At 36.8% G+C, this 72,089-nt stretch overlaps 5 protein-coding genes, 1 long non-coding RNA gene and 1 pseudogene across 7 annotated transcripts in view; 3 read left to right on the plus strand and 4 right to left on the minus strand.

The window, feature by feature from the left end:
- The first annotated feature begins 3,677 nt into the window (after positions 1-3,677).
- Positions 3,678-7,832, plus strand: LOC110802670 (uncharacterized). The gene is made up of 3 exons (XR_002537278.2): positions 3,678-4,018; positions 4,582-4,650; positions 7,463-7,832. It is a non-coding gene; the product is annotated as an uncharacterized lncRNA (long non-coding RNA).
- An 8,620-nt stretch (positions 7,833-16,452) lies between these two features.
- On the minus strand, positions 16,453-23,690 carry LOC110802657 (protein disulfide isomerase-like 1-1). Its single transcript, XM_022008097.2, has 10 exons — positions 23,417-23,690; positions 19,652-19,682; positions 19,227-19,520; positions 18,935-19,123; positions 18,693-18,815; positions 18,238-18,375; positions 17,616-17,735; positions 17,394-17,511; positions 17,159-17,271; positions 16,453-16,907 (listed from the first exon to the last, which is right to left on the minus strand). The coding sequence occupies exons 1-10, from the start codon at positions 23,593-23,595 to the stop codon at positions 16,662-16,664; spliced, it is 1,551 nt and encodes a 516-aa protein (XP_021863789.2). The 5' UTR covers positions 23,596-23,690; the 3' UTR covers positions 16,453-16,661.
- A 2,698-nt stretch (positions 23,691-26,388) lies between these two features.
- Positions 26,389-26,916, minus strand: LOC130471312 (uncharacterized). The gene has a single exon (XM_056841363.1). The coding sequence runs from the start codon at positions 26,914-26,916 to the stop codon at positions 26,389-26,391; it is 528 nt and encodes a 175-aa protein (XP_056697341.1).
- Positions 26,917-26,967: 51 nt separating this feature from the next.
- Positions 26,968-27,855, minus strand: LOC110802673 (uncharacterized). The gene is made up of 2 exons (XM_022008115.2): positions 27,285-27,855; positions 26,968-27,182 (listed from the first exon to the last, which is right to left on the minus strand). The coding sequence occupies exons 1-2, from the start codon at positions 27,853-27,855 to the stop codon at positions 26,968-26,970; spliced, it is 786 nt and encodes a 261-aa protein (XP_021863807.2).
- A 9,339-nt stretch (positions 27,856-37,194) lies between these two features.
- LOC130460235 (uncharacterized) lies at positions 37,195-37,294 on the plus strand (annotated as a pseudogene).
- Positions 37,295-68,414: 31,120 nt separating this feature from the next.
- On the plus strand, positions 68,415-69,422 carry LOC130460034 (uncharacterized). 2 transcript variants are annotated; one of them, XM_056827690.1, is made up of 2 exons: positions 68,415-68,807; positions 68,974-69,422. In XM_056827690.1, the coding sequence occupies exons 1-2, from the start codon at positions 68,664-68,666 to the stop codon at positions 69,256-69,258; spliced, it is 429 nt and encodes a 142-aa protein (XP_056683668.1). In that variant the 5' UTR covers positions 68,415-68,663; the 3' UTR covers positions 69,259-69,422. The 2 variants fall into 2 exon arrangements, with proteins under 2 accessions (XP_056683668.1, XP_056683669.1); XM_056827691.1 differs by having other exon boundaries at positions 68,997-69,422.
- A 137-nt stretch (positions 69,423-69,559) lies between these two features.
- Positions 69,560-72,089, minus strand: part of LOC130460033 (uncharacterized) — a 4,794-nt gene continuing 2,264 nt past the window's right edge. The window contains exons 1-5 of the mRNA XM_056827689.1: positions 71,493-72,089; positions 70,686-71,376; positions 69,992-70,495; positions 69,807-69,860; positions 69,560-69,720 (exon numbers count right to left, since the gene is read on the minus strand). The exon at positions 71,493-72,089 is cut by the window's right edge and continues 2,264 nt beyond it. Coding sequence (XP_056683667.1) covers positions 70,170-70,495; positions 70,686-71,376; positions 71,493-72,089 — 1,614 coding nt within the window. The 3' untranslated portion in view covers positions 69,560-69,720; positions 69,807-69,860; positions 69,992-70,169. The remainder of the gene's footprint in view (positions 69,721-69,806; positions 69,861-69,991; positions 70,496-70,685; positions 71,377-71,492) is intronic.

Genomic DNA, 72,089 nt, shown 5'->3' on the forward strand with positions numbered 1-72,089 from the left:
TTGTCACCTCGAAATCTCCAACTTCTATCACACGCCAGACTTGGTAGTTTTCAGCTTTGATGAATATTTCCATTCTGTTCTTCCATTAGGAGTAGAATTTGCCATTGAACATTGGTGGCCTTTGCGTGGAGTAGCCTTCTTCAAGTTTCTCTTGTGAGTTCATACTTTCAGGAACTGGACTCAAACAGGGTTTCCTGTGGTTTTTGTGAGTACTGGATCTGATACCAATTGATATTCCAGTAGGAAAACACACAAGAAGGGGAGTGAATTGTAATCGAAGCTTTGGACAAGTTTCTTCGTGAACTTAGAAATAATAAGGGAACTGAGAACTAGAGAAACAAAAGTAACAATTTGAGAAAACTTCTTGACACTAATCAAGAATATAATTCTTTTTTATTATGGTAATACCTCGATTACAATAACTCTTCAACTCGAGTTCCTCTCAAACTCATGTTCCTCACAACAACCTACTCAAATTACAACTCTATTTTCTTCTCTTTCTCTCAGACTTAAACTCTAAGTCTTTACAGGATAACTCTATCCTCTCTAATCTGAAATACAATTCGTGTTTTAAGAACTCAAAATATTAATAAGCGTAAGTATATATAAAGGACTTTAGGAACATGGATTAAACTAGGACACAAACTTGTTTTTGGAAAATCTCTTTAAAACGTTTTAGGATCGCAAAACTCTTAGAATGTTTGTGTAATTTTTCAGAGAACGTTTTGGCCTTTTATAGAGTTTTATCCCTAGGGTTTGTTCCCTTCAAAAACTCAACTGCCAACTAACAACCACTTTGATTTCCACGTCCCTTGACTTGAGGAACAAGGGAAGACCACTTCCCACTCAACTTCCTCAACCACTGGACGTGTTTTAGACCAATTTAATCACTCAAGTTTTACTTACAATCTGTTTGTAAATTTATCAAAATATTAGGAGAAGTTTTAGGAATATTTAAACTGTGTTTATTTAGGAAATAAGATTTTAGGAAAAATCTGATTTTTATTAAACGTAAAGATATATTTATTTAGACAAAATAATTTCTTTAAAACTTTGTTACCAGACATTTGATAAATACAATAAGTAAATCCAAGTTCCTCCAGTTCCTTATATACCACTTCGAATATTAACATTTTACATAAAATCTAAGTAAAGTAAACTACCTAGACATATATGTCTTCCCTTTTGTGAAGCATTCAACTCTGAAGCTTCGCTTGTTCCTGCTCTGGAACAGTGGTGAGTTCCTCTTATTCTTCTAGAGGAACTCAGGACTAGGAACTATATCTTTCCTTGATTATTTGAAAAACGCTCGTTTTGTAGAAGTTGTTGCTCTTGACTTTGTTGGCTTTGATCCTCTAGCTTTTACTACTTCTAACTCAGGAACTCCAGTAGCTATTCCAAGTTCATATCCTCATAGGAACTCAATCATTTACCTGCCTATATTCATTAGCAACAGCAATTAGGAAGTTTGCAATGTGTGTGTCATCAACCAAAACCTAGGAACAACAGGATGGCTGGACATGACATGCATTATATTTTAGTAAGAGTGTTATGAATTTCAAAACTCTATTTACAATTTGGTTGTCTTATTACACTATACTTTGGACACATCTACCTTATAAATATTCTTCTAATTTATATTAATGATGGATAAATTTTTTATGTCCCCATACGGTGTCTTATTTATTAAAAAGAGAAAAACAAATAAGGGTACATAAACAAAAATATTTTCATCTATTCATCACATGTGTCAATCATAGTTTTATTCTCATCCACCCTTCACTTCTATAGTCGTAACTACTTAATCATTTCATATTTACATCATTACCCAATCACTTAACACGTACTACACTTTTTCCAGATATTCAGCTAGTCATGACTTTGAGATTGGTCGGGGTCTCCACACTCGTACTCGTCTAAAATTCTCATCCATATCCCTGTCACTCACAACAGGAATGATACGCACCCCTCCCAATCTCCTTAATAACGGGTAATAAACAAAACTCATCCCCGATCTAACACCGACCCGTGTATCCATACTCGCCTCAAACCCACCCCTGGACTAACATTTTTTTTGGTTAGAGAGTTTTGAATTTCAAAATTCTACTGTAGAATCTTCTACAATTCCAGTGTCTTATTAGAATAATTGAGTAAATAAACAAAACATTATAAAGTGTACTCTCTCCTTCTAAATTTAATTAGTTGTTGCAATAGTATTTTCACATAGATTTATGCGACAAGTTATTGTAAGCTTATATATATATAAGCTTACAATAACTTGTCGCATAAATCTATTTAATATATATATATATATATATATATATATATATATATATGTATATATATATATATACTTTAATAGAAAAATAAGTATGGTGGGAGATAGTGGAACTTTATAGAATCAATACTACCTCCGTTCCTATATGTTATTCACAATTACTGTTTTCACGCGAATTAAGGTAAAGGAGAGGGTGACCAAGTGGGGTAGTTATTTGCAAGTGGGTAAAGTGAAAGTTTATTTAAGTGTTAAAGTAGATGAATAAAAAAATTAGAATAGAGAATATACTTATGCAAGTAGGCCTATAAATGTTGCAAGTAGATGAATAAAAAAATCAGAGTAGAGGGTATAATTGTAAACATTGTATTCCAAAAATAGAATAAAACATAAGTCTAATGAACTTTTAGGAACGACTTAAACGGAAAGCATAAAGAAATTTCAGGAACGAAGGTAGTATAAGAGAGGAAAATTAGAGAGGAACATAGCTCCACATCGATTTTCGTTATCCAAAATTACGCGCAAAGATTTTTCATTATATTACAATATAAAATAAAGGTAAATATATTACCCTTCAAATGATCAAAGACAAAGAAACTAATAATATAAAAGAAACTATAAAACTTTTAAAATTGTTTTTCATTTAAAAGATTAAGTAAATATTAAATAAAAGGATAAGTAGAAATTATAAATTCGAGAAAGAAAAACACAAAGTTATTAAACAACTTTTTTTTTCAATAAGCATATTTTACACAACCTTAATAAATACTACTTCGAATATTAAAGTAAAGGTAAATATTCGTTATGCATATCCGCAGTCAATATAAGACACATACTTTAAATGAAAATTGACAAGACATATAATTAGTCATTAGTAATTTAAGTTAAATATTGTAATACATGTAACAATCCTGATTTTAAGCAGTTCGAATATGATATTATGAGTAATTCGTCCTAAACATGTCATTATAGTTTTTCTTAAACCTAATTTGAGATTAAGATCTTGATGTTTTATTAAGTTGGTTTTTGAATTTACTCCAGAGTTTTTACCATCGGTAAAAATATTTGAAATATATTCGTTTATGGAGTGGAGATTTTGTTATCCTAAATAATTTATTTAAGTTCAAAGATTTATTGTTGTAGTTCTATTCTAAAAAAAAAAAGAAAACAACAACAAAATATATATATATTATATATATATATATATATATATATATTTTGATAACGTATTCTACTATATTAAATAAGTTTTGAATTATTTTGATAAGGATTTTTCTTATTAGAGTTGGTTAAAACATTAGTGGAGGATTTTGTGTTACTCTTCCATTCCTTGCCTTGTGTCACAACAATACTATGCCAACACATTTCCTTGATGGGTCATCAATACTAACATCCCTTCTAGCAATATCATTTTCCAGAAACTTCAAAAAAAAAAAAAAAAAAGAAGAGAGGGGGTGGAACCCCTTCCCTCACCCGTGTCCCTTTTCTCTCTCTCCTTCAACTCAGCTCATCTCCTCTTGCTCTTTGACGGCGATCCTCGCCGTGGATCCCTCCTCACCAACACCCTTATTGTTGTTGTGTTATGTTGTTGTTGATGCCCTATTCTTCCTCGTCTGCCTCCCCTGCCTCCTCTACTCTGCTCGTCGGGTCCCGTGGCCCGACGGGTCACTGTTGTTGCTGCTCCTTGTTGGGTTGTTGATCTCGTTGTTATTGCTGCACCCTGACTCCCTATTCTCTATGGGTGTAATTCAATCTCTAATTCTATATAATTTAGTTCAACTAAATTAGTTTAATCATTATATTTATTTATTTTCTTTAGTTTAATATTCATGGTTTAGATGTAAAAGCTTTATAGAATTGAGTTTTAATTGGTTTATAAGTTTGATACTAAAGGAATGATTTCAAATTATTTAATTCAAAACTATTTCATTATGTTGAATTTCCAAAAAGTTTCTCTTATAAGAAAGTATAATTTATGTTTTATAGTTTGAGCATATTATTTTTGGTATGCTTATAAGTCACACCTTATACAAATAATGGTTATTGAGATATATAGTTATCAATTAAAAATGCTTTGTTGATTTGGTTTTTCTTAAAAGAAGTACGTGCCATGGCAATTTCTAAAAGAATTTTTCTAAAATCATTTAATTTCTAAAAGTGTTTATCAAGTTTATGTTTAGTTTAGAATGAAATTGAAAGGTAGGTTTATTAGACAAATTTCTAAGAGAGTTCGTTTTAGTTCTAATTCGATTAAAGTGAATGGTTTATTGATTAGAGGCTTTGTTTGTTGGGGTGTATTATTAAAGGTCGTTGAATTATGGATTTTAGCAGAGGTTGATGATCGAAATGTATAGTTCTTGGAGCTTATATCGAAGGTACACATTGTCCAACCATTTCCAACACTTGAAACTATATTTTGTATTTTAAGTATGATTAAATTTACGTATATGTATGTATGTATGTTTGAATAGTGATTTGCAAATGAACTTGTAACGATGAATTTCCATTAGTTTAAGGAAATGACTTCGATTTGAATTCTTCATTGATGTAATGAAATAATATCCAGTTTGATTTGCAAAGTAGGAAACGTTTTTGGATTTTGAGATTCTTGAGAGTAAGCTGAGAATGTGTGTTCTAAGAATTGAGATATCAAGAGTCTTTGGGTTGAATCTTATGAACGAGTTAGCGTGATAGTCGAACATTGATTTTTGGAATGAGTCAAGGTCTTAAGAAGTATTCTAAGAGTAATTATAATTACCAAGTAAATGCCTACGTGAACAATCTCTAACTATAAGTCGAGTTCTTAAAGGGTGAGAGGCTTGTTGTTTTATCTAGCAAGTTATTAATGAATGAATTAAATGTTAGATTTAGAAACTATTTTCAGCATGAAACTAAAACGCGTGTTTTAACTTATCTCTTTAAGGGAACATTCTTCTAAAAGTTGATTTATTAATCACCTTACAAAACCCCATTAAATTTGAGTTTCCTAAAAGCCAAACGTATTCCTAAATTCCTAAATTCGTTAATTGTTTTTTGAGAATAGTTTTGAATGTTGATAAAAGATTTTTAAAGAGCATATATATTAGAAAAACGATAATTGAAATATAGTTTAGAGTGAACATGTTTTTCTTAAATCTTTAACAAATTGAAGTTTTCCAAAGACACGTGTGTTTCTTAAATTTATTATATATGGATCTTAAACTAATTTTGAACAACGTTAAAATGTTTTTATTTAATTCAAGAGTTGGAACTATTATACTAAAGATGTTTTCTATTTGTTTTGAGTTCTTAAGAATGACAATAGTTGCAAATAAAGAAATATTCAACAAGTTTAAAAAGGAGTTTATTATAAAGAGTAAACGACGTACTTTAAAAAAATTTAAAAATCAAGTTTTCATGCTTTTTAACTTATGCGTTTGAAATATAGCTAGTAGGCATTCTAAGAATATTAAGTTTTATGATTATTGAGGTTTATTTTTGAACATTTAAGTTTTATGTAAATGTTATAAAACACATTTCACGCACACTAAGCTACTCCCTCCGTCCCGGAATACTTGACCTGTTTTCCTTATCGGGCCGTCCCTTAATACTTGACCTGTTTCTAAAAATGGAAATATTCTAACAATATTATATTATTTCTCACTCCACCCCTATTAACCCACCTACCCCCTACTCCATACAAAAAATAATTAAAAATTCAACCCCTACTCTCCCCAACCCCACCTCTTAACACATTTCCCACTAACTACATTAAAATAATACCCCACTATCAACTACTACCTATTAAATTAAATAAGTCAATTCAAGTACCTTAAACTCTGTGCTGGTCAAACCGGGTCGAGTATTCCAGGACGGAGGGAGTATTAAACAATGAATGCGGATTTGAGGAAAGTATAGCCTATTGATCACCTTGGGATCTTAAATGAGAGTCACTCACTAACAGTCAATTATTAATCAATGGTCTAAGAAGTATAACTAAGGGTAAAGAATGATTCTAAGTTAAAAGGGAATAGTTGAGAATAGTGTCCAGTTTTTAATCATGTCGTTACAGTTTGATTAAGTATAAGAGAAAGTGTCAGCAAGTCTTGAGATTGATATTTAATTGGGTTGAGGATTTATTCTGAGAAATAAATAGAGTTTGAGATATGATGAGAATGAAGCTAATACATGAGTGAGGGAATGCATATTTTGAGAACGAACTAAGTTAAATTGGTAATAAAATGCTTAAGTAGGGGAAAGTAGCCGAGTATGTGTGGCGTAGTGCTCACATGCATCGGTGATGAAAAACATTGGAAGCGAGTGCTACATTAGTAGACTCGTGGTAAATGGGCTTGACCCATATTTGGAAGCGAGTTCTATATCAATAGACTCGTGGTAAATGGGCTTGACCCATATTTGGAAGCGAGTATTACTCGTGGTAAGCGGGCTTGACCCGTAGTTAGGGACATGTCCTAGTTAAGTCTTGCAAGCGTATGTGTATCAGGAGGGTGACGACCCCCGCCGCATAGAGACAGCTGGTCATGTTGACCCCTCTCTATTCATGTTCACTTTCCCCAACTGCAAACTAATATGTTGAAATAGATTATCTCTTCTCGCATTGAATTATAAAAATATAACGAATATGCATTGTGAGTTTGAATTGTGTTGTGGTAATTATGTAGCAAAGTTATATGACTTTTTGGCAGTATTGTGGCAGTAAGTTTTGCATTGAGTTGTGAATACATATCCTGTGTTTCACCGTTATTGGGAAAAAGATTTACTTATAATACTCGAGCTATCGTTATGAGTCATCGTCGAATTAGGCTATGGTTGAAAATGATTAAGAGTATGAGAATGGCAAGGGGGATCTTAAGTTGTGAGTCTAATTCAGTTGATGTGATTGCAACTTTAGAAACGTTGTGAGATGGTAAGTAAAGTATGAAGCTTTAGCGAGTAATGCTAATGTATTGTTTTCCAATTAGTTGTTTGAATAATAGAAATTTCGCCAAATAGATTTCAAAGAAGTTATAACATTTTATCAAGTTATGTTTTCCAATTGAGTTTAATAAGCGAAGTTGCTTTTCAAAACAAAACATAAAAACTAAAACAAAAATTATTTTGAGCCACCTATCAAATGCATTTCAGGTTGGATGTGTGTACTCAGATTTCCGCTGACTTTGTTCAATGAACCTGTCCTGGTGGGGGCAGTGTTAAAACATTTTGCAGGCAGCAAAGATCGAGTCTAGTTCAAGGTTCAAGGTGCCTAAAGTTCTCCAAAGGTCTCATTTGGCTCAAGGCGGGGTTACGAATTCACTAAGGTGTAATTAAGTCTTTAGTATTATTCCTTATAAGAGGTCTTAGTTCATAATTTATGGATTCTTAATCCTTGTCAAGTTTGAAATTAAGTTAGATTGTATTTTGAGTTAAGTTGTTCAATTCAAGGTTAAGTTTGCTAGTTTATTAAGAGTGGGTTGTTGCAATGACGCTCTGGTGATGTTTTGGAAAATGTTATATGTTGGAATGATGTAATAGCAGGTGAAAGAAAATCTGACTTAATTTCCTAAATAATATTTTTAGGTTGTCCATATTTTGGGGAAGTGCTGCCGAAATTTCTAATAAATTAATTAAGTCTTTAAAGTTGTTTGAGGAGTTAAGTTTGTTTAGCATGGTTAATTGTGATTTGCAAGCAGCTCGTTAAGGGCGGGCGGTTACAGGTGGTATCAGAGCCAAGTTTTATTTCTGGTTTTCTATGATCTTCAAATCATAGCGTATGAATTTGGAATTATGAGTATGAGTTCTTTTGTAAAGAAGTTAAGAGTTTTGAATCGTGAAAGGATATTTGAGGAATCTATAAATGGGTTACCTTTGGGATGACAAGTATAAGGTTTTAAGCATCTATAGGAGGAAATAATGATTGATTTGGAACTATTGGATCCTCCAAGGAATAATGTCTCAAATTAAGTTGGAAGCTGTGAGGGTTATTTGAATTGAATTTGAAATATGATGATTGAAATTAGTTTTGTTGAATAAGCGAAGATGGAGAAATACGTATGATGGATTCATTTTTATTTGGTTTGTTTAGTAGTGCTGGACATGGTAGTTATTTACGTTAGTAGTGGAGGAAAATGAGTTGGTGACTAGAATTAAGAATATTGGAGCTTCAAAGTTTACTTGGCAGATTAATAAAGTTTAAACTACTTAAAATTGGTGATTTGAAGTTGTAAGTGCTATAAGTTTGTATATTAGAAATAAAGTATATAATTTAATATTAGGCAAGAATGCCGTATTGAGATTTGAATAATGATGGGAAAGAATGTGAACTGATGGTTCCAAGTTGTTTTTCATTTGAGTTGTGAGAATCTATGTCTTGAATGTTTGACGTTATGGGATTGTGACTTTCATTAAAATTAGAGGTGTCTTATCATTCAAAATTAAGGCGAGGATTGAGTTATATATTAATTTTGAAGGCTTGATCATAGTTAATTGATTTCTAAGAGAACCTCCAAGTCATTATCAAGGTCTTGAAATTATTCGATTTTGTTATTTTATTAGATAGAAACTTGAGAACTCTTGGTTACATGTGATATTTGGAATTTAAGCGTTGGATCGGTGGAAATGATGATTTTAACTCGAGTGTTTATTTGGGATAAAGGGTAAGGGAATAAATTAGTCATAGTTAATCGACCTACTGGTAGGGTTTGGTTTGTCCAGGTAGTAAACTAGAAATGTGAGCCTAAGCAGAGTTATTCATTTGGAACTATTAGAATTAGAATTCAGAATAGATAGTTCGAGTCTAAGAATTAAGAATCTTTGCGCGGAAAGGTTGGGTGCTAGGAAGGAAAAATCAAAATATGAGTCGTATATGGTTTTGGTGTTCATCATTGAAGGGTGAACTTATCATTCTACATTATCTTAAGGTTTTCGTTTTTGAATTTTGAAAATGAAGCTTGTTTAAAGAAATAGTCAAGGTTTAAATGTTTTAACTAAACATTCCTCATAATTTTAATGAAAAATTTGAGATCCTTTCCAAAATGACTCGGGAACATTATTTATCAAAATGATTTCTCCAATAGAATTATGTATTCTAATCACTCTCTCTTGACCAACTAATGTTGTTTCTTTGTCAATCTATCCAACCCTCTTACACGACAATTCAATTAAGCAATGTTGAAGCTTGAAGCTTGACTCGTTGTTGCTCAGATTCAAAACCCCAGTTGAACTCCCACCTACCTTCAGAAGTTAAGTTATTATATCCAGTGTTATTCCTAAGGTGTTAGAGTATTGATTTATTTTATTCTAAAATTTCTAAAGTAGAGATTGAGTTACCTCGCTTTGTAGAATACACTATGATTTCAAGACTCGATTTCAAAATGATTATTCAAATGTCCTAAGGTTTTACGTGATGAAGTTTTGAGGACAAAACTTATTTTAAGGGTGGTATAGTGTAACAATCCTGATTTTAAGCAGTTCTTAATATGATATTATGAGTACTTATCGTCCTAAACATGTCATTATAGTTTTTCTTAAACCTAATTTGAGATTAAGATCTTGAAGTTTTATTAAGTTGGTTTTCGAATTTACTCCCGAGTTTTTACCACCAGTAAAAATATTTGAAATATATTCGTTTATGGAGTGGAGATTTTGTTATCCTAAATAATTTATTTAAGTTCAAAGATTTATTGTTGTAGTTCTATTCTAAAAAAAAAAAAAAGACAACAACAATATATATATATATATATATATATATATATATATATATATATATATATATATATATATATATATATTGATAACGTATTCTACTTAATTAAATAAGTTTTGAATTATTTTGGTAAGGATTTTTCTTATTAGAGTTGGTTAAAACATTAGTGGAGGATTTTGTGTTACTCTTCCATTCCTTGCCTTGTGTCACAACAATACTATGCCAACACATTTCCTTGATGGGTCATCAATACTAACATCCCTTCTAGCAATATCATTTTCCAGAAACTTCAAAAAAAAAAAAAAAAAAAAGAAAGAAAGAAGAGAGGGGGTGGAACCCCTTCCCTCACCCGCGTCCCTTTTCTCTCTCTCCTTCAACTCAGCTCATCTCCTCTTGCTCTTTGCCGGCGATCCTCGCCGTGGATACCTCCTCACCAACACCCTTATTGTTGTTGTTTGATGTTGTTGTTGATGCCCTATTCTTCCTCGTCTGCCTCCCCTGCCTCCTCTACTCTGCTCGTCGGGTCCCGTGGCCCGACGGGTCACTGTTGTTGCTGCTCCTTGTTGGGTTGTTGATCTCGTTGTTATTGCTACACCCTGACTCCCTATTCTCTATGGGTGTAATTCAATCTCTAATTCTATATAATTTAGTTCAACTAAATTAGTTTAATCATTATATTTATTTATTTTCTTTAGTTTAATATTCATGGTTTAGATGTAAAAGCTTTATAGAATTGAGTTTTAATTGGTTTATAAGTTTGATACTAAAGGAATGATTTCAAATTATTTAATTCAAAACTATTTCATTATGTTGAATTTCCAAAAAGTTTCTCTTATAAGAAAGTATAATTTATGTTTTATAGTTTGAGCATATTATTTTTGGTATGCTTATAAGTCACACCTTATACAAATAATGGTTATTGAGATATATAGTTATCAATTAAAAATGCTTTGTTGATTTGGTTTTTCTTAAAAGAAGTACGTGCCATGGCAATTTCTAAAAGAATTTTTCTAAAATCATTTAATTTCTAAAAGTGTTTATCAAGTTTATGTTTAGTTTAGAATGAAATTGAAAGGTAGGTTTATTAGACAAATTTCTAAGAGAGTTCGTTTTAGTTCTAATTCGATTAAAGTGAATGGTTTATTGATTAGAGGCTTTGTTTGTTGGGGTGTATTATTAAAGGTCGTTGAGTTATGGATTTTAGCAGAGGTTGATGATCGAAATGTATAGTTCTTGGAGCTTATATCGAAGGTACACATTGTCCAACCATTTCCAACACTTGAAACTATATTTTGTATTTTAAGTATGACTAAATTTACGTATATGTATGTATGTATGTTTGAATAGTGATTTGCAAAAGAACTTGTAACGATGAATTTCCATTAGTTTAAGGAAATGACTTCGATTTGAATTCTTCATTGATGTAATGAAATAATATCCAGTTTGATTTGCAAAGTAGGAAACGTTTTTGGATTTTGAGATTCTTGAGAGTAAGCTGAGAATGTGTGTTCTAAGAATTGAGATATCAAGAATCTTTGGGTTGAATCTTATGAACGAGTTAGCGTGATAGTCGAACATTGATTTTTGGAATGAGTCAAGGTCTTAAGAAGTATTCTAAGAGTAATTATAATTACCAAGTAAATGCCTACGTGCACAATCTCTAACTATAAGTCGAGTTCTTAAAGGGTGAGAGGCTTGTTGTTTTATCTAGCAAGTTATTAATGAATGAATTAAATGTTAGATTTAGAAACTATTTTGAGCATGAAACTAAAACGCGGGTTTTAACTTATCTCTTTAAGGCAACATTCTTCTAAATTTTGTTTTATTAATCACCTTACAAAACCTAATTAAATTTGAGTTTCCTAAAAGCCAAACGTATTCCTAAAATCGTTAATTGTTATTTAAGATCGAATAGTTTTGAATGTTGATAAAGATTTTTAAAGAGCATATATATTAGAAAAACGATAATTGAAATATAGTTTAGAGTGAACATGTTTTTCTTAAATCTTTAACAAATTGAAGTTTTCTAAAGACACGTGTGTTTCTTAAATTTATTATATATGGATCTTAAACTAGTTTTGAACAACGTTAAAATGTTTTTAATTAATTCAAGAGTTGGAACTATTATACTAAAGATGTTTTCTATTTGTTTTGAGTTCTTAAGAATGACAATAGTTGCAAATAAAGAAATATTCAACAAGTTTAAAAAGGAGTTTATTATAAAGAGTAAACGACGTACTCTAAAAAAATTTAAAAATCAAGTTTTCATGCTTTATAACTTATGAGTTTGAAATATAGCTAGTAGGCATTCTAAGAATATTAAGTTTTATGATTAATGAGGTTTATTTTTGAACATTTAAGTTTTATGTAAATGTTATAAAACACATTTCAGGCACACTAAGCTATTAAACAATGAATGCGGATTTAAGGAAAGTATAGCCTATTGATCACCTTGGGATCTTAAATGAGAGTCACTCACTAACAGTCAATTATTAATCAATGGTCTAAGAAGTATAACTAAGGGTAAAGAATGATTCTAAGTTAAAAGGGAATAGTTGAGAATAGGGTCCAGTTTTTAATCATGTCGTTACAGTTTGATTAAGTATAAGAGAAAGTGTCAGCAAGTCTTGAGATTGATATTTAATTGGGTTGAGGATTTATTCTGAGAAATAAATTGAGTTTGAGATATGATGAGAATGAAGCTAATACATGAGTGAGGGAATGCATATTTTGAGAACGAACTAAGTTAAATTGGTAATAAAATGCTTAAGTAGGGGAAAGTAGCCGAGTATGTGTGGCGTAGTGCTCACATGCATCGGTGATGAAAAACATTGGAAGCGAGTGCTACATTAGTAGACTCGTGGTAAATGGGCTTGACCCATATTTGGAAGCGAGTGCTATATCAATAGACTCGTGGTAAATGGGCTTGACCCATATTTGGAAGCGAGTATTACTCGTGGTAAGCGGGCTTAACCCGTAGTTAGGGACATGTCCTAGTTAATTCTTGCAAGCGTATGTGTATCAGGAGGGTGACGACCCCCGCTGCATAGAGACAGCTGGTCATGTTGACCCCTCTCTTTTCGTGTTCACTTTCCCCAACTGCAAACTAATATGTTGAAATAGATTATCTCTTCTCGCATTGAATTATGAAAATATAATGAATATGCATTATATTGTGACTTTGAATTGTGTTGTGGTAATTATGTAAAGTTATATGACTTTTTGGCAGTATTGTGGCAGTAAGTTTCGCATTGAGTTGTGAATACATATCCTGTGTTTCACCGTAATTGGGAAAAAGATTTACTTATAATACTCGAGCTATCGTTATGAGTCATCGTCGAATTAGGCTATGGTTGAAAATGATTAAGAGTATGAGAATGGCAAGGGGGATCTTAAGTTGTGAGTCTAATTCAGTTGATGTGATTGCAACTTTAGAAACGTTGTGAGATGGTAAGTAAAGTATGAAGCTTTAGCGAGTAATGCTATAAGATTGTTTTCCAATTAGTTGTTTGAATAATTGAAATTTCGCCAAATAGATTTCAAAGAAGTTATAACATTTTATCAAGTTATGTTTTCCAATTGAGTTTAATAAGCGAAGTTGCTTTTCAAAACAAAACATAAAAACTAAAACAAAAATTATTTTGAGCAACCTATCAAATGCATTTCAGGTTGGATGTGTGTACTCAGATTTCCGCTGACTTTGTTCAATGAACCTGTCCTGGTGGGGGCAGTGTTAAAATATTTTGCAGGCAGCAAAGATCGAGTCTAGTTCAAGGTTGAAGGTGCCTAAAGTTCTCCAAAGGTCTCATTTGGCTCAAGGCGAGGTTACGAATTCACTAAGGTGTAATTAAGTCTTTGCAGAACTTATTGTGGCTTGTATTATTCCTTATAAGAGGTTTTAGTTCATAATTTATGGATTCTTAATCCTTGTCGAGTTTGAAATTGAGTTAGATTGTATTTTGAGTTAAGTTGTTCAATTCAAAGTTAAGTTTGCTAGTTTATTAAGAGTGGGTTGTTGCAATGACGCCCTGGTGATGTTTTGGAAAATGTTATATGTTGGAATGATGTAATAGCGGGTGAAAGAAAATCTGACGTAATTTCCTAAATAATATTTTTAGGTTGTCCATATTTTGGGGAAGTGCTGCCGAAATTTCTAATAAATTAATTAATTCTTTAAAGTTGTTTGAGGAGTTAAGTTTGTTTAGCATGGTTAATTATGATTTTCAAGCAGCTCGTTAAGGGCGGGCGGTTACAATACATGCTAAGAGATGTTAAAATATTTTTCATAAAAAGTTATTTTAGACAACCTTGTCAAAATATTTTTATTTTTATTTTTATTGTCTGTAAATATGATCATATTGAAGTAGAATCTTATTATAAATGTTTTAGTCAATGATCTTGATGTATACACAGTGTATTTTAACAATTAGTCATTATCGATCAACTGTTAGCATTTTTTAATAACGGAACTCGGAAATGATGCATTTGCCATCAATTAGTCATTATCGATCAACTGTTATCGATCAACTCTCTTATTTGGATAATGAATAAGAGAGTTGATCGATAACAGTTTTTGAATGTTAATATTTTCATTATTAAGTTTTTGAATAGGAATTTTGAATAATACTACGTAGAAGTTCGTACTATACTTAGGTGTAAAACAAAATTATCAATCTTCACATATAAAAATTATCGCGATGAGATTAAATACTCATGCGTAAGAAAAAATAAAATAATAATAATAAAGTACGGATACATATCATTTTTGCAGTTTAGTATTCTGACAAAAAGTATGCATACTTCATAGATAGATAGAGTATATATATATGTATGTGTGCGTGTGTGTGTATATATATATATATATATATATATATATATATATATATATATATATATATGTATGTAACACGACATTAATTTATATTTCCTTTAATAATGGAGGACGTCCATTATAGTTCACAATTTAACGATATTTTGATCAAAAAATTAAGTAACTAATTTCTAATTTAACATAGAAACCCAAACTTAAATGAATGTTTTAACATATACCTATAAAATGGGCCGTGTCAGGCCTAGACTTAAATAAAATGGGTCGGTTCGGGTCATAAACAAGTCATATTTTTTCAGGTCGAGTCATGTCCCATTTAGCATAAATCAATCCGGTCTGACCCATTATTTTTAAAAGAAAATGAGTATACGAGTCATATCCTAAAAATATTCCGTACTCTGTAACAATCTATCGTATTTCTCATTCCACGTCACCCTTTAAAAACCATCCTCATTCGAAACAATGGCCGAACGCCATTTACTTTCAATCAATTTAGAATCATGCAAAAAATTTGCTCTCCTTATGTGATAAACGTATAAGCATCACAAAGTAAACATACAAAAAAAAAGTAACCAATTGAGGTTGGCATGAGTGGTTAAGGGTCTCTTGCTCCTTAACCAAGGTCTCGGGTTCGAGCTTTGGGAATGAAAAAAAATCTCAAATGTGAGGGATGCTGCCCTTCGAGGTACCCATGCAAACTCCCGCGGAAGATTAGTCCACTCGCCGAAGGCGGTGGGAACTCCTCGTAGTAGAACCAAAAAAAAAAAATGTATATTCAAACAACCATAACCAATAGATCAAAATCAACCCAAAAACATTAAAGTTTAGTATCATTAATATCATACAAAATGACAACGTCAACCAATTTCAATAATTAATCTCACAAAAAATCACAAAATTAACAAGTATTAACTTAAATCTTATGAACACAATAAACCCAATAAAAAAAACCACCAAAATTGACAAATAATACTACGTATTAACTTATAACTTTTACTCCCTCCGTCTCTTTTGTTCTTTACGTTTTCCTTTTTGGGTGCCACAAAATATTCTTCACATTTCCTTTTATATTATCACGTAATTGATTTGATATTTTATCAAAATTTGCGTCCAATATTTTGACCAATGGAATTCATTTGGTCATTGAATCTCTCACACTTTTCCATTGAGACATTAAGTATTTCTCATTTTCCTAATACGGAGTATCGGAATTTTGATAAAAGTGAAAACATTATAAATAAACGTAATTTGTCTTATTTAAATAAAAAAAATAGAGAAATCTCAATACACATTAATTAGTCGTTAAAACGCGTGCAAAATACCAAACGTAAAGAACAAAAAGAGACGGAGGAAGTATAATTTATTTTATTAGTTTGAATAGTTAACCTTGAGTTAAAGGTTAGTTAAACTACCATAAATCTAACTTTAGGTCTCAATTATTGACAAAAAAAAAAAGTGAGGTCTCAATTGATAATTTTTTGTAAAACTTAGACCCCAATAATGGGTTTAACTCACTTATTCTTAGCTAAACTTATTTGAAAAATCATATTTTGTGTAAAAATACCTGAGAACCTTATTTTTATCTGAACTTATCTTTCATGAATTCAGTTTGCCTAAATAAGTCGAACATAACAAAAGCGTCAGTATAAAACCTCTTTTGGACTTGAATTGTAACTTGTGAATGAACTAAATTCTCCACCTCGATCGGATTATTACCTTGCAAAGTATGTACAGACTGATTTGCATCTAGTTCTTTTCAACTTCTTCCAATGGATCTTTATTCATTATTACAATGACAATAGAGTGGAAAAGAAGATAAAAGGGCCAAGAAAAATGGGATAAAATTAACCATAAATGAAACATTTGAATTATGTGTTTCACAATTCATCCTTGGATGCAACTGTTTCATCAACATGGTTGTTTTCCTTCTCGGGTTCACTCTTGATCCCGGCCTCGCTCTTGTTCTTTTCAGTCGTCCTGTGTTTCTCAATGAACCCAACAATGTCTTCCTTTGCTCTACCTCCGTTGTACTCGACTATCTCCTTGCTTTTAGTTATGAAGAACATGGTTGGGAAGCCTTTAACATTGAAAGTGTCTTTTGGGGCATCATTTGCACTTGCATCCTATTACCATTTAGAACACAATTAGTAAATATATATATCAGCTTTCTTTTCTTGTAGAATTTTCTTAACAAAGCTTTGTTCCCTTCGCCTTATTCTAATTGCTTATTAGATCACATCAGATCAAATCGACCAGTAAAAACAGAAAAAACACTCATAGAAATCAATCATACCAGACCATACCAGACTATAAACTAGAAAAATCGTATCAGACCAGCGGAAGAGAACAAGGCCTAAATAGACAAAGAACTTACAAACTTCGCAATCATAATGTTAGCGTCCTTTTCATATGAGATAGCAACTTCATCTAAAATTGGAGCAAGGCTCTTACAGTGACCACACCAAGGTGCATAGAACTCTAGGAAAACTGCAAAGACAGATAAAAAAAAAACCAGAAGATGAACTCAGCAAATTATGCCACGATCAAAGAATGTTACTAGAATGTCCTTGGGTAGAAAAGATGGAAATGAAAGGAGAAATGTATATTACCTTCTTTCTCAGAGTTGAAAACCATGTCCTGCAAGCTATCAAGAACCACAACTTTAACAGGCTCATTGTTTTCTTCAGGAATAGGTTGTAATCTCAAAAATGGTTCTAACTTTCCGTCCTGCAAACATTTGATACTTCAGAATGGACCGACTTACTGCTAGAGAGTATAACAGTTAAAGTAACGAGAAAATCGATCTTGATCACACAAGTTTAGATTTTTACCAAGAATTTCTTGAGCCAAGGAGCAAGCTGATCTGGTTCCACATTTGTCTTAAGATATTTCTGAGCTTCAGTCTTGTGTATAAAGACGAGAGGAGCATGAGAATCTTCGAGCTTGAAGTGCTATTTCCCCCAAAATACAAGCAAAAGACATTAAACTATGTTAGATGGATATGTGAAAGTACTTATTCATTTCAGTTGATGTCACAGAAAAGTCTGATCATTCATCGTTATCATTATCCCATTGCCTCAAACAGACTCCCGCAAGAAGCGGGGTAAGGGGGGTCAGGTGTACGCAACCTTACTCCTGCAATTTGCAGAGAGGTTGTTTTCAATTGACCCAGAAGCGATAACGGGACGACAATGGGACGATCATCAGCTACTTCATGAAAAGGAAGCGAAGAGGTTTTAAGAGCCATTTGATTTAGTCCATTACATCGCACAGCCAAAAGAACAGATGAATCTTTGGGTCCATCACAGAAAAGTCTGATATCAGTCTTTTAACATATCCCTGAGACGAGACTGTTTTAACATATCTCCGGGATAACACTGATAACTTATCAGACGGATATCAACTCGTATGTGAAATATATGGTAGTATAAAGAGGGAGGGTCATGATATAACCTTGAGTAAATCTTTGCTAGATTCAAGATCACCAACTAGGAAGTATTTATTATCCCCCTTGAGTAGGATAGCGGCATCACTAAACCTGGATTTCAAAGCGGCAGCATTCTCACTCTTGAAGTCCAAAACCATCATGATCTGCAAATATGGATTCCGCGAATCAGTGTCAACTGACTTAGGCTCTGTTGCATGTGTTCACCTTATTTCCACTTATTTCAGGAAAATTAAGTTTATACTTCGTATAAGATAAGTTTAGGAAAAATAAGGGTTGCCTAAGTGCAATTTATAGCTAAAATAAGTTTTAATAAGTTCAATTAAGTTCAGATAAGATAAGTAAAAATCAGGTGAATAGAAACACCCTTACATATGAAAAATGAGGATCCTAATTAATGAGTACGTGGAAGTCATCAAACGTGAAATTTTTCATAGTATAAAGGCTTGATCGAGCTTGTTACCTTGGTGTTTTCACCGGAGAAGGCTTTACGAAGGTAGGTATTGCTAGGATCCATGGTGAATGGGATAACCGAAGGCACATCTTCCTCTTGGACAAACTTCTCTAAGGCAGCCAAATCGAAATCCTATAAGAGGAAAGAACCTCATATGAGATAGAGTTACGTTATATGATATGAGATAGAAGTCTACATGATATCAGAGCGACTTTTAAAAAATCGTGAAGGAAATTTCATTCCACAATTACCTTGGTGTCTGCAAAGAGATCATCAAATGGCTTCAGCAATCTGACTACCGGCCCCTTGACAGATGAATCACCCCTTGGAAGGACCTTAGCATCCAATGTATGGCCAAACTCATAATCAGACCGCAATTTCTCAGCTAACTTGATGAAGTTTCCGTATTCCTCCCCTTCAAACTTTGGGAACACTCCTGCCTACATGATCATAATTTGAAGCACCATTTTAGCACACACATCATAATCTCATATCATTCAATTTTAAAGTAGTATGGTTAATTAGAAGATTGATTATACTAACAATGAAAACTTTCTTTTGGTCGATGATTTTAGAAGCATCATTGACAGATTTGATTTCAGCAGAGACAGGACCAAGTAGTTTCTTGACTTGTTGAACAATGTCATCTGCTGATTGAGGTGGATTCTTATAATCATGGACAATTTTGCCTCCATTTATTAGGAATTTAAGTGTTGGGAAGGCCCTGATTTCGAACTGGGACTTAAAATGCTCCTTGTTTGTATCTTCATTAAGATCAACTTTTGCGAGGGTGATTGGAGGGTCATGCTTGCTTAGTGTTGCAGCAGCCTTCTCATACTGCGTAATGAAAAGTAACAGTTTAATTAGCATGATAAAAACAATCTCAAGATATAATTTTAAGATCAATTTATGATTTCTAGAAATCTAGTTAACTTGTTATGAAATGCCTAGTACTAAGTAATATTTACCTCTGGAGCTAGTTGTTTGCAGTATCCACACCTGAAACAAAGAATTGGAGACTTGTGAGATCAAAATGTGAATGTCACATACAAGTACAAAGTATATTTTATAGAGTCTCTGTTTGGTTAGGAGTAGGAATGGAAATATCCAGTAGATGATCCATTAACCCGATCATCCGCTATAATTAAACGGGTGAAAACCCGAATTAAAAGGATGAAAAGCGGGTGATGGGTGAAGCGGGTGATGGATGAGGGTCGGATGCGGGTGATGTTTTTCTATCCATCACCCGTTTATCACCCGACCCCTCACCCATTTATTTTAAATTATTATTTATATTAATATATAAACATAAAATGTGTTGATAAGTCCGTTATTTATTCAAGTCAGTGATTATTTAAATTTTTTTGGTTATAAGTTATGCGTGATAAGAAGTAATTATATGTTTCGAAAATAAATGTAGGTATATAACCTTTTTATTTTGGTTAATGATTATGCATATTATTAGGTAGTAAATTTTTAGTAGTTAATCATTTTCACTGGAATATCGCCCGATCCACCCGGTTCACCGGCGGGTGATGGATGGACGGAATGCGGGTGATGAGTAAAACGGGTGACGGATGGACCGGGTGGAGAGGATGGATGCGGGTGATGCTCCACCCGATCCAAATCCCACCTATTTCCATCCCTAATTAGGAGTTGTTAGTTGTTAGCTGATTAATCTAACTGTTAGTTGTTTGTATTAGCTGGTTTGATTAGCTGCTGAATTAACTGCTTATAAAAGAGTGTTTGGTAAATTAGATGTTAGTGGTTTAATATATAAAATGACCGTTGAGGATATTGACATAATTTTCTTATTAATGTTAAACAAATAGTTTATTACGGAGTATGTTAATTATTTTCTCTTTATTTTTTGAATAAACATTGAGTAAATAAAACAAATTTATCTTTTACAACAATATTCTTAATTAATTTAAAATTTAAAATATATAAATTCTTTATTTGCACATAGAGAAATATTACTAATTTTACAAGTATGATTGCGCAATAGTTTTCAAGTGCTTAAAAATACTACTTCGTAATATAAATTTGTTACAACAAGAAATGAGTCAAGTAAATGGGAAGAAATAAAGGAGACATGAGTAATCTTTTTATGAGGAAAATAATGTAGAGGGTCAAGGTTGGTAAGGGTTGTGATTTTAGGCAATATTAGGACAAAATAATAAGGATTTTTTGTCATTTAACACCTTAAAAAAATTAGTTTTTGTAATTAAGCACCTTACTTTTTTTTTTATTTAAACACCTTAAAAATCTAAAAATTTATAAATCAACACCGTTTAACGATTTCCATAAGAAAAAAACGTTGATTTCTAATCATGCTATAACTTCCAAAGCATAATTTGATGGTAGAAGGAGTTGTTTACCACCATATCATGCCTTGGGAACTTTAGCATAGTTAAAAACTAATGTTTTTTCTAACAAAAATTGTCAAGTGGTGTTGATTTCTAAATTTTTTTGTTTTTTAAGGTGTTTAAAAACAATAAAAAATAAGTAAGGTGTTAAATTACAAAAACTAGTTTTTTTAAGGTGTTAAATGACAAAAAATCCAAATAATAATTTTACATTTACTTTCTCAAACATCTAATTGCAAAAAACTCCTATGTTTTTTCATAATTAGTTTGTCATCCCAAAACTATCTTCAAAACTTCTCATAATCAAACACTTTTTAGTTTTTTCAAAAAGTCGGACGTCTAATTCACATCAAAAACCTCTTTTGCCTCAAAACTCTCCTAATTCACCAAACACCTCTACAATCAATTGATTTTAGTATGAAATCTTCATTATGCTTGTAAGTTAAGTGGTCGACTCTCCAACTCCTTATTGGCTGCCTAAGCCCACTTTTTATACTATCAAAATTAACACCAACTTAAGATAAAGTTGTTCACTAGCTTTTTTTATTTTTTTTTAATACTTGAATTGTTTGGTGGGTAGATGTTGCCACAACGAGTCTAAGTCTTGGGTACCAACTAAACTAGCTTACACACGTACGTACACAAATATCTATTTTGTTTGAAAGAACATATACAACTCTTAATTAGACTATACACTAAAAAGCGTTCTTAATCGCATATACCAAGTATTGTGTATGCAAGAATTAAACCTTAGACCTCAAGTTTTTAACTACGAAGATTTATTCACCAAGGTAAGTCATATCCAATGTCTAATTGTAGAATCCAATTGATCATGACTTTTAATATAGGAGCATTGCAATTTAGAAGGTGGATCATGGTGCACAGTGACCATGGTGCACCTTAAGAACACTAATATATAATCAAAAGAACATATGGTTACGTGAAAAGAGTATGAATATTTTTTTTTATATTTTTAATAAATAGTGAAAATTATATAATATCCTTTATAACAAAAAAGGGAATTATTATAACGCATGTTCTTTTGTCGTAGTGTCAGTTCTTTTGCTTATACACATATGTTCTTTTGGTGCACCATGCTCACTGTGCACCATGGTCCACAGTCCACAGATTGATAGGAGCATTGTTATAGTTATCCGTGTAATGATTTTGGGCATCGTAGTCAATGGCGGATCTTAGTTGGTGTTGGGGTGGGCCTGACCCCCCGCTGGAAAATTTTATAGTGTACTTTTAATTACGACCCCTACAATTTATGTATAATTATATAATTACATAGTATATATATTGCTTAAATTTTTTTTACTGGCCCTCTTGTAAAACTGTTTAAGATCTACCCTTAATCGTAGTTAAATACGACTTTAATTATTGGTTGGTGAATTATGTGGATGGTATAACACAATCATTGATTGTAGAATCGGATCGACCTTCAAAATGGCATTGCGGGGTACCACCAAAATTAAGAAAAATACAATTTTTTTTTTTTTCAATATTTTGGAAGACCACGAGAAACACATGGATGGAGTAGTCCCCATTTCATGACAATAATGATCCACATTATACTCCGCAACAATCTCTTATCTTTTGTTTCCTTTTGTTTTTTGTGAGAGGGAGATTGGGATGGGGGCCTTTTATTAACATCAAGAAATCAAGTTAAACATCAATTAATATCCTCAAAGGCTAGCTAGTATGCCTTGCAGAAAAGAACTAACCTACACTTGCTCAACCCCATTCGAAGGAACTAACCGTGCAACACTAACATAATGTGCCACAAGTACCAATTGCTTGTTGGTGCAGTGGTGATTGGGGCTGAACTTGGTAGGGAGAACTCGTGTTCGATCCCCTAACAACAATTGGGAGGGGACTGGAACCTATCCACTCATAACTCGCCCCGCATCTGGATTAGCCCTAAGGTGAACCGGGTACTAACACCAAAAAAAAAAATGTGCCACAAGTACATTTCCGACCCTTTTAACATGTGAAATGAAAAAAAGACTCACATAACGACTCATACTCAATGTCGTTTTGGTTTTCGTCTTTTAACCCCTCCCTTTCTCTTATCATCCGAAACGATGAGTTAGGTTAGCCTTCCATAAGGGTCTAACCTGGTTTTCTTTCCTTATTAAAAAAAAAAAAAAAGACTCATACTCAATCATATCTTCAATAATGTTTTGTGTAATATGTTATATGTCCGAATTTCCCTCCTATATTTATCGTTTCTATTTCCCTTGTGACTCGCTCCGACAAAAAAAAAACAAAAAAAGTGATGCTATATTTCATTTAACAACACATAAGGTAGTGAATTGGAAATCAACAAATTAAGAAAAATAAAAAGAGGTAGAAACATACCAAGGAGCATAAAACTCAACAAGGATAAAGTCATGTTTGGAAACAACATCAGTGAAGTTGGAATGATCCAATGTAATCACATATTCTTCTTTCTCAGCTTCTACTTGAATCCCACCAATTGTTGCCAATAATACCACAACCAAACACACCTCTAACAACCCCCCTATTTTCAACGCCATTTTCCCACCAATTTTCTCTTTCTTTTACTTTTTTTTTTTGTTTTTTTGAGGGATAATGATCTGAACCTCCAATTGTCTTGAAATTCTTACTATATAGAGTGAGGAGGACAAACTATTCGAAGCTCATTAAATGTCACGGGATAAGCACGTGAGAAGTGACAGTGCTGAGTTGGCAATGTTTTATTGGTTGGGTTTTGTCAAGGAAGTTTCTGATTGGTTTAAGTTGGTCAGACTCTCTACTAATCATACAATATCTTATTTTATTTTGGGGTAAACTAGTTTTGATAGTGAGATGAGAAAAAATAATGGAAATTGAAATAAATTATTGGTGGAAGGGAATCTGCCTTAACTACTTGTCAAATATTGTGTAATCTCGTATCCTTCTCATTAATAACACACGTATATATATAGTACAACTCACTACCTAAACCCTAGATTACATATTAGGTAACATACCATATGTAGGACTCATATTAGGTAACATACCATATTTAGGACTCTACAGAATATTCACAATATAATATCTCCTATATTCTATCTTAACATCCCCCCTCAAGGTGGAGCATGAAGATCTCGAATGCCCATCTTGTTCAAAAAAAAACTCAAATTGCTTCTTCCCCAACGCTTTAGTGACGATATCTGCTAACTGAACCTTCGTCGACACATACGACGGGCTGATGACTGCCTTGTCTCACTCTCATCACTACACGTCGTCTCATCGACACCTGTCGTTGCTGAGACGACGTCTGATTCCACTCGACTGGGTGTATAATGTTGTTGTTCCTCCCTCACAGACGACGACACCCCTTCGTCGACGCCACTAGTCAACGACACGTCCTCATTGTCACCTGTATGCGACAACACTCCCTCAGTATCACCCGTAGGTGACGACACTCCTTCAGTATCACCCGTATCATATAACATAACTCTATCTCATATGATATTCTATCCTCTAGGATAACTACGTTATCCTTAACCCCCTCCCTCAATCGTAACGGCAGTTTCACGGACGTTGCGATTGGAATCACCATTCTTCGATTAAAAAAAATCGAGCAAGAACGCCATTCTTTTCGAACCTGCACTTTTTTTTTTTTCTCTCTTGATGAGAACGCCTTTCTTTTCGAACTCACCAATTATCTCAATATGAATACTCGAATTGGACGCGATTCCAAGTACGAGTCTTTTCTCCAACACAAACCTCATCTTCTACCAATTTGCAGCGGAATTATTATATTAATTACGAATCCCGCCGGTGGGTTTATTTTTCTAACCCACCGGCAGGGGATAATTTTTTTTTTTTTTTTTTTTTTTTTTTTTTTTTTTTTTTTTTTTTGTAGACGGGTCGTAGGATCTCCCTAAGCTCTTGATACCATGTCAAATATTGTGTAATCTCGTATCCTTCTCATTAATAACACACGTATATATATAGTACAACTCATTACCTAAACCCTAGATTACATATTAGGTAACATACCATATGTAGGACTCATATTAGGTAACATACCATATTTAGGAATCTACAGAATATTCACAATATAATATCTCCTATATTCTATCTTAACACTACTCACATTATGATGATATTTTTATTTAATCTCTGTATTTGATCGTACAATTAAGAAGTGTCTATAATTAATGATCGTAATTTGATCATGTCAACTTAATTGTAATTTGGTAAAGTAATATGCAATTGTATCATCACTGCCGAGTTAGGTTCGAGTTAGTTTCGTTTATAAATAAGTCGAATTTAAGCTCAAAAATATAGTTCGAATAATAAATGAGCCGAACTCAAATTTTAACACTATAAGATTTATTTTCCCAAAAAACTTGTTAAGGTCACTATAAAAGTCGGGTCCGTATAGTAGTAAATTGAGCGAACCTCGAGCTCAAAATTGAAGCTCATATCGTTCCCAAACTCGAGGCTGGTATAAAATTAGTTAAACGACCCGAGTTTTGTTCAGGTTGACTATTTTAGCAACTAATTTAATCTTTTCTAGTTTTATTCTCAAGGAACTAAATTAATCCATTGTGATGTGGAGAATAACTGTATAATTATTCATGAGTTGGTACGTGTAGGTATTATTGTATTAATCATGATGAATGTCAATTAATTACAATTATTTGAGAGAATTAGTTTAAGAAGACCAGGGTCAACTAAAATTATTAACGGATTACCGGAGTATTATATTGTTGAGAAATTGAATGCCATGACCATTGACTTTCGGTTTAGAAGTACTACTGGAACTTTCCAATAATACAATCACATGGTGACATGGGAGTTCCATCATTATTGAGAAACAAAATGGTGTTGCACGTAAAAGTTAATTTGAGGGGAAAAGTTTCTTGTATGTAATTGGGAAAATTATTTAAAATGACAATTTAAGTAAATTGTAGAAAAATGGGTCTCCCTAAATAAAAACAGAAGTACAAATACTAATACAAATACAAATAAAACTTAAGGGTGACAATCAGCTCTCACTTTCTCTTTCACCATACGTTAGCGCACACGGTCTCCCAAATTATAGGAAATTACCAAAACGTAAAGCAAATCTCGAGCCTAATTATTACACGAAAATAGATGAGGACATGTTTGATTACAAACTAACTCTGAGCAATACATGAACTAACTAATACTACCTACAATTTTTTTTTTTTTTTTTGGCAAATAATGTTAGGATTTTATTTACCAACTAATCAGAGTGTTAACAAACTCTGAAAACACCAACAGTCCACCAAACCACCTAAACAGCAACAAGCCTAGCAACACACACTAGCTAAGGTTTACAACAGCCATTACTGACATCTACAATCAACATTAAACATAATGTTGTTAACAACAGCTTTAACTGGATCAACATGATCTCTAAACACCTTAGAATTTCGTTGTAACCAAATGCAATAGACAGACTCAATGAAAGCTATACTATACTTGCAAGCCTTCTTCTTTTTACTTCTACTTCTCTTTATTGCAATCTGGACTTCTTCCTGCCAAGGCAACACACCCCTACTCACTCCTAACTGAATCAGAACCTGTCTCCAAATATCCTTAGAATAAGAACAAGAGAAGAACAGATGAGCCAAGCTTTCAATCTCTAATTGGCACAGACCACAAGTACCATCTATATTCAATTGCCAACTTATCAATCTGTCTTTTGTAGCAAGTCTGTTCTGCACTGCTAACCAAGCAATGAAGGTGCTTTTTGGACTAGCATGACTATTACAAATCAACCTATTCCACCCCACCTGATCTCCAACTGGATGAAGGAACTTATACATTTCTGAATTCTTATTTTCCAGCCTGCACAAACTGATCAACTCCATTAGCCTGCAAAAAGACTTCTCTATTATGCCAGATCTTCCTTAGAGACCAAGTTAAGCCATTAGGAATAGGCATAGTCCAGAAGTCTCTATGTTGTATGTAATAACATGCACCCATCTCACCCATAGCCTATCCCGTTTCAAAGCCAAGGCCCAGCAATGCTTCAACACTGCAGCTTTGTTCCACACAGTTAAGTCTTTAAGATTCCACCCTCCACAACTCTTAGGAAGACATAATTGCTCCCAAGAGACTACTGCTTTCCTAGATCCTGCATCAGTACCAGATCACAGGAAACATCTACAAATTCTTTGAATTTCTTTCATCACTTTTTTAGGCATAACAAATATTTGGCACCAGTAAAGCTGAATACCAAATAGGACAGATTTAACTAATTGAAGTCTGCCTGCATAAGACAAAAATTTAGAAGTCCAGCTCTTGATTCTTGCAACAGTTCTATCAATAAGGGGTTTACAGTCTATAAAAGATAACTTCCTAGTTGTAAGAGGAACACCAAGGTATCTGAAAGGGAAAGACCCCTGAGGGACCCCAATTGAGTTAACAATACTGCAAGCAATATGGTTAGGAACTCTAGCCAAATAAACCTCACTTTTGTGCAGGTTAGCCTCCAACCCAGAAGCCAAAGAAAACTTAGTGAAAGCAGCAAACAGAGCCTTCACAGCACTCTCATCAGCTCTGGAGAACATCAGCAAATCATCAGCAAACATCATATGAGTAAGATCAAGTTTTTTGCATCTAGGATGATAAGAGAACTCTGGATTATCAGCCAGAGAAGCTAGACACCTTGAGAGATACTCCATACCCAAAGCAAACAAGTATAGTGAGATTGGGTCACATTGCCTTAAACCCTTCTTTGCTGGAATTGGTTTTGTGGGACAACCATTAATAAGAATAGAATATGAGACAGAGTAAAGGCATTGCATCACTCAATTCACAAACTTTGCAGGAAACCCCAACTCAGAAAGCATAGTCTTTAAGAAAGGCCATTCCAAGGAGTCATAAGCTTTTTTCAGGTCCACCTTGATCATGCACCTAGGAGAAATATATTTCCTGGAGTAGCACTTCACCAGTTCACAAGCCAGCAAAATCTTATCAGAAATAGCTCTACCAGGAATAAAACCAGATTGAGCACAACTCACTACTTCCCCAATGACACTTTGCATTCTAGAGGTAAGAATTTTGGAGATAATTTTGTAAACAACTGAACAACAGGCTATTGGCCTAAAATCCTTCACACAAGAAGCATTCTGAATCTTAGGAACAAGAGTAACTGAAGTATTGTTCACTTGAGCATAACTCCAGTTCTAAAGAACTCCTTCACTGCCTCATAGACATCTGATTTTACAATTCCCCATGCTTTAAGGAAAAACAAGCTATTGAACCCATCAAGCCCAGGAGCTTTACTGGTGTCAATCCCTTTAATAGCTGCATCAATGTCTGCATCTGTGATAGGTTCCACCGACATTTCTACATCAGCAGCAGACAACTGTTTCCCTTTCCTAACTACCCCAACATCCACTCCAGACAAAGAAGTAGCTGCAGTACCAATCAGTTTCTTGTAGAAGGAGCTAACTTCCTCCTGAATTTCTTGAGTAGTACTTAGTTTCTTCCCTGTATCATCATATAAAACATCAATAATGTTCTTAGATAATCTCTCCTTCATTGCACTAAAAAGAACTTTGAGTTGGAATCTCCCACTTGCAACCACTGAATTCTTGCTTTCTGTCTATAAGCACTCTCCTGGATGTGCAAAAACTTCTTGAGAGTCTCACTACACTCCCTCTCACTTTGCTGCACAGCAATATCAGTAGGGCAAGAGGCTAACTAAGTTTGAATTTGACTCAAATCTACCCTTAACCCCTCAATTCTCCCATCAAGCTTAGCAAAATCCTTATGATGAAGCTCCTTCAAACCTTGCTTTAGTGCTTTCAGCTTAGTCCACACCTTTAGCATGGCTCCTCTCCCTTGACAGGTAACCCCCATCCCTTTCTAACCACATCAAGAAACTGAGCATGGTCTTCCATATAGTTAAAGCATTTAAAAGGCCTACTACCACCTCCCATTTGAATGTTACAGGACATGACTAGAGGGGAGTGATCATAAATCCCTGGAGGCATATAGTCCACCACTGCATCAACAAACTTAGAGTGCCAAAGAGCATTAGAAATAGCTCTATCTATTCTTGAGCTTATCCTCAAAGTGCCTTGGCCCTTATTTCTCCAAGAATAGTAACTCCCACAACTCTTTAACTCTGCCAAACCTGCAGAATCCATACAGCTATCAAAATCTTTAGTTTCTCCCTCAGTGACTGCATTGCCATTATCTCTGTCATTAGCCAATAAAACTGAATTGAAATCACCCATGACTAGCCAAGGGCAAGAAACAGTACTACTAAAACTGGTAATCTCTCTCCACATAGGTCTTCTAGTATCAACAGAGTGTAAACCATACACAGCTGTAAATATAGCACTGAACAGGCCAGCTTTTGTAACAATAGCACAGTGAATACAGAACTCAGTCTTGTAAAGGATTTGAACTGAAACAACAGCATGCTTCCAGCCAACCCAAACCCTTCCCCTAGGAGAACACTCATAGTTCATAACCCACTGCCACCCACTCCCTATTTTCTTCTGAATTTTACTACTATTCTTCTCCTGAACTTTAGTTTCCAACAAAGCTACAACACTTATGTTATTCTTAGCCAAAAACTTCTTTATTTCAACTACTTTAATAGGATCATTCATCCCCCTAACATTCCATGTACTGATAATCATGTTGGGTCAGTTAAGAAGTCTACCCCATCACCTCCACGAACCAAACTCCCCCCCACTCATGTGCACCTCAGCAAGCCCCACAGTCTGAGCTGGAGTTCTTATATCTCTCCTTCTCCTTGAAACAACCCTCCAACCTTCATCATGAATTGGAGCAAGGGGAGTAAAAGGCCTATCATTGACTGACAGCACTCCATTCTCTCAAGGATTCTCTTGTGCATCAGGTTTACTAGATGGATCAGTAGTGTCTTTTGGTTCAGGAGTGACAGGCTAAAGTCGTATCACCTAATCAAAGATAAACCTAAAATCACTAGCTAGGTAGCAAGGGAAGTCAGGATTGAATCCACAGGGAAACAAGCGTTCTTTCTACTATTAATCAACTAATCTAGACTATTGGGAAACAAGAGTTGGTTGGTTTGTATACTAAAACTACGACAATAATTAAACAATTAAGAAATCAGATATTAAAGAATCTAGGGCATAGGTTCACCAACAAATAACAATCCAGGATGATAAACGATTAGCAATAATCAATAACCCAATTAATTAGACTAGCATGCTCTCTCGATTCGATACTAATCATAGACTTAGAATTAACGGGCTCTCGCTACGTATTAATCCTAATTCCACCTATTGACACAAGCCTAAATATCAAATTGCATCTCTCGAATCTTAACTTGATATTGCATGACTATCACAATTAAACCTGCGCAAATCTAATTGCATAGTGAAATAAACCAATCAATAGGAATCAATCGCAATACCAACAATCACAATTATTCAATCATCCCTTCATAATTATTCATGGATCCCCAAAACCCTAGGAAAGTAACTACTCACACATATTACCAATAAATAAAGTAAACATATTAATTGAAAGCATAATTGAAATTGAATAAAAGAATAAGAACACAAAGTAATACCTAAAACGAAGAACGAAGGATTAACTGAAAGTTTGAATCTTTAATTAATTAAAAGCTGAATGTATGGAGAAATAAAAATTGAAGTTTTAAGCTAAGCAAAATAATAATACGAAATTCGGAGGTAGAAAACAATCCTAAAACTCTGAATTAATATATATGCCTCCCCTTAATCCTACGCAGCAAACTAAGTAAAAAGGGACGCAATGGGACCGAAAACCGGGCACCCCGGTTTCCAGAAACCGGCCGGTTTTCGACCCAGTGAGGCATTCCAAAAGCATCAGGTAGCGAAAACCGGGGCCACATGTTTCCCAAAACCTGTCGGTTTCGCACCTAAAAGATCTTCTCTTCATTCTTCAAAACCTGCCGGTTTGCGAAAACCGGGGTCACAGGTTTTGAGCTCAATTTGACGCATTTGCCTTGAGTTTGAACTTGAGGCCCATGCCCAACTCCTTTGGGCCAAGTTTGACGCTCGTGGCCCCCTTGAAGCTGGCTAGATCATCCCGCAATGCCTCGGGATCTGTGTAGTCATCCAAGAATGATAAGAAACGGGCCTCCAAAGACCAATAATCATCAAAAACATCCCTGTAACTAACAGACACTACACAACACACATTAGCACTAAAATAGGCTCCGAAGAGCTCAAATGAGGTGAAAAGTGCATACGGGACGGGGGTAAAAACTATATAAAATATGAGTGTATTAAACTCCCCCAATCTAGATCCTTGCTTGTCCCTAAGCAAGGAAATCGTCGATGAATACAAGACCAACTTCACCCCCAACATATTTCAAAATGATAAACATAATTCAAGGAAAAATCCAACGAGCATGCATCAATGTCAACCAATCAAATCTATCCAACCGCTAATCCACCTTAACAATCGTCACGCAAAGCGAACCACAAATGCACAATGGAATTCAAGACTAGTGCTCACACACTCGTCACTCATTTATGTGGCGGATAAAAGATGTACCCGTTCGCTCTCCTCCCAACATATAAGCGAACAATGCCCTCCCAAACTCACAACGCTCGTGTGTCTAGAAAAACATACACTCAACCTAATAGTCGACTCGAAATATGTCATGTCATGTCATAACTTGCATTGATAAACAACTGCTTTCACATAAGTACGACTCTATGCACAAAGGTCGGAAGGTCTTCAAAGCTTGTAATGTTAGGCTTAGGTAAGGGTGCGGTAAATTTGGGTATAATGTGAGCTTAAAGCCTTGGCTTTGGGGAGAATAAATCCTGAATACAACCATGATCAACCAACATAATGACCATAACTCTCCCACTCAACGCATGACAAAACAACAAACAACCAACACCGTACTTTTCTGAGAGTAATAGATTTTTTTTCTTTTTTTTTCTTTTTCAATCTCTTTTTTTTTTCCTTTCTTTTTAGAAACCTTCACATTTGTTTCGTTCTTTCATCTCTTTTCATTTTCGACTCATTTTCAACAACAAACATGATAAGACGAACTCCTTTTTCAACACTCACTTTGTGCTCAAAATGTAGCACACTACAACTCCCTCACCTCACTACTATTAGCTCCCCCAAGCTAGGCTTGGGACTAGTAACCAATGGGGTTTTCACAGATTGTAATGTGGCTAGTCACCGAATAAAGGGCACAGGCAACAACATGGGTAGAAAAGGAGGGAACGATTGTATCTAAGATCGTCTGAAGGCTACCTAAATAGAAAAAATGCCTTCGTCCTCCATAATGTACATGTATATGAGTCATAAAACACTACTAACAGTTGCAAACCAATACTCAAAATAAATGACACACCAGGAAGCTATCACACATCCTAACCAAGTCAACTAGTCAAGCACCAAGTCCACAAATAGTTAGTCAGAGTTGACTCATGTTAAGGCATCAAAGTAGTCGAATCTCAAATCATGGTTAACAAATCAACAATGCTCGTCATCAAAAACCAAGAATAAAAACAATTTCCAGTCAAGGGGCACAGGGAAGCATGATTTTTGTATTCATCGGAACGTATTTTTGGTATTTTTTGCTTTTTTTTTTCAACGCAAAAATTATCCTAAAGAAACAAGCAAACACGCACACACAAACAAAAACAATAAATAGAGGAGAGAAAAGAAGAAGGGAAAACATACCAATATGTACAAGGAGCAAATACCCCCCCAAGCTAAATCGGACAATGTCCTTACTGGCTCAAAGGGGTATGGAATCATCACCAATATCATCATCATCACCATTATCATCACCACCCACCTGTCCACCACTCGGACCTGCACCAAAACTCCCTTGCCCACCATCATGGGCAAATCGACTCGCCAGTTGGCTCTCAAAGTGATCGAATCGGCTCTCGAAGTGACTCTCTAGCCGGTCAAATCGGCCCCATAATTGACTCTCAAATCGATTGAAATGGGAAGTGAGAGCGTCTTGGTTGACCTCTAGTTGCCGGAATCTAGCATATATGATCTCTGGGTCTAGGGGGCCGGGCTCACCAGGCTGGCCTGCAGGCCCGTGCTGCATCTCTGAAATAGGCTTGCTCTTGTATAGGTTGCTGAACAGGAACCTGCTCAGCGGGGATGTCATAAAGATAGCTAGCCTGATCGGGGATAAAAGCTGTGAGAGCAGTATTAGGCAGTGTGAAAAGAGGCTCCCCATTAAACATCCATTGAATCTCTCCAGGTACTAAACTATGGTTTACGGGCCTAATCCACCCTTGCCTCTCCATATACAGAAGTGTCATGGCATTACCACCCTCAACATGCCCAGTCTCTGGTTGAACAAAATTAGCTACACTCATAGCTAGGTGAGTGATCATGCCTCCCAACACAATGGGGCGGGTGGATGACTGCTTCCCGAGTGCCTGAAAATGTAGGGCCATGTGGCGGGCTACATTGATCTTATAAGAATTAGTTCCCCTGTACACCCAACTTCCCAAAATCATCAACTTAGTACTCCGGACATTATTAGGCTCAAATCTCCCAAAGAAAGTCAAACCGAAGAACCGTTGGCCTACCCTAAGCAAGGGGTGTTGGAAGGAAGTGGCATGGAGATGTTGCACATTCTCTTTTACCTCCCCTGTTAAAGTGGTCCACAATTCCAAAACATTGTAGGGAGCGGGGGGTTCCTTAGGTCCGCCTACATTCATACCATACACTCGGGCAAAATCTCTCATAGACATGTGGTAATTCTGATTGAACATTCGGAAAGATACATGCGTAATTTCACTACCACGCCCTTTTTCTACATTGAAACTACTCAAGCATTCGAGAGTGAGACGCGCATAGGTTTTTCTACCACAAATGTCATACATTCTACCTATGCCAGCATGTTGAAATAGTTTTTTCAATTCTTTATCAATGCCTAACTTGTTCAGACTCTCCTTATGCAACCAACGAGTGGGATGGATGGGTTTACCTTTGAGTTGCTTAAACCGGCGTTGTTGATCGTAGGACTCGAACACCACATCCGGGTAAGTTGTGTCTTGCTCAAGCTGCACTTGGGGAGGTGGTGAAGGTGCCCTACTCGTACTTGCCTCTGCCCTTGACCTTTTAGTTGGTGCCATTGATGGATTTTCAAGCTTTTTGGGTGAAATTCCTCTTTCAAAAATCTGAGTGAAATATGAAAATTTGATAACAATAGATGAAAGAGGAAGGGATGAGGATGATTTTGATGTAAGAAACTTCTAATTTGGTGGAGTAATGAAGGTGGTATGAGGATTTGAAGAGTTAGGGTTTTGAGGTTTAATGGAGTTTGGGGAAAAAGTTTAAGGAAGAAGATGAGATGTAAGGGTGAATGTCGTGCATAACTGCTGCTGCTTCTTTTCTGATTCGTAACTTTTCCCGAAAATCGACTGGTTTTCACAAACCTGCCGGTTTTCGCAAAAAGAAAAATCCTCTATTCAGCTCGAAACCGGCCGGTTTCCACGAACTTGGCCCCAAGGTTTTCGCTGAATTTCTTCTTGGCTTACTCCATAATTCCGAAAACCGGTCGGCCAGGTTCTCACAAACCTGCCGGTTTTCGGCTTTTTTCCTTTTTTTCTGTTCCACGCGAAACCGGCAGGTTTCTGGGAACCTGCCACCCCGGTTTTCGCGATTTTTCTCTTCTTTTCTGCATATTTTTTTTCTTGGACGTTGATTTCTTTGCTTGCATACGAAACCGGCAGGTTTTGATGAAACCGGCCGGTTTTCGCTGAAGATTTTCACTGACGACCAAAGGGACTCCAAATATTTCTAAGGCATGAATATGATGCTAAGCTCGTAACCGGCAGGTTCCCACGAACCGGCCGGTTTTCCTTGCCTTTTAAGACGTCCATAATCCTCCAAATTGCTCAACATTGGTACCTTAGACCTGCACAACATTAAACATCCAAACCGTAAAATACCCTCTTCTCACCTCTCCAATACCAAAAACTACACTGAATCACACACTTGGTAAAAAAAATATACTAAAACACACAAAACGAAAGCAAAAAGTACACTACGGAAAGCAATAAATGGATAGTTAAGTACTCATCCCCCGATTAGATTGATGCAATGTCCCCATTACACAGTCTCATTTTATGCACAGACAACGACATGAAAGGGGATGAGAGCCACGACAACTCATCGAATGGGGGCACCAAAGATGGTGCCATCTGGTGTTAAATCAATTGCCTTGGATGAGCTATATGGCGCGGGAACTGACAGATCCCGACCACGATCATGAATACGGTGCCCACCGTTTACAGAACTTTCGGCCTTTTGGGTTTCAACATTATCAAATCGTGCTTCCTTTCGAACCCATGCCAAAGAGTTGGTATTCCGGTCACCTCCACCTGCAAAAAACAATTTGAAACACGTTCTTTCTCCGAAGGATTGTTAGAGTTAGTATGAGTCAATTTGTTATTGAAATAATCATTAGAAACATTGACTCCACAACATGACTCCTCTACCATAGGACTTTTAGCAACGTGGGTCAAATTGAAAGTAACCTTGTCATCCCCCACATTTAAAGTCAGCTTGCCATTCTTGACATCTATGGTTGCCCCCGCAGTATGTAGGAAAGGTCGACCTAAAATAATAGGAATTTGCCTGTCCTCTTCCATGTCTAACACAACAAAATCAACAGGAATAAAAAATTTACCTACTCTAACACGCACATCTTCTAGAACACCTAGGGGGTATTTTACCGATCTATCAGCCATTTGTAGAGTTATGTTGGTAACCTTTAAATCACCCATGTTCAATTTCGTGCAGACAGACAGAGCATGACACTAACACTGGCACCTAAATCACATAAGGCTTTGTCAATAAAAAGGTTGCCAATATTACACGGGATAAAGAAACTCCTGGGGTCCTTCAACTTGGGTGGAGACTTATTTTGTAGTAAGGCACTGCACTCTTCAGTAAATGCAACAGTCTCCACCTCACTAAATGCTCTCTTCCTAGTCAAGATGTCTTTCATGTGTTTAGCATATGCGGCTACTTGAGTAATTAATTCAGTGAAAGGGACCGTTACCTGCAGATTTTTTACCACTTCTAAGAACTTACCAAACTGCTTGTCTAGCTTGTTGTTTAGCTGACGGTAAGGGAAAGGAAGTTTGATAGGTGGAACTTGTATCTCAACTTTCTTCTCAACCCTTGTGCTAGCCTCCTTCTCCTTGACCACTTTCTCACTTTCTACTGGCACAGCACCACTGACAGGTACTTCAACCTCTTCTTCAATAGTCATCGGCGGCCCATCATACTCATATCCACTCCGCAAAGTGACAGCATTTACAGACTCTCTGGTCACAGGCTGTGAAGGGAGTTGACCTTTGGGTCTCTCTGCAAGAGTAGTAGCCATTTGTGCCAACTGTTTATCCATGATCTTGTTATGAGCAGTGAGGGCATCGATTTTGGCATCCTTTTTGCTCAGGGACCTCTGCAATTCCAACATCATATTCCTCATCTCTACGAGCATGGGATCAGGCTGTGTGGGTTGAGGTTGTGGAGGAAAACCAGGTGGTCCACTAGGCTGCGGGTTGTAGTTACTCCGCGGTTGGTATGTCTGTTGTGGTGGTGGTTGGTACTGTTGTTGTGGTGGTGGAGGGTGTTGAATCTGATGGGGGTTCTGGACATTAGTACTCCTATATGATAGTAGGGGGTTGTTTTTATACCCCTCATTGTACGATTTGGAGTACGGATTGTTCTGCTTGTAGGACTGGAATGCATTGCATTGTTCGATAGAGCTCCGGCATTCCTTTGCATAATGGCCTTGCATCGCACAACTATTACAGACATTAGCAGATTGGGCACTCATTGCAGCGACACTAGCATGTTGGGTGGATTGGGAAGATGCGATCTGTATATTATCTAGCTTGTGATGTAGGGCAGTTAGCTGAGCAGTAAGATATTCAATAGAATTCATCACATGCTTAACACCCCAGTCGGCAAAACCTCTAGGATTTCCAGATTGGGCACTATGGATGGCCATCTCCTCAATCACCTCTAAAGCTCTAGGAACCTCCAGTTGCATAAATCTCCCACTGGCAGCTGAATCCAAAAGACACCTAGACTCATTACCCAGACCATTATAGAACTGCTGAACCAGGAACCAGTCATCCAAACCATGGTGCGGGCACTCTCTTTGCAAGTCCTTGAATCTCTCCCAAACTTCGAACAAACTCTCATCTGCTTGTTGAGAGATACCTAGTATCTGACCCCTCAGACGAGCTGTCTTCTCAGGTGGGAAATATTTAACATAGAACGCAAGGGCCAAGGAATTCCAATCGGTGATTTTCATAGCTGCGCGGTTGAGACTGTTAATCCATAGCTTTGCCTTCCCACTCAATGAAAATGGGAAGAGTATCTCCATAGTTTGCTCCGGTGTTAAATTCTTCTGCTTAATGGTGGCACAATACTGAATGAAAGACTGAATATGGAGATTAGGATCTTCACCCTTTTCCCCACCGAATTGATGTCTCTCGATCATGTTTATCAGCTGGGGTTCGATCTTGAAATTCTCGACCGCAATGGAAGGCATGATTGCCTTGGGAAGCATAGACAGACTTGGTTTAGAATAGTCTGTAAGCCTGGGCACGAGTGGGGGTGGCGGTGGTGGTGCTTGGTCACCCATCTCTGAATCTGTATGGAATAGATTGCTAATCAGATAGTCGGATTCAGAGTCAGAATAATCTCTCAACTGTTCAACGAATCTACGCCGTCTACGAAAGGTCCGTTCAGGTTCAGGATTGAACGAAGTCAGATCACTGGTATGGACAGCCCTAGGCATAAACAAGCAAAACTAGAAAACAATCGTGAGATCCGATCTCAAGGAACGGGAGTCCCTTGAGAAGTAACAAACAATAATCTAGAAAAACAATTAATATCAGAAAATAAAACCGTTTCCCCGGCAACGGCGCCAAAATTTGACAGGCTAAAGTCGTATCTGTGAGGGGGTCGAAAAAGCACGAGGCTATTGCGTGACCTCGTCCCTCGTGGGTTTGACGCTTCTTTTTGTCAAATCAAGTGTAATTGGATTTCCTGTGAGTTTACACCCAATTGACTAGTAATATAGGAGTCACCATTCAGTTTTTAACGACAATGAGAAAAACTGACAAAACCCGGTTATCGTGACATAAAGGGAGTGCAATTATGTTTGACCACGACGGCCGTAGGTTCCCTTGTGATCCCTGGTGGTGGGGATCGCTCAACGTACACCCGCAGGGTAGAGATTGAGGGTTTGGGGGACTGTAACTACCGAGAGGAGTACTCGCTCTTCGATAACTCCAGAGGTAGGATATCCTTACTAGCTCAGCATAAATAATTGAAGGGACATGCGTTAACTATTAAACTAATCTGAGTTGATTTTATCAATATGCAACATATAGTACTAGATCGAGCGCGATTATCTAATTTAGATTGTTTTAAGGGACCTAGCATGATAATCCAATTTCCCAAAAATATCATATTTATTAGGCGTGATCGAACAATCAGATTTAGTTAGTTTAACAGTTCATAAAAGGGCGAGGAAAACAATTAAATCATAGAAAAGGGACACATTACGACACACCCTTGAGAGGTGCGTCACGGTTCTCAGAAACTAACCACTTTGACTTTGCTATTTCTCCTTTTATTTAACGAATCTCAAATTATGGGACAGGATACGTTCTGTTCGATTTATGGATCGATTGCGACAGAACGCGTGATCAGTTTTGCAGCGTGAGGCTTAGGCTTAGGGGTTTAGAGTCAATACTCAGAATAATAATTATGTGTTGTTGTGTCCTTTTCACGTCGAACTTAGGGCCCTATTTATAGAAAAGAGTTCGTGGAAAGATAGAATTGTAGAACTCTAATCCACGAGGAATTAGGAAAAAACACGTACCAGGTATTTTCAGCGCCCAGGCCTGGGCGCCGAAGATTTCGGCGCCCTGAACCAGGCGTTGAAAATAGGATCTGGGCTGTTTTTCTTAGTCAGATTCGGATTCCTAGAATCCGGAGTATTTGAGATTTAATTGAGTCTTTTAGTGCGTATTACCCTTGTGACGGGATGCGTCTGGGCCCGTTACGAACTCTAGGCTCGTTAGAATTTTAATTAACACGTGACTCTTATTTTCGAATCGTATTAGGAACGGGATTCTTCTCGCAATTTCTATCTCATTTAGGATTTATGTTGGAGTGCAACACCTAATTCTGACAGGTTACTATCTTTTATGACTTGCCACTTTCAACAACTACCCATTACGGCAGTTACTATTTTTAGCAGGTTTCCATAAATAGTAGGTTTCTATAAATAGCAGGTTTCGGGTGAAATGAAAAGGGGAATTGAGATTCGTTATTTTATAGGAGATGCGTTGTCAAGTGGAGATTTATGTTTTCATCATCGAACCTTCCCTTTCGGGAATGGGGACAAAAGTAGGTGTCTACAGTTAGCCCCCACTTTGACTGAGTCTTGGAGTAAGACGATGGTCAAAGTATTAGACGAAGTGTGTCGCACAAGCCATGGTGACCTGTTTTGGCGAGGGTCTCACGAGCCCCCGAGTGATAACATTTGACTTAAGGGTCATCACTTGAAGTGTCGACATATCCCTCACGTGTCATTGGGATTTGTCAACGGATAGTATAGAAACTTCCTCACTTTGTCATTGGAAGTATCTAAAGAGGCGTAGAAACTCCCTCACTTTGCCATTGGGAGTAGCTACAGATGTTTTCGAAATCAAAGCTATAAAGTGTAATTGGGCCTGGCCAAGCCCAATCACGAGGTAAAAATGTTTTTAAAGATTCTCATTTTCAGGGCTAGCCAAACGAGAAAACCCCCTTATTTTCACAGGACGTAAAACGAAGGAAAATCCAGCACATCGCTCTTTTTTGGAAAAAAACGGAAAACCAATCCTTTTAATTTTTGGAAAAGGGAAAACCAGAAAAAGTTATCGCTGCAGCGACTAAGGACCTGCGCGGCTTGTGACGCAGACCCCGCCGGCTAAAGATGGCGAGCCTGTCCGCTAAGGGTGGACGCCCCGTCCGAAAGAAGTGGACGAATCTGTTTTGATGTTTGAAAATAAGGACCTACGCGGCTTGTGACGTAGATCCCGCCGGCTAAAGATGGCGAACCTGTCCGCTAAGGGTGGATACCCCGTCCGATAGAAGTGGACGAATCTGTTTTTTTGAAATTTGAAATTAAGGACCTACACGGCTTGTGACGTAGACCCCGCCGGGTAAAGATGGCGAACCTGTCCGCTAAGGGTGGACACCCTGTCCGATAGAAGTGGACGAATCTATTTTGAAATTTGTTTGTGCTTTTTGAAAATAAGGACCTACGCGGTTTGTGACGTAGACCCCGCCGGCTGAAGATGGCGAGCCTATTTTAAATTTGAAGACTTTATTTTTCGAAAACTGAGGACCTGCGCGGTTAGTGACGCAGACCCCGCCCGCTGAAGGAGGGCGAGCCCTGTCCGCTAAGGGTGGACGTTGAATTCGTTTTTTCGATTTGGGAACTCGCGTGGTTCGTGACGCGATCTTGCCAACTGAAGATGGGCAAGATCCTATTTCTTTTGTTCTTTGTGATTTCTCTTGAGAATTTCTTTTTATTCATTCTTGTAGGAGCGAATTCTTTCGAGTGATGCTCGGATTCAGTTACAACCTGAACGTGGGTTGACAACGTGCTTAGACGGACCATTGTCTCGTGGTCATCATCTTTCATGGTCTTGAGCTAGTCTTTACGGCTCAATTTTGCCACTACTTGGGTCCTTGATTAGGGGACCATGTATAAGTATCAACGGCGACCTTTGTCTTGAGGTCGTAAACCGGTTCTTTTTCTTTTGAGATTATCCAAACACGGGACTTTGTACAGCGTAGTCTGGGAGTATTGTTTTAACTTTGCATACTTTTTTTTTAAGATATATTTTTTCTTTCGAGCCACCAAGCACTCGTGCTTGGCGGTCAGTTCTTGTCAAAGAGGTTCTTTGGGGATACGCATTTTGTAATGTCCTTGATTGTGTTTGGGATCGTGCTCGTAAAGCCGAGCGATCTTCGTAGTGGTGTGCTACTCTTGACAAAGTCGTGAGGTGCGACTTTCAGTAAGGAAATCGGCAATTTTCGAGTCGAATGGGTGCGGCAGGGCCCAATAGAAATTAGGGCCTTTTTTGAGCCAGGGATCATTTTCGGCGCCCATGCCTGGGCGTTAAAGATTTCGGCGCCAAGCGCTGGGCGCTGAACGCTGAAAATGATTTCTGGCGAGGTTTCTTGGTGACACAGTTGTCCTCTTTTTTTTACTTGGAAATTCTACGTATTCTCTTCTCTTTTGTTTTTTTTCCTTCTCTTTTTTTTTGGAACGTAGAATTTTGGAGATCGCAATGAGTTGAGCTGATTTTCAGCGCCCAGGGCTGGGCGTCGGAATATCTGGCGCCTGGTCCTGGGCGTTGAAAGTGCGTCCCAGGCAGGACTCTCTCGTGATGCTTTCTCGAGAAGCCGTAGCCGATTGGTGGACTACGGTGTTTGTCGCTTTTTAAGGCGTACAGTTATTGCAATAGTCGGGCAAGTCTATATGGCCCGAGGAACATACCTTGAGGCATAAGACTTTGATCGCTCTTGTTGTTATTTTGAACGTATATATTTTTTTTCCTTTTGAACGTGTTCGTGAATGTTTGATACTTAGAATGTATGTGCAAACGAGCGTTCATAGAATGGCCGTTGCGTGCGGTCCGTTAATCAGTTCGCTTGAATCATTTTTTTTGAGCAATGACTGATGTTGAATAGTTTGCTTAGAAGCTTGATAGGGTTCAGGCCCATTCATGAAGTGGGCTCAAACATCGTGCCCTTTTTTATCGTTCAAACATTTGCTTTGAGATTTTTTATTTTGCTATGGTCGTTTCGTAGCTTGGAGCCCCCAAGTATGCATGTTGGGATGCTTCCTTTTGGCGTACGATTTTTGTAGGTTCTTTCGAGACAGATGCCCTGGGGTTCCGCTCGTGTAGGTGCGAGCTATCCCTTTCGTGGTAGGTAATATTTTGCTACTTTCAATCCTTAATGTAGAAGTCGTGTGGCTTGCATTTTGAATTTGGGCGATAAGTAGTCTTTGCCTCTTTTACACGTGTTCTTGGTCGTGCCCGCATTAGCGCAATATGCCTTATTCTCTTTTTTTTAGACTTGTACCGTGGGCCGGGTGAACTTATGGTGCGGCGTAGGCTTGTGTGGCCTAACGGCGTGTCTTAGAACATTCCTCCAGGTGTTGGGATATCGTCAGTATTTTTTGCATTGGAGTAGTTCACCATGCCTCGTTTAGGTGTTCGAGCAAGTGTAGCACCTTCTGCGTGGGTGTGCACGGCTTATTACTTCGTTCGATGCGAGGATACATAGGTGTTTCTTTCTCTTTTTTTTTATCTGGGCAAAACTTGGCTAGCAGAAAGATTCAGCGCCCAGGCTGGGGCGTTAAAGATATCGGCGCCCAGCTCTGGGCGTTGAAAATGATTTCTGGGTATATTTTGACAGTTCTTATCTTTGATTTTTTCTTTTGCTTTTGTTTTGGAACGAGGTAGACTGTGTAACGGGCGCTTATAGGGCGAGCGTTAGGTGCAGTAGTTTGATCGGAGTTTTGGTGACTCGCGATTTTCAGTTACCCTTGTTAGTGGGGTGACTTTATGTATTCTAAGTAGTGCTTAGAATTTGGGAGGGGTTGTAGTCATTCTAAGGTTCGTTTCACACGATTAAAGCTTAGGATTGTGTCCCTATGACGTGTGTATAGCATTAGCGTCGAGAATTTGCGATAAAATCGTCATTTCGAGTATTTTTAGAGTGTTTTTCTCAAGCCCCCAATTGTAGCTACGGGATTGGCTTGGTGCTATAATTCTTGGCACACGTTTTTATGCATTCATGGAGACATGGATCATGAGTAGTTTGAACCAGACTCGTAAAGTGCGAGGTACGTTCGGGTAGTAATTTGCTACTTCTCATGTAAATGTCGTATTGTGCGATATCGCCATGGTCAAGGTAGTCACATGTTGAAGTGTGCCTTGACCAAAAGCTAGGTGCCTTTCTTTACCCATAATCATATTTAGAAATCTTTTGACTCACTTGCAACATTGAGATAAACGCATACTTAGCTTAAACCAACGACACTTTATTATGTTCGAAGAGGTCTTTGAAAATCATTTGAAAATTATTTAAAATCCGAGTCCTACTGTGTACAACCCGAGGTGTCCTAGGTAAGTTAACTTATAGAAAGGTTCGTACAGGATTATATGAGTGAATCAAAATACTGTTACGATTATTGGAATGTTGTCTAAGGATTTGCTGGAAGCCAGGGTGCAAGCGTCAAGATATATTTGTGCCCGTTTGGCATATGCTTTAGGCTTTTAGGGCCATCTTTTCAAAAATTGCGGGAATATAAACCGTTTTCAAATTGACTTAGATTTACTTGGTGTATGTCTGCACAAAAATGTCAAGGTATACTTAGTTCTTTCCCTAGCTCTTTCATTTCAATTTTTAGCCCCCAATTGCTATTATGTCTTCCCATTAATGATGCTTTTAGATTTCGATTTTAGATGCCCGTGTCATATGTCTGAGTAGGGTGAGCCTTGGTTAAGTGCCAAGTCCTATTGACAATGTCTGTTTCTTTTTTTTTCAAAGGGGATTAGCAAGCATTTGAATTACCATGAACGGGTTGTTAGGTTATGATACATATGACAATACATAAATCATGCGAAAAAACCATAAAGCCAGGAAAGCATATTATTTACACATAGTCATTTAGCATAGTATAGATGCATACACTTTGTAGCGTGCCTTCCCTAGCTGCGCCCGAACCGAACAAGAACAAGTCTTTAGGACTCCAAGTGTCGTCCCTCCGTAGATAGTCCACAGTACGTCCGGATCCGCCACAAGATTGACCAACTAGAATCGCCCTTAAGGTGCTTAGGAATTTTCGGCTATTATTGTGCAAGAGTGTGACTGAATTTTCTTTCAAAAACTTACCCTTTGAATACTTCAATCGTGCGTATAAATTATGACCCTAGGCCTTTATTTATAGAGGTTTGGAAAGGGAATTGGAATCCTAGTAGGATACGATTTAATTAAACTTAGAATCCTACAAGGACTCTAATTAATTAAATAATCCTAATAGGAATAGGAGTTTAATCATACACCAATTCCTAATAGATTTAGGAATTGTGCATGGACACAAACTGAAGGAAATAATGCCCTTGGTCCAAGTATGCATTCTATGTTAAGTCTAATAAGTGCGGTTCAGTATTAATTAACAAGTTAATAATTCAGTGAGATCAAGTGAGCTGAATGCCTAGCTAGAGGCCGCTTCAGTTCAAGTGGAATTAATGATATTAATCCACAGCTTACTCTTGACTGAACCCGTAGGGTCACACAAATAGTACGTAAACGGATCAAGTATTTAATGGCATTAAATACTCTATCTATGGATATTCGGAATCGACGGATCTTGGTTTCAGTGGAAGCTGAGATCGTCACAAGCAAAAAATGAATACTCCGGAAACGATGATATTGCCGGAAACGGAAATATGGATCGTATTGGAAATATAAATATTATCCAAATCGTAGATGTTGCCGGAAACGGAAACATGGTACGTATCGGAAAATATTATCGGAAATGGAAATATTGCCGGAATCGGAAATATTGCAGGAAACGGAAATATTGTCAGAATCGGAAATATTATCGGAATCGGAAAATAATTCCGGAAACGGAAATATTAAATATTTGTTCGAAACGGAAATTAATTCCGGAATCGGAAATATTAAATATTGTTCGTATCGGAAATGAATTCCGGAATCGGGAATTTAATCGGAAGCGTATCGTACGAATAAGCATCGGACGAGGCCTGCCGGACGAGGGCCCAGCACGAAGCCAGGCCATCGCCCAGCAAGTCAAGCGCGCCACACGAACAGCCAAGGCCACGCCAGGCCCAGCGCAAGGCCAGGCCCAGCAGGCCATGGGAGCGCGCGCAGCGCGCGCAGCAATGGGCTGCGAGCTGTGCTGCTGCTCGCGTGGGCTTGCGGCTCGCGTGGGCCGAGCGGCCGTGTGGGCTGTGCGCGGGCATGGCCTGCACGCTCGTGAGTCATGCTCGTGTAGAGTTTGTGTTCACATACGAAACCTAAATTGTATAGGATTTGTTTGATGATTAAATTCCTAATCCTAAAAGGATAAAATTAAATTAGTTAGAATCCTACTAGGATTCTAGTTTAACTAATTAGTATCCTAATAGGATTCCAGTTCCTTTTCCATACCTCTATAAATAAGGGCCTAGGGTCATTATTTGCAGGTACGATTGAAGTATTCAAAGGGTAAGTTTTTGAAAGAAAAATCAGCCATACACATAGCCGAAATTCCTAGTAACCTTAAGGGCGATTCTAGTTGGTCTAACTTGAGGCGGATCCGGACGTACTGTGGACTATCTACAGAGGGACGACATTTGGAGTCCTAAAGACTTGTTCTTGTTCGGTTCGGGCGCAGCTAGGGAAGGCACGCTACAACATGTATGCATCTATTCTATGCTAAATGATTATGTGTAAATAATATGCTTTCCTCGCTTTATGGTTTTTCCGCATGATTTATGAATTGTCATATGTATCATAACCTAACAGTGGTATCACGAGCCTCTTATTATTTTCATAATCTAAATTGCATAAACATGGTTAAATATTACAAATTTGCAAGAATTAAAGGGGGTGATTAATTTTCGTAATTGTTAATTAATTGCAAAATTGCGTTTATTTAATTATACGTACGCAGTTTTTCGGCAGTTTCTTCGTTACTCATCCAAATCGAGTGATTTTTGTGTCAATTCCGCATGTAAAAGGCATTCTAAAATTTTGACAAAAATAGTTATTTTTCAGCCGAACCCAGAATTCTCAAATTCGAAGCCTAACTATGACTTTTCGGAGGTTTTAGTTTTTCGAATGCAAAATTTCGTAAATTTAAGATGTTAAATTAAATATTTGCGATTCTTGTTAATAAATCTTGAATTTTTTATTGACCTACTGTATATGTTTAACAAGTTTGAATGCCTAGCCTTGTTAATTATGCAATCTAATTTGTAATTATGATTAATTTGTTAAAAATTGGAATAATTTAGAATTAAATTGATTTTCATAATTAGTTATAATTTAATTAGAGACCTATGGTAAAAAACCACCATAAAAATTGTAAATTTATGTTAAATTTTAAATTTTTATGACCTAGACTTGAATCCATGTTAATCGGAAATCAATTAAATAATAAATTTTCGATTTTTCGCCCTAAAATTATGAAATTAATATTATTTATTAATTTGTCATTAATTTTGAATACAAATTTTAATTTTTTTTATGCGATTCGCTCATATAACTTGCACGCACAAAGCAATGGACGCTACGTGTTACCCTTAAGGGGTGTTGTATAGTGCGGGCATGCGACGACGAGCAAGGGAGCTCGTCGCCCATGCGGTACGAATGCAATGAGCAAGGCCATGGTGCACGAGCACAAGGCAGCAGCCCTGCCTTGCATCGTGTGCTGTGTGCGACGAGCGAGTGGGCAAGGGCGAGAGAAAGGCACGAGCAGTCGCGTGTGGGCAGCAAGCGTGCTGCGCCACAGCGCGCACTGCCTCGCGCAAGCGTGCGGAGCCTCGCGCGCAACGAGCGCTAGTGTGCGTGCGACGAGCGCTGCGCCCAGCGATGGCGTGCAGCGTGCTTGTTGCGACGTGCGACGAGCGCTGCGCCAGCGATGGGCTGCGGCAGCATGCTTGTTGCGACGAGCGCTGGCGCGCGCCTTGCGTTGGGGAGCAGCAGCGATGCGACGCAGCGCATGGGCTGCGCGCACATGGCCAGCGATGGCTGTGTGCGTGTGGCCCATGGGCGTGCGCTGCGTGGGGTTGTTGCGTTGCGATTAGATCGTTTTGAAATTTTAATTTGAAATTTTCAGTTTACGTAATTTTAATTAATTTTAAAATTAATAATTTAAATTATTTTCTTGGATTTTAATTTTGAATATTGTAATTATAATAAATTTTATTTATTCTAATTATTTTACTAAAATTAAAATCATGAATTAATTTAAATACGACTGAAATTAAATTAAATTTGTATGTTTTCGGTTAGACTAGAAATACATTTTTATGTTTAAAATTAGTAAAGCATATGAATTTATTGGTTTAAGTGGGAGCCCTTTTTAGTCATATACTCTTGATTAGGTCTACAAATCCTTAAGGTTAAAACAACTTGATTAGAATTAATAAGGACTGAATAATTGGTAGATTATTGGTGCCCTTGATTAATTGCTGCAAATGTTTATGTGATGCATAATGTGTTTTACTAACCAGCTATGTGGGCCATTCATGATAATGAATGGGTGAATGGTATATATTGTATATGTACTGTTTTGCAGGATATGAAGTGACTAGTATAGCCCAAATAGGATAGAAAATATGGTCTGCGTACCATTAATTTGAATGTAATTGGTCTAAAGTACCAAAGTTGTTTTTTCAATTCAAATATGGTCTGCGTACCATCAAATAGTTGTAATTAGTTTTAATTATAGCTTATCCTATTTGAAGAAAATGGTGCCTCCCACGGAGATTTTCAAGACGGACTTTGAAGTTAAAGCTTCAAGATGAAGTCCGGCCATACTAGATCACATTCATCTTATGCATGTTTTAAGTTATTTATTGCTTTTAAATATGTCTTAAATATGCATGAGATCAAAGCTTGATTATGTTGCATGATTAAGGATTTTAGTTCACTTAAAATCTAACCAACATAGTAAGAGCCTTAAGTTCCAAACTTAAAATTGAGTTAAAAGGTGCCATGCCAAAATATACACTTGCTTGGATATCCTTTACATCAATCTAGTAATAGTTTTCGCTCAGCGAGGTGTTGCTTATTGGTCCTAAAGGGGCAAGGTACACAAATAATTGTGAGTACATGTTAGTTTTGGTGAAACTCAACGATATAAGTAAGGAGTCCTTTTATGTCGTGGCAAAATCGATAGGTTTACCTAATAAGTTCTTAGACGTACCTATCAACCAAGAATAGTTTCTAGACTATTAGCAAAAGGCTTTTGCTTACCTAAGATGTTTTAGGATTAAGTCGACAAACTGTGCTTAGTTCTTCAATGATTTTAGGATCTTGGAATCATTTTATTCACACCTGCCGGAACACATAACTTGAATAAAATGCTTAATGAACATTGAATTATGCATGTATGCTAGAATTTAAGTTTATTAAGAGAAACTGTGAATGGTTATTTATTTGTTTATTCTTTTCAATTGTAGTTTTAACTATGGCAAACAACAATTCATTCAACATTCGATCAATTCTCGAAAAGGAGAAGTTGAGCGGGAAAAACTTCCTTGACTGGCAAAGGAACTTGCAAATAGTTCTTATGCAGGAAGAAAAGGAGTATGTCCTGGAAGAGGCGACGCCCGATGCCGCAGGCGACGGGGTCACTCAGGCAGCCCTCAATCGTTGGATTGATGCCAACAAGGATGTGAAATGTCTAATGCTCGCCACCATGAGTGCAGATCTGCAGAAAACGTTCATCAACTCAGATACTTTCACAATCATCAGTGAGTTGAAGAACATGTTCCAAGATCTGGCTTGAGTCGAAAGATTCGAGACTCATAGGCAAATTCTTGAGACCAAGCTTAAGAAAGGTGAGCCCGTAAGTCCACATGTTCTCAAAATGATTGGACTCATTGAGAATATGAGTCGGCTGGATCAGCAATTTTCTCAGGAAATGGCTATAGACACCATCCTCCATTCTCTTCATAGCGGGTTTGATCAGTTCAAACTGAACTACAGTATGAATAGTCTGGACAAAACGCTCACTGAGCTTCACGGTATGCTGAAGACCGCTGAAAAGACGCTCAAAAGTGATAAGCAGGATGTGCTTATGGTGCGTGGGGGAAAGTTCAAGAAATCTGGAAAGAAGAGGAATGCTAAGAAAGGTGGCAACAAGGCCATCCAGACTAAGCAACAAGCTGGCGCCAAATCTGAAAAGAGGAAGGTCAGTCAACCCACTTCTGACTCCGAATGCTTCTACTGCAAGAATAAGGGGCATTGGAAGAGAGATTGCTTGAAGCTAAAGGAAGATCAGAAGAACGGAACAGTCGTTCCATCTTCAGGTATTTTCGTTATAGACTGTATACTTGCTAATTCAACTTCTTGGGTATTAGATACAGGTTGTGGCTCACACTTATGTTCCAATCCATAGGGACTAAGAAGAAGTAGAAAGTTAAGCAAGGGTGAAGTCGACCTACGAGTGGGAAATGGAGCACGGATTGCTGCATTAGCTGTAGGAACTTATTATTTGTCGTTGCCCTCCGGGCTAGTTTTGGAACTGGAAGAATGTTTCCATGTTTCAAGTCTTACTAAAAACATCATTTCAGTTTCTTGCTTAGATGCTAAGGGATTTTCCTTTTTAATAAAAGACAATAGTTGTTCGTTTTATTTTAAAGAGATGTTTTTTGGATCTGCTAGATTAGTCAATGGACTTTATTTATTAGATCACGACAAACAAGTTTATAACATAAATACCAAAAAGGCCAAAAAGGATGATTCAGATCTCACCTATCTGTGGCATTGTCGATTAGGCCATATAAACTTGAAACGCTTAGAAAGACTTCAAAAGGAAGGAATTCTAGAACCATTTGACTTAGAGGATTATGGTAAATGCGAATCATGTTTACTTGGCAAAATGACAAAGCAACCTTTCTCTAAAGTTGGAGAAAGAGAAAATGAACTATTGGGTTTAATCCATACAGATGTATGTGGACCAATGAGTACAAATGCTAGAGGTGGTTTCAACTACTTTATCACTTTCACTGATGACTTCAGTAGATATGGTTATGTCTACCTAATGAAGCATAAGTCTGAATCCTTTGACAAATTCAAGGAATTTCGGAGTGAAGTAGAGAATCAATTAGGCAAGAAGATTAAGGCACTGCGGTCTGACAGAGGCGGTGAATATATGAGTTATGAATTTGATGACCATCTGAAAGAATGTGGAATTCTATCAGAATTGACTCCTCCTGGAACACCACAATGGAACGGTGTGTCGGAACGGAGGAACAGAACCTTGTTAGACATGGTCAGGTCAATGATGGGTCAGGCCGAACTTCCATTAGAATTTTGGGGACATGCACTAAATACAGCTGCACTCACTATAAATAGAGCTCCGTCTAAAGCTGTCGAAAAGACTCCATATGAGTTATGGTTTGGAAAGCCTCCAAAAGTGTCTTTTCTTAAGATTTGGGGATGTGAAGTATACGTCAAACGATTAATTTCAGACAAACTTCATCCAAAATCTGACAAATGTATCCTTGTGGGCTACCCAAAGGAAACAAAGGGGTATTACTTCTACAATACATCTGAGAACAAGGTGTTTGTTGCTCGAGATGGTGTCTTTTTGGAGAAAGATCACATTTCCAAAATGACAAGTGGGAGAAAAGTAGACCTCGAAGAAATTCGAGTCGAACAACAAACTCTAGAGAATGCTCAAGAAGACATTCAGGATAAAACTCAGAGATCTTTAGAAGAATCTGGTGAGAATCATGGTCAATCTAGAAATGTTACCCCGCGTAGATCGCAAAGATATAGATCTCAACCGGAAAGGTACTTAGGAATTTTGACGAACGAGAGCTATGACGTTCTATTACTTGAAAGTGATGAACCTGCGACTTACAAACAAGCCATGACGAGCCCTAGCTCCAAGCAATGGCAAGAAGCCATGCAATCTGAATTAGACTCCATGTCTGAAAACCAAGTATGGGATTTGGTCGATTTGCCAGATGGCTACCAAGCCATTGGAAGCAAATGGGTTTTCAAACTGAAAAAGGACAAGGATGGGAAACTTGAAGTTTTCAAAGCTAGATTGGTTGCAAAAGGTTACAGGCATGTCCACTGCGTGGATTACGATGAAACCTTTTCACCAGTTGCAATGCTAAAGTCTATTCGGATAATGTTAGCAATCGCTGCATATTACGATTACGAAATATGGCAGATGGATGTCAAAACTGCTTTCTTAAACGGCGTTTTAACAGAAACTGTGTTTATGACACAGCCTGAAGGTTTTGAGGATCCAAAGAATGCTAAAAAGGTATGCAAGCTAAAGAAATCAATCTACGGATTGAAGCAGGCATACAGGAGCTGGAATATACGTTTTGATGAAGCAGTCAGTGACTTTGGTTTCATCAAAAACACAGACGAATCTTGTGTATACAAGAAAGTCAGTGGGAGCAAAATTGCTTTCCTAGTATTATATGTCGACGACATATTACTTATCGGAAATGACATTCCTATGTTAAACTCTGTCAAGATTTGGCTTGGGAAATGTTTTTCGATGAAGGATCTAGGAGAAGCACAGTACATATTGGGCATCAAGATTTACAGAGATAGATCTAAAAAGATGATTGGACTTAGTTAAAGCACTTATATCAATAAGGTGCTTGATAGGTTCAAGATGGCAGACTCCAAGCGAGGCTACCTACCCATGTCTCATGGAATAACTCTAAGCAAGACTCAGTGCCCAAAAAACACTTGATGAGCGTAGACGAATGAATGGGATTCCATACGCATCATTGATTGGTTCAATAATGTATGCTATGATATGTACATGCCCGGATGTTGCGTACGCACTCAATGCTACGAGCAGATACCAGTCAGACCCAGGAGAGGCGCATTGGACTGCTGCCAAGAATATTCTGAAGTACCTGAAAAGGCACAAAGATGACTTCCTGGTCTATGGTGGAGATGATGAATTAATTGTTAAAGGCTATACGGACGCAAGTTTCCAAACCGACAAAGATGATTTCAGATCACAGTCTGGGTTTTCTTCTGCCTCAACGGAGGTGCAGTAAGCTGGAAAAGTGCTAAGCAAAGCACCATTGCGGATTCTACAACTGAAGCGGAGTACATTGCTGCACATGAAGCAGCAAAGGAAGCTATATGGCTAAGGAAGTTCATAGGTGAACTTGGTGTAGTCCCCTCCATTAAAGGACCAATAGCCCTGTATTGTGATAATAACGGAGCTATTGCACAGGCAAAGGAGCCTAGACTGTAAGGTTATGATTCATATGACAGTTCATAAATCATGCGGAAAAACCATAAAGCCAGGAAACATATTATTTACACATAATCATTTAGCATAGTTTAGATGCATACTCTTTGTTGCGTGCCTTCCCTAGCTGCGCCCGAACCGAACAAGAACAAGTCTTTAGGACTCCAAGTGTCGTCCCTCCGTAGATAGTCCACAGCACGTCCGGATCCGCCTTAAGATTGACCAACTAGAATCGCCCTTAAGGTTCTAATATTTTCGGTTAGGTAGGCAAGAATATTGGCTGATTTTTCTGCTTAAAAATCTTAGTTTTTGAATACTTAAAACTTGTGTATAAATAATGACCCCTAGGCCTTTATTTATAGAGTTATGGAAAAGGAATCGTAATCCTAGTAGGATACGAATTAATTGAAATTAGAATCCTACATGAATTCTATTTAATTAATTTATCCAATTAGGAATAGGAATTTAATCATACACTAACTCTTGTAGATTTAGGAATCACGCATGAGCACAAACTCACACACACACGGCAGCCACAAGGGCTGCCCATGCGCGTGCGAGCAGCAGCCCACGCAGCGCGGCCCACGCATCCGTGGCCTTGGCGCGCGCTGGGCCTGCCTTGCGGTAGGCCTGGGCGCTGCCTTGGCTGGGCTTGTGGCGCGCGTGCTTGCTGGGCGATGGCCCGGCTTCGTGCTGGGCCTTCGTCCGGCAGGCCTCGTCCGATGCTAATTCGTACGATACGCTTCCGATTAAATTTCCAGTTCCGGAATTTATTTCCGATACGAACAATATTTAATATTTCCGATTCCGGAATTAATTTCCGTTTCGAACAAATATTTAATATTTCCGTTTCCGGAATTATTTTCCGATTCCGGTAATATTTCCGATTCTGACAATATTTCCGTTTCCGGCAATATTTCCGATTCTGGTAATATTTCCATTTCCAATAATATTTTCCGATACGTACCATGTTTCCGTTTCCGGCAACATCTACGACTTGGATAATATTCATATTTCCGATACGATCCATATTTCCGTTTCCGGCAATATCATCGTTTCCGGAGTATTCATTTCTTGCCTGTGACGATCTTAGCTCCCACTGAAACCAAGATCCGTCGGTTCCGAATATTCATAGATGGAGTATTTAATGCCATTAAATACTTGATCCGTTTACGTACTATTTGTGTGACCCTACGGGTTCAGTCAAGAGTAAGCTGTGGATTAATATCATTAATTCCACTTGAACTGAAGCGGCCTCTAGCTAGGCATTCAGCTCACTTGATCTCACTGAATTATTAACTTGTTAATTAATACTGAACCGCATTTATTAGACTTAACATAGAATGCATACTTGGACCAAGGGCATTATTTCCTTCAGTCTCCCACTTGTCCTTAGGGACAAGTGTGCATTTCCTAATTCCTTTGTCGCTCGATGCTTGCTCTTGAACATAAGGTAAGAGTTGTCATCCTTATTATGTCCAGAGGTGTTCCTCGGTTTCAGAGTTCAACTGATCAAATAAACAGATAATCATAGCCTATGATTCATCCGAGCACGGCCATGCATTTCACAGTTTCTAGCTCTCCGAGTGGCCTTGTACAACTTTTAAGCATCTCATCCCGATTTATGGGAGGACAATCCCAATCTTGCGATCTTGAGATTAGACTTCGTTTGATAGGTGATTACCTGAGCGTTGCCTTTATAGCCTCCTTTTACGGTGCGACGGTTGGTCAACGTCAAAGCAACCAGTTCTCAAACAAGTAATCTCAAATCACTCAGGTATTGAGGATTTAGTGTCTAATAATTTAATGAAATTTACTTATGACAGACTTTCATCTCTTATAGTAAAGTTTCATAGGTCTTGTCCGATACTAGTCTTCCCAAAGTAAGTATCTATGCAAATGATTATGACATTGCCATGTCCACATAGTTCAAGAAACAGAACTACTAGTCATCTTGCATTCTAATCGTCTAACGTTTTCTATGCGTCCAATTTTATAGAAAACTCCGATTAGGGACCATTTTCAATCTTTGACGTTCAAGTTCACTTGATAGACATTTCTTAGTCACAGGACTGGTCCTGACAGTCTATCTTGAATATATCGTCAAATTGAAGGGACTCATCATTTAATACTAAACCAAGATTAAATGGAATATGAAAATACATTTCATATATGATAAATGTTCAACCCCAATGTTTTACAAGCATGGGCCTCAAACCCATCTTCTAAAACAGTTCATGGAATTCAAAGCTATGCTTGATTTCCAGTGCTACAATGTGAGTGTTGCTTCTCACTTGTTGCATAGGTTTAGTTATCATGCTTTGCCAATCTTAATATCCTTTTCATCGAATGTTCTTCGAGATATGATGATAAGATCTTTTCGAGTTTGTTTATTATGTGATCTAGTCTTTCTTACTTCGATGGTGGTTTTACTCATTTTGCAATGAAGAACCATCAAGTTAGCAGACGTTTTTCTTGCTTCAAGAGTGGTTCTACGCATTTTTCAATGAAGAATCATCAAGCCAGCAGATAGGTGATCTACCCAAGTTCAGTGAAGAACTTTAAACAACCCTGTTTTATTGCTTCTTAGGCAATAATTACTTTTACTTCAACTTTATAGGTTGCTAGTGATGCTTTGTTTGGAATTACTTATCCAAGCAGTTCACAGATATGTGGAATACTCTCAACTATATCTTAGAACATAGAAATCATTATTTTAATTTCCCACGCAACAACTCATGGTCTCCAACCCATGTTGCCATTTCAAAACACGATGCTCTATAGCTCGTCCTTGTCAATGGTTAACTCCAAAGGGGTCTTGCTTGATCCTTTGCCAGTGTTTCTGCGTGTAGCATCAATATTTAGCATATCTTTATTTCCTTGAATCAAGAACTATTCCTATGTACCTTTTCAAGTACCATAAGTATTCTTGATCTCAATCTAGTTGATCTTCACTTAGATCAATAGAGATTGGTATATGTTCGTCATGGCTAAAGTCATACGATACGTTTTTGGCGATCCTCATATTATATCATACATGATAAATTCTTTTGCAGAATAATTCCCAATTGAATTCTATTCATGTAACTTTAGCTTATTCAATTTCAGCAGATACTGAATCCAGCTAAATTCTTTGACATATAATATAGGTTAAGAATCTCATTTAGACTCTTTGATGTTTAACTTAGTAAATGCTTATACATAGTTCAAACATCCTTTTCTTAGATTTATTCACATGGGTCGAATATCTCCAATGGAGACTTTCGTGTTTGATTTAGTAAATGCCATTACTTAATCCAAAACAATATCATAAGATTTTTGTAAATAGATCTTAATACCCAGTATGTACTAAGTTTCGCCATGGTCCATCATTGATGAATAATTTCAAATCTAAGTCATTAGCATTTGAATGTTATTTCACAATAGAGAGATATGTGTGTAATACACATAGGACCAATTAAGTTTTAAGTACTCCCACTAAACTTCTTATATATCTATAAGAATCATGTATATTTTATGAAACTAAAATACTTATTAGCTTCACTAAAATACAGTTCTAATTCCCAATTGCTTGCTTAAATCTGGACTTAGATTTCATAAGCTAGCTTTCCTTTTCAAGCATTTATTTGGATCCACAAATCCTATGACATACCATGTACATAGTTTATTCCAACATTTGATTGAGGAATACGTTTTGTCATCCAATTGCCATATGTACCAATATGCAATCATTGCTTGAATTATAGACTTAAGCATTACGATTTTGCATGAGGTTTCAACACAATCCATGCCATGAATTTGCTTGTAACCTTTAGCAACTAATCTAGCTTTGTGTGTGAACACAATTCCATGTTTGATGGTTTTTATCCTTAAAACAAACTTGCAACCAATAGGTGTGAAACTATTCTTGCAAATCAACAAAATTTCAATTTTGTCATCAAAACATTGAGTATGTTTTATGGCCTCTAACCATTTAAAACATTTGAGTCTATATATGGCCTCTAACCATTTTAGGGAATCTAGGTTTCGTCATAGCTTTCTTACAAGTCATAAACTCATTAATCTACATGATAATAGTTTGACTGCAAGTTGTAGGTTTCTTCACTATCGAATAGAAGAATCTCATAGTTTCATTGACCAGAACTCTATGTTTCCTTACTATCTAATAGAAGAATCTCATAGTTCCAGTGACTTGAACTCTATGCCTACTTGGGTATAGAACATCAAACAATAGAATATCAACAGGCACTTTGAGAGTCCTTTGAATATTCTATTCTCCTTGAAGCACTTGTAAAGTCTTCTAAGAGATGTCTATTCTTTAAAAGCTACTTCTAAAGTCCTTTCAGAATAAGTTCGGATTTTCTGAAGCACTTCGAAAAGCCTCCGGAATGTCCGTTTATGTTTGTTGTTCGCCTCGAAAACTTTCGAGGTCTATTTTCTCCCACTTGTCATTTTGGAAACGAATCTCCAAAAGGACATTATTTCGAGCAAACAAACATTATGTTCTCAAAAATTCGTGGTAGAAACAATACCCTTGTGTCTCATTTGAATAAATCACAATGAAACATATATCTAGACTTGGGCCTTAGTTTGTTGAATAACAAACACTAAGCTCCCACTGAGTTTAGCAACTCTTTAGATATATATAATTGAAAAGATATCCTGAAATTACTTTTCAATAGCTTTGACGAATTTGGTTTAGTTTGGTGGTAGTTGAGCATTTTGTTTTAGAAATTATAGGAAAAGTCTTTATGATTCATCATTGATCGAATCAAGTACTAATTGACTTCGATCATTCCAACGTAGATATGCCATATCTTATGGAGCTAGATTGTGAAATTACAACACACAATCATTGATGATCATATTTGGTCTCAAGTAATCATCAACATGATCTAACCTAGATCTTTATGATTTCTTGCCGAGTGGATTTTATACTTCTGAATCTTTGAACTAGCCAAACAGATTCAACTTATATCACATTTGAGTAAATAAACCTATATTCACTCAAATCCATGTGAAATAATAAAGACATAAAACCTTTCTTTAGCTTTGAACTCTATCGTCTAGGCGTTCTAACAATAGTTCATATTCTTTGTTACTTTCAACAAGTAAGACTAGCTTGTCTTAAGTTGATCTAGAAATCAACCAACTTTCAAAAGTCCATCAAAATAGAGCTTATGAATGTTAACTTGTTGATATGGTCTAAGCAACAATGCCAAAGATTTAATGGAACTCAAATCAAGGGTTTGATTTGAACCTAGTAAAGTTCTTTAAAGAGTTGTTTGTTTTAATCAAGCATATTGACTCAACCAGTAATTGACCATTTCATTCAAATAAACAAACAAACAAGCATTGTTTTTGTTCTTCTGAATGTGAGTCTTTCTGTGTTTGAAGCAGAAATTTAGGTATGCTGATTATGGAACAAAATAGCCATTAAGTTCCAGCCTTTGAAAGGACTTAAAACAAACTAGATGACCCTACAACTAATGTAGCATTGCCATGCTTCATTTCCCACTTGTAGGTCATTAGTGTATCCTAGCTTCCATTATTTGAGTTATTACCGAAGTAAGAACCTCAAGCGGTATATGATACCAAGGAAGTTTGATTGCTAGGTCACTTCTCTTTAAACATAAATTTATAGGTAGAAACGGAATCGTAAATTCCTTTCATTTGTTCCTCGTTTTCCTATTTCTTGTACCCTTTCTTATAGTCTTAAGAATTGAATTCTTTAGTGTTGACTTTTATACTTTGTTAGATATGTCCAATGTCACCAACAAGGTTCTTTACCATTTTAATTTATGTTGAATATTCTGTTTCAACTAGATGATCTTACCAGAAGCTTCTAAAGTTCTCTAAGCATCGATCTATTCGAATGTCTAGGAACCAGACTCATTCGAGAATTAAATGGAAAAAGGATTTTAGGTTGTTAACCATTGGTAAAGCTGAGCGTTTAAACTCAATGCTTTATGATCTCAAAACCACATTGTATTTTGAATTCACAAGCACCAATCGGTTTGCCATTCGACTTTGATACTCGAAAACAACCATAAAAGTCGATATAAGAAACGTACATTTTAAATTGCTCACTTTCTCTCATTTCCGTGAATCGTTCTTGGATTCACTACCAATCGAGGAAATTTACTGTTACCTTTCTAAAAGGATTTATTGCAGTGCAAGATATTTAATTATAAACAATAATTAAAACATACATTGAAGCATGCAAAGTCCAAACATTTATCATGAATAATAACTTGAAATTAAAGCAACCATGCAATTCAAACAAGTTATTAGCATTTTATTCGATTTTATTGTTCCGGCAGGTGTGAATAAAATGATTCCAAGATCCTAAAATCATTGAAGAACTAAGCACAGTTTGTCGACTTAATCCTAAAACATCTTAGGTAAGCAAAAGCCTTTTGCTAATAGTCTAGAAACTATTCTTGGTTGATAGGTACGTCTAAGAACTTATTAGGTAAACCTATCGATTTTGCCACGACATAAAAGGACTCCTTACTTATATCGTTGAGTTTCACCAAAACTAACATGTACTCACAATTATTTGTGTACCTTGCCCCTTTAGGACCAATAAGTAACACCTCGCTGAGCGAAAACTATTACTAGATTGATGTAAAGGATATCCAAGCAAGTGTATATTTTGGCATGGCACCTTTTAACTCAATTTTTAAGTTTGGAACTTAAGGCTCTTACTATGTTGGTTAGATTTTAAGTGAACTAAAATCCTTAATCATGCAACATAATCAAGCTTTTGATCTCATGCATTTTAAGACATATTTAAAACAATAAATAACTTAAAACATGCATAAGATATTTGTGATCTAGTATGGCCCGACTTCATCTTGAAGCTTTGACTTCAAAGTCCGTCTTGAAAATCTCCGTGGGAGGCACCATTTTCTTCAAATAGGATAAGCTATAACTAATTACAACTATTTGATGGTTCGCAGACCATATTTGAATTGAAAAATAACTTTGGTACTTTAGACCAATTACATTCAAATTAATGGTACGCAGACCATATTTTCTATCCTATTTGGGCCATACTAGTCACTTCATAACCTGCAAAACAGTACATATACAATATATACCATTCACCCATTCATTATCATGAATGGCCCACATAGCTGGTTAGTAAAACACATTATGCATCACGTAAACATTTGCAGCAATTAATCAAGGGCACCAATAATCTACCAATTATTCAGTCCTTATTAATTCTAATCAAGTTGTTTTAACCTTAAGGATTTGTAGACCTAATCAAGAGTTTATGACTAAAAAGCGCTCCCACTTAAACCAATAAATTCATATGCTTTACCAATTTTAAACATAAAAATGTATTTCTAGTCTAACCGGAAACATACAAATTTAATTAAAATTTAAAGCTCATATCAATTTATAATTGAATCCAAAAATTTAATTTAATTTCAGTCGTATTTAAATTAATTCATGATTTTAATTTTAGTAAAATAATTAGAATAAATAACATTTATTATAATTATAATATTCAAAATTAAAATCCAAGAAAATAATTCAAATTATTAATTTTAAAATTAATTAAAATTACGTGAACTGAAATTTTCAAATTAAACATTCAAAACGATCTAATCGTAACGCAAACACCCTACGCGTTGCACGCCCATGGGCCGCACGCACACAGCCATTGCTGGCCATGTGCGCGCAGCCCATGCGCTCGTCGCATAGCTGCTGCATCCCTATCGCAAGCCTCCGCACGCATTGGTGCTCGCTGCGCGCGCCAGCGCTCAACGCACGCGAGCTATCGCTCGCAGTGCGCGCGCGCGACATCGCTCGCTGGGCGCGCGACATCGCTCGCAGTGCGCGCGAGCCATCGCTCGCTGGGCGCGCGACATCGCTCGCTGGGCGCGCGACATCGCTCGCTGTGCGCGCGAGCCATCGCTCGCTGGGGCGCGACATCGCTCGCTGGGCGGGCGACATCGCGCGCTGCGCGCGAGAGTAATGCTGGGCGCAGCGCTCGTGGCACGCGAGCTTGCGCTCGCTGCGCGCGAGGCTGCGCGCTCTTGTGCGAGGCAGCGCGCGTTGTGGCGCAGCTCGCTTGCTGCCCACACGCGACTGCCTTGGCTCGCCCTTCGCCCATGCCCATTCGTTCATTGCTCGTGGCACACGACACAAGGCAGGGCTGCTGCCTTGTGCTCGTGCACTACGCCCTTGCTCATTGCATTCGTGCCGCACGGGCGACGAGCTCCCTTGCTCGTCGTCGCATGCCCGCATTATACAACACCCCTTAAGGGTAACACGAAGCGTCCATTGCTTCGTGCGTGCAAGTTTTATGAACGAATCGCATAAAAATTTAAAATTTATATTTAAAATTAATGACAAATTAATAAATAATATTAATTTCATAATTTTAGGGCGAAAAAATCGAAAATTTATTATCCAATTGATTTCCGATTGTTATGGATTCAAGTCTAGGTCATAAAAATTTAAAATTTATCGTAAATTTACAATTTTTATGGTGGTTTTTAATCATAGGTTTCTAATTAAATTACAATTAATTATGAAAATCAAATTAATTCTAAATTATTCTAATTTTCAACAAATTAATCATAATTACAAATTAGATTGCATAATTAACAAGACTAGGCATTCAAACTTGTTAAACATATGCAGTAGGTCAATAAAAAATTCAAGATTTATCAACAAGAATCGCAAATATTTAATTTAACATCTTAAATTTACGAAATTTTGCATTCGAAAAACTAAAACCTTCGAAAAGTCATAGTTAGGCTTCGAATTTGAGAATTCTGGGTTCGGCAGAAAAATACTGTTTTTTGTCAAAATTTTAGAATGCCTTTTACATGCGGAATTGACACAAAAATCACTCGATTTGGATGAGTAACGAAGAAACTGCCGAAAAACTGCGTACGTATAATTAAATAAACGCAATTTGCAATTAATTAACAATTACGAAAATTAATCACCCCTTTTAATTCTTGCAAATTTGTAATATTTAACCATGTTCATGCAATTTAGATTATGAAAATAATAAGGGGCTCGTGATACCACTGTAAGGTTATGATTCATATGACAGTTCATAAATCATGCGGAAAAACCATAAAGCCAGGAAACATATTATTTACACATAATCATTTAGCATAGTTTAGATGCATACTCTTTGTTGCGTGCCTTCCCTAGCTGCGCCCGAACCGAACAAGAACAAGTCTTTAGGACTCCAAGTGTCGTCCCTCCGTAGATAGTCCACAGCACGTCCGGATCCGCCTTAAGATTGACCAACTAGAATCGCCCTTAAGGTTCTAATATTTTCGGTTAGGTAGGCAAGAATATTGGCTGATTTTTCTGCTTAAAAATCTTAGTTTTTGAATACTTAAAACTTGTGTATAAATAATGACCCCTAGGCCTTTATTTATAGAGTTATGGAAAAGGAATCGTAATCCTAGTAGGATACGAATTAATTGAAATTAGAATCCTACATGAATTCTATTTAATTAATTTATCCAATTAGGAATAGGAATTTAATCATACACTAACTCTTGTAGATTTAGGAATCACGCATGAGCACAAACTCACACACACACGGCAGCCACAAGGGCTGCCCATGCGCGTGCGAGCAGCAGCCCACGCAGCGCGGCCCACGCATCCGTGGCCTTGGCGCGCGCTGGGCCTGCCTTGCGGTTGGCCTGGGCGCTGCCTTGGCTGGGCTTGTGGCGCGCGTGCTTGCTGGGCGATGGCCCGGCTTCGTGCTGGGCCTTCGTCCGGCAGGCCTCGTCCGATGCTAATTCGTACGATACGCTTCCGATTAAATTTCCAGTTCCGGAATTTATTTCCGATACGAACAATATTTAATATTTCGGATTCCGGAATTAATTTCCGTTTCGAACAAATATTTAATATTTCCGTTTCCGGAATTATTTTCCGATTCCGGTAATATTTCCGATTCTGACAATATTTCCGTTTCCGGCAATATTTCCGATTCTGGTAATATTTCCATTTCCAATAATATTTTCCGATACGTACCATGTTTCCGTTTCCGGCAACATCTACGACTTGGATAATATTCATATTTCCGATACGATCCATATTTCCGTTTCCGGCAATATCATCGTTTCCGGAGTATTCATTTCTTGCCTGTGACGATCTTAGCTCCCACTGAAACCAAGATCCGTCGGTTCCGAATATTCATAGATGGAGTATTTAATGCCATTAAATACTTGATCCGTTTACGTACTATTTGTGTGACCCTACGGGTTCAGTCAAGAGTAAGCTGTGGATTAATATCATTAATTCCACTTGAACTGAAGCGGCCTCTAGCTAGGCATTCAGCTCACTTGATCTCACTGAATTATTAACTTGTTAATTAATACTGAACCGCATTTATTAGACTTAACATAGAATGCATACTTGGACCAAGGGCATTATTTCCTTCATAGACACCACCAGAGAGTCAAGCATGTACTTCGTAGATTTCACCTTCTACGAGAGTTCTTTGAAAGAAAAGAAGTCGAGATAAGCAAGATTGGAACTGATGACAACATATCAGATCCATTGACTAAACCTCTGCCGCAGGCGAAGCACAACTCGCACACTGCAGCTATGGGAATCAAGCATATTGGAGAATGGCTTTGATATCCTTGTTTAATGTTTTAAAGTTTTAGAGTTTAAATCTTTGTAAAACATTATTGGTTAATCATTCACAATAAATGAAGAGAATTCATTTTTCCATTTAATTTGTGTTTTATTAAATGATGAGTCCCTTCAATTTGACGATATATTCAAGATAGACTGTCAGGACCAGTCCTGTGACTAAGAAATGTCTATCAAGTGAACTTGAATGTCAAAGGTTGAAAATGGTCCCTAGTCGGAGTTTTCTATAAAATTGGACGCATAGAAAACGTTAGACGATTAGAATGCAAGATGACTAGTAGTTCTGTTTCTTGAACTATGTGGACATGGCAATGTCATAATCATTTGCATAGATACTTACTTTGGGAAGACTAGTATCGGACAAGACCTATGAAACTTTACTGTAAGAGATGAAAATCTGTCATAAGTAAATTTCATTAAAATTATTAGACACTAAATCCTCAATACCTGAGTGATTTGAGATTACTTGTTTGAGAACTGGTTGCTTTGACGTTGACCAACCGTCGCACCGTAAAAGGAGGCTATAAAGGCAACGCTCAGGTAATCACCTATCAAAGGAAGTCTAATCTCAAGATCGCAAGATTGGGATTGTCCTCCCATAAATCGGGATGAGATGCTTAAAAGTTGTACAAAGGCCACTCGGAGAGCTAGAAACTGTGAAATGCATGGCCGTGCTCGGATGAATCATAGGCTATGATTATCTGTTTATTTGATCAGTTGAACTCTGAAACCGAGAAACACCTCTGGACATAATAAGGATGACAACTCTTACCTTATGTTCAAGAGCAAGCATCGAGCGACAAAGGAATTAGGAAATGCACACTTGTCCCTAAGGACAAGTGGGAGACTGAAGGAAATAATGCCCTTGGTCCAAGTATGCATTCTATGTTAAGTCTAATAAGTGCGGTTCAGTATTAATTAACAAGTTAATAATTCAGTGAGATCAAGTGAGCTGAATGCCTAGCTAGAGGCCGCTTCAGTTCTGCGTGTAGCATCAATATTTAGCATATCTTTATTTCCTTGAATCAAGAACTATTCCTATGTACCTTTTCAAGTACCATAAGTTTTTCTTGATCTCAATCTAGTTGATCTTCACTTAGATCAATAGAGATTGGTATATGTTCGTCATGCCTAAAGTCATACGATACGTTTTTGGCGATCCTCATATTATATCATACATGATAAATTCTTTTGCAGAATAATTCCCAATTGAATTCTATTCATGTAACTTTAGCTCATTCAATTTCAGTAGATACTGAATCCAGCTAAATTCTTTGACATATAATATAGGTTAAGAATCTTACTTAGATCCTTTGATGTTTAACTTAGTAAATGCTTATACATAGTTCAAACATTCTTTACTTAGATTTATTCACATGGGTCGAATATCTCCAATGGAGTCTTTCGTGTTTGATTTAGTAAATGCCATTACTTAATCCAAAACATTAATATAAGATCTTTGTAAATAGATCTTAATACCCAGTATGTACTAAGTTTTGCCTTGGTCCATCATTGATGAATAATTTCAAATCTAAGTCATTAGTATTTGAATGTTATTTCACAATAGAGAGATTTGTGTGTGATACACACAGGACCAATTAAGTTTTTATGTACTCCCACTAAACTTCTTATATATCTATAAGAATCATGTACATTTTATGAAACTAAAATACTTATTAGCTTCACTAAAATACATTTCTAATTCCCAATTGCTTGCTTAAATCTGTACTTAGATTTCATAAGCTAGCTTTCTTTTTCAAGCATTTATTTGGATCCACAAATCCTATGACATACCATGTACATAGTTTATTCCAACATTTTATTGAGGAATTGTTTTGTCATCCAATTGCCATATGTACTAATATGCAATCATTGCTTGATTTATAGACTTGAGCATTACGATTATGCATGAGGTTTCAACACAATCCACGCCGTGAATTTGCTTGTAACCTTTAGCAACTAATCTAGCTTTGTGTGTGAACACAATTTCATGTTTGATGGTTTTTATCCTTAAAACAAACTTGCAACCAATAGGTGTGAAACTATTCTTGCAAATCAACAAAATTTCAATTTTGTCATCAAAACATTGAGTATGTTTTATGGCCTCTAACCATTTAAAACATTTGAGTCTATATATGGCCTCTAACCATTTTAGGGAATCTGGGTTTCGTCATAGCTTTCTTACAGGTCACAAACTCATTAATCTACATGATAATAGTTTAACTGCAAGTTGTAGGTTTCTTCACTATCTAATAGAAGAATTGCATAGTTTCAGTGACCTGAACTCCATGTTTCTTCACTATCTAATAGAAGAATCTCATAGTTTCAGTGATTTGAACTCTATGCCTACTTGGGTATAGTACATCAAACAATAGAATATCAATAGCCATTTGAAAGTCCTTTGAATATTCTGTCCTCCTTGAAGCACTTGTAAAGTCTTCTAAGAGATGTCTATTCTTTAAAGCCACTTCTAAAGTCCTTAAAGAATAAGTTTGGATTTTCTGAAGCACTTCGAAAAGCCTCCGGAATGTCCGTTTATGTTTGTTGTTCGCCTCGATAACTTTCGAGGTCTATTTTCTCCCACTTGTCATTTTGGAAACGAATTTCCAAAAGGACATTATTTCGAGCAAACAAACATTATGTTCTCAAAATTCGTGGTAGAAACAATACCCTTGTGTCTCATTTGAATAAATCACAATGAAACATATATCTATACTTGGGCCTTAGTTTGTCGAATGACAAACACTAAGCTCCCACTGAGTCTTGCAACTCTTTAGATATATATAATTGAAAAGATATCCTGAAATTACTTTTCAATAGCTTTGACGAATTCGGTTTAGTTTGGTGGTAGTTGAGCATTTTGTTTTAGAAATTATAGGAATAGTCTTTATGATTCATCATTAATCGAATCAAGTACTAATTGACTTCGATTATTCCAACTAAGATATGCCATATCTTATGGACCTAGATTGTGAAATTACAACACACAATCATTGATGATCATATTTGGTCTCAAATAATCATCAGCATGATCTAACCTAGATCTTTATGATTTCTTGCCAAGTGGATTTTATACTTCTGAATCTTTGAACTAGCCAAACAGATTCAACTTATATCACATTTGAGTAAATAAACCTATATTCACTCAACTCCATGTGAAATAATAAAGTCATAAAATCTTTCTTTAGCTTTGAACTCTATTGTCTAGGCGTTCTAACAATAGTTCATATCTTTTGTTACTTTCAACAAGTAAGACTAGTCGTCTTAAATTGATCTAGAAATCAATGAACTTTCAAAAGTCCATCAAAATAGAGCTTTTGAATGTTAACTTGTTGATATGGTCTAAGCAACAATGCCAAAGATTAGTGGAACTCAAATCAAGGGGTTGATTTGAAGCTAGTAAAGTTCTTTAAAGAGTTTTTTGTTTTAATCAAGCATATTGACTCAATCTGTAATTGACCATTTCATTCAAATAAACAAACAAACATTGTTTTTGTTTTTCTTGAATGTGAGTCTTTCTGTGTTTGAAAACAGAAATTTAGGTATGTTGATTATGGAACAAAATAGCCATTAAGTTCCAGCCTTTGAAAGGACTTAAAACAAACTAGATGACCCTACAACTAATGTAGCATTGTCATGCTTCATTTCCCACTTGTAGGTCATTAGTGTATCCTAGCTTCCATTGTTTGAGTTATTACCGAAGTAAGAATCTCAAGCGGTACATGATACCAAGGAAGTTTGATTGCCAGGTCACTTCTCTTTAAACATTAACTTTTAGGTAGAAACGGAATTGTAAATTCCTTTCACTTGTTCCTTGTTTTCCTATTTCTTGTACCCTTTCTTATAGCCTTAAGAATTGAATTCTCTAGTGTTGACTTTTATACTTTGTTTAGACATGTCCAATGTCACTCCAACAAAGTTCTTACCATTTTAATTTATGTTGAATATTTTATTTCAACTAGATCATCTTACCAGAAGCTTCTAAAGTTCTCTAAGGATCGATCTATTCGAATGTCTAGGGACTAGACTCACTCGAGAATTAAATGGACAAAGATGTTAGGTTGTTAACCATTGGTAAGACTGAGCGTTTAAACTCAATGCTTTATGATCTCAAAACTACATTGTATTTTCAATTCACAAGCACCAATTGGTTTGCCATTCGATTTTGATATTCGAAAACAACCATAAAAGTCGCTAAAAGAAACGTACAATTTAAATTGCTCATTTTCTCTCATTTCCATGAATCGTTCTTGGATTCACTACCAATCGAGGAAATTTACTGTTACCTTTCTAAAAGGATTTATTGCAGTGCAAGATATTTAATTATAAACAATAATTAAAACATTCATTGAAGCATGCGAAGTCTAAACATTTATCATGAATAATAACTTGAAAATGAAAGCAATCATGCAATTTAAACAAGTCATTAGCATTTTATTCGAATTATGTGTTCCGGCAGGTGTGAATAAAATGATTCCAAGATCCTAAAATCATTGAAGAACTAAGCACAGTTTGTCGACTTAATCCTAAAACATCTTAGGTAAGCAAAAGCCTTTTGCTAATAGTCTAGAAACTATTCTTGGTTGATAGGTACGTCTAAGAACTTATTAGGTAAACCTATCGATTTTGCCACGACATAAAAGGACTCCTTACTTATATCGTTGAGTTTCACCAAAACTAACATGTACTCACAATTATTTGTGTACCTTGCCCCTTTAGGACCAATAAGTAACACCTCGCTGAGCGAAAACTATTACTAGATTGATGTAAAGGATATCCAAGCAAGTGTATATTTTGGCATGGCACCTTTTAACTCAATTTTAAGTTTGGAACTTAAGGCTCTTACTATGTTGGTTAGATTTTAAGTGAACTAAAATCCTTAATCATGCAACATAATCAAGCTTTGATCTCATGCATATTTAAGACATATTTAAAAGCAATAAATAACTTAAAACATGCATAAGATGAATGTGATCTAGTATGGCCCGACTTCATCTTGAAGCTAAAGTCTGTCTTGAAAATCTCCGTGGGAGGCACCATTTTCTTCAAATAGGATAAGCTATAATTAAACTAATTACAACTATTTGATGGTTCGCAGACCATATTTGAATTGAAAAATAACTTTGGTACTTTAGACCAATTACATTCAAATTAATGGTACGCAGACCATATTTTCTATCCTATTTGGGCCATACTAGTCACTTCATAACCTGCAAAACAGTACATATACAATATATACCATTCACCCATTCATTATCATGAATGGCCCACATAGCTGGTTAGTAAAACACGTTATGCATCACATAAATATTTGCAGCAATTAATCAAGGGCACCAATAATCTACAAATTATTCAGTCCTTATTAATTCTAATCAAGTTGTTTTAACCTTAAGGATTTGTAGACCTAATCAAGAGTTTATGACTAAAAGGGCTCCCACTTAAACCAATAAATTCATACGCTTTACTAATTTTAAACATAAAAATGTATTTCTAGTCTAACCGGAAACATACAAATTTAATTAAAATTTAGGAAAAATTACTTTTAATAATCCAACCTTTTAGCCATTAGCCAAAATTAATCCAACCTTTTGATTATTTTTTATTAATCCAAGCTTTATACCCCTTTAACCTTTGTTGCACCCTACAGGTTACCAACAAGATTAGCCGGTCATTACCAATGACGTGGCATTGTACCGTTGTTGTGGGACCCATTTGACACCGTTCTTTCTTTTAAAACCCCCAATTCTGGTCATCCCCCTTATTTCCCCTGCTCATCATCTTCAACCTCTTCCTCCTCTTCGATCACCACTGCAAATACCTTCTTCCACCATTTTTTTTTTCTTATAGCTTCTTCCACCACTACAAATAGCTTCTTCCACGTTAATGGATTATGGGCGTTCTGTTTCTGGATATTCACAAAATTCACGAATGGTTTTGAAATGCGAATGCGGCAACGATGCGGTTGTGCGAACTGTGAAACACGGGCCTAATGTTGGAATGAAGTTCCATGGATGCCCTTTATGGCCAGTAAGTGTTTAATTTCTCCCCCTCCCCATGTTTAATTTGTTGATTGTTCATATTGTTAAATGAACGTGAAAAGGGGGAATTTTTTGCAATTAATTTAGGTTTATGTTGGAGAAATGAAATTGGGATATTAACTAGTTACGTTGACATTCGATTTGGATTGGAGTAGAACACGAAATGTATTTTTTTCAGATGGATAAGTGATCATAATCAGAATGAAGAGCTTGAAATAAAGATGTTGGAGATGGAGCAACAACAACACTTGATGGCAGAGAAAAACAAAAAGTTAAAGGGGAAGAAAAAGAATCTGGAGGAGGAGAATCAGGAACTGAAAATCGAGCTTTGCCACACGCGCGTTGAGCTTATGAAGACCTCTAGAAATGAGAAGAATTTCTCCATGGCCTTGTTATGTTCTTGGGTGTTTTTTTGCATCCTACTTATGTATTTGAAGTAGTTGGTAGTTGGTGAATTGGTTTGCGTTTTGTTGGAATGCAGGAGTTATGGAAAACTCGGGGTTTTAGTAGCTTTGTAGAAGTTTACTAGATTTTAACATGTAATGTATTGAAATTGCATCAATGAAGCTACAACTTGTTTACACAATAATATCAGTTTCAAACACATTTCCCTTATATATTTGAGAATCATTATCATCAATACAATTCAAAACACGGCATAATATACGGGACAATGTTATATGGGACAATGTTGACAAAATCCAAAATACGACTTAGTGGATACGTAAACTGAAAATGCATAAACACCACTATCTTGCTACTGTCTAATGACATACATAAACAGTTCTACTGGAAACCAAAAAATTTTTTTGTTGAAGTTGCTACTGAGTTGCTTGGTGCAGTGTAGAGAGTTGGCTTGATTGGCTTGCTTGGTGATTGACATGCCTAGAACTGCCACCTTGCTGCAACAAAAAACACACCAGGTCATCACAGTGTATCCCTGAATTGCAACAAACAGAAAAAGGACCATAAACAACTAAACACTCACATTGGTGTGTGCTGAACCATCTGGTGCAAAATACACCCCAACACCAATTGGAACCTGGACAGAACCAACCATTTCAGAAAGCAAAATTCAGATAAATATCTGAACAGAACCAACCATTTCAGAACAAAAGTCATCACAAATGGTAAATGCAAAACCCGAGTACAACAATGAAACTGAAAACTCACTTGGTCTCTTCCCCTTCCTCTTCCTGAAGGTGCCCTGCCTCCCCTTGATCCTCTACCTGATGTTGTCCTCCCCCCCCCTTGATGTTGTCCTCCCTCCCCTTGAACCTGCTCCACCTCTGCACATCCTACCGCCTCGTCCAAGTTGGGTGGGTTGTGCAGTTGCATTGTGGTGAGCAGTTCATGATTGTGCCACTTGTGAGTGAGAGATAGGAGGTTGCCCATCCTTCCTTGGTCTACCTCTAGACCTCTTTGGTGGTGGTTCAGTTGGGGCAGAGGCAGTGTCTTTGTTGGGGCACCGTCTTTTGTTGTGGCCTTTAACATGACATATACTACATGTCATTTCCATGCCGGTTCTTTGCAAGGTTCCCGACTTCTTGGGATCCTCCATTGGATCCTTTCTCCTGTTTACTCTAGGCCTCCCTGGCCCAATTTTGATGGGAGGGGGATCTAAACCATACTCTACCCTCGGCCAATACCTTTCACCATCTATGGGTGGTATTGAACCTGAAAATAACAAAGCATAATTATCAACTTGCAAACACGATTACTTTCCTAAGTATCAACTAGCAAACACGATTACTTGCCTAAGTGTCACATACCAAACACGATTACGTGCCTAAGTGTCAACTAGCAAACACGATTACTCGCCTAACTATGAGTATGATTACATGATTGGAAAATAAACAAGGGTTACCTGCATAGGCCTTCAAGTATGTTTCCCTTTTATAGCAATCTTCTACAAAATCTTCAGCTTCTTTGTTGAGGAAGTATATGCACGCAACGGCATGGCAGCAAGGATAACCGAGCATGTTCCACTTTCTACAACTGCATGTCTTTGCTTCCAAGTCAACTACCAACTGATCCAAATAGTAGTTGACATTGAACAAAGTGTCAGTTGATGGAATCACATCACAATTGGCAGCTTTGGTCTTCTCCTGATCAAGCTTCACCTGAATTCTTTGGCACACTGTAGAAGTTGATTTCTGCATCGCTTGCCGCTTGACAACCAGCCTCTGCATCAAGGAAATCCTGATGTCCTCCAACATGTATATCAAATGCTTAGTCCTAGCATTAATGATATAGCCATTGAATGTTTCTGCCATATTGCTTGTGATTGCATCAGTCTTCATAGAGATGTCCAAGTAAGCTCTACAAAATAGCTTAGGGTTGTAAGACTTGAATGCAGTGACGGCTTCCTCATTAATGGCATTCATCTCCTCTACTGCATCATTGAAATCAGCTAGGTTGTATGCCTTTGCTATTTTCCAAAATAGCAGCTTCATTTGATCCCCTTTGAATGATTTGTGCCAGTGAGCAAAAATATGCCTCGCACAATGTCGGTGTTCCGCCTTGGGGAGAACTGAAGCCACAGCATTGATTATAGCCTGTCATCATGCATCACACACACACAAAATAGACATTGTTATTACATATGTAGTCATCACAGTAGTTATATTTAGTCAAAACAGAACATAAAAACATTAACTGCACGATTACTTACAACATGTTCATCTGAAATCACAGCAATGCCTTCACCATCAGCTAGGTCTAAACACTTTTGAAGCTTGATCATGAACCATTCCCAGGAATTGTTGTTCTCACCCTCAGCAACTGCCCAGGAAATTGGATACATCTGATCGTTCCCATCTCGACCAACAGCAACCAACAACTGACCACCTAGGAAAGTTTTCAAAAAACAAGCATCGATACATATCACCTTTCTGCATCCCAATTTCCACCCCTTTTGCAGCCCTTCAAAACATGTGAATAGCCTCTGGAAAACAGGTGGAACAGTTTGTTTGGTTGGATCTGTGACCAATTCAATATCTGTTCCCGGGCTTGTCGACTTCAAAGCTTCAATGTAACCACCAACCTTCTTGTAATGCTCATGCATTGATCCATGTAGCATCTTATGGGCTGCATACTTGATTTTATAAGCAAGATTCCTACTAATCAAGACCTTAAAGGCCCTCCTTACTGACTCCATTATTTCTCTGGCTGGCCAGTGCGGTCTCGCCTTGAACACTTCAAGGAACTGTTGAGCTACCCAGTTTGCCTTCAATTGCCTATTCTTCTTCATATTCCTATTACAACTATG

Source organism: Spinacia oleracea, chromosome 4 (genome assembly GCF_020520425.1).
Source record: "Spinacia oleracea cultivar Varoflay chromosome 4, BTI_SOV_V1, whole genome shotgun sequence".
NCBI classification, from domain to species: domain Eukaryota; kingdom Viridiplantae; phylum Streptophyta; class Magnoliopsida; order Caryophyllales; family Amaranthaceae; genus Spinacia; species Spinacia oleracea.

Bases quoted from the DNA above. Each gene is read 5' to 3' on its own strand.
- LOC110802657 (XM_022008097.2), bottom strand. From the start codon at position 23,595: ATGGCGTTGAAAATAGGGGGGTTGTTAGAGGTGTGTTTGGTTGTGGTA. The intron at 19,683-23,416 runs GTATGTTTCTAC...TCTTTGTTTCAG, and splicing joins GTTGAGTTTTATGCTCCTTG to GTGTGGATACTGCAAACAAC. The intron at 18,816-18,934 runs GTAATTGTGGAA...TTCCTCTTATAG, and splicing joins ATCTCTTTGCAGACACCAAG to GATTTCGATTTGGCTGCCTT.
- LOC130471312 (XM_056841363.1), bottom strand. From the start codon at position 26,916: ATGGAGTTGATCAGTTTGTGCAGGCTGGAAAATAAGAATTCAGAAATG.
- LOC110802673 (XM_022008115.2), bottom strand. From the start codon at position 27,855: ATGCAATGCCTTTACTCTGTCTCATATTCTATTCTTATTAATGGTTGT. The intron at 27,183-27,284 runs GTATTCAGCTTT...GTACTGATGCAG, and splicing joins AGTTAAATCTGTCCTATTTG to GATCTAGGAAAGCAGTAGTC.
- LOC130460034 (XM_056827690.1), top strand. From the start codon at position 68,664: ATGGATTATGGGCGTTCTGTTTCTGGATATTCACAAAATTCACGAATG. The intron at 68,808-68,973 runs GTAAGTGTTTAA...GGATTGGAGTAG, and splicing joins ATGGATGCCCTTTATGGCCA to AACACGAAATGTATTTTTTT.